Genomic DNA, 72,089 nt, shown 5'->3' on the forward strand with positions numbered 1-72,089 from the left:
ATTGCTGCATTACATGTTTAAAGTTTTCATAATGTAGATATCTCGTTTATAATCGTTTACAATAAATAGGGGTAATTTAGTAATTTTACACTGTTATTTATGAAATAATCCGTCATAGGGAACCCGAAAGGGGCGCTGTGGGGTGCTAACACCTTCCTCACGCGTAACCGACTCCCTTACCCAACTCTGGTTGTAATGACCAAGGTTGATTTGTGAAAACCTATTGCCTTATATCTTTTTCCAATGTTTTGAGTAAAACATTGGTGGCGACTCCAAGAACCCTTTTACGAAAACCGCTAATCCATGGAGGGTCCCGCTTGGGATTAACATGGATTGGTGAATCATTTAATAAAATTGTTAGTTCGACAAGGTCTCAGTTTGAGAATAAGTCGTTCTAACAATCCACCACTTTTCAAACCTATAAAAAGAGTCCAACCATCGTCGCGAATGCCAAGCTCCGTTTCGGCGGGTGGCGACAGATGGCGACTCCACTGGGGAAGCCTCGAGAGTCAGTCCCATTTAGTGATGGATTCTTTTCAAAATAATAGTTTAAAATTACTTCATTACCCCTTACTTGTATGATAACATGCTTTATCTATTTGGCTTTAAATAACTGTTGTATGTTTAAATTCTCGCAATTGTTTGAAATAAAAACTGCACACAAACCTTTGCACACAACAGTTCCCTCTATACCCGGGGGCATGAGTGGAAAGCCATAGGGAGTGGATGTTAGTACGGCCGGTTGTCGAATGGGTCTATAAGTGCCCGTAGACCGTTGTCGGAAAACATCACTCAAGGTGATAACCATGAACTCGAGTCCGACAGTGCGTTGGAACTTTCCATCGACTTACGACGAGAGGAATTGGGTCCCTATAATGGGGGCACCTTGGGGGCCTCAGACCGGTGAGAACAGTTAGAACCACCTTGAATATGCACTTTTCTGCAGGATACCCCTACCTCGTGATTCGCTCGTGACTGTTCGTGGATGAGTGAATTGTTTGTGTATAGGTTTATGTGATATTGTTTGTGCACTAAAAATAAACCTCGTGATAAGGTCTAAGAATAATCCTCATGCATGAAAATACCATGACATGAGAGGAAAGACCATGTGTGAAAATATAATAAAAGTAAGGAGCATGTGCATCATTACCAATAAGATATCATGTATCCTCATAAACCATGCATTCTAGGTTCACCAGTACCTCTTGACATGAGTAAAAGAGACCCATAATTATGGAGATTCTCCGTTGGGGAGGGATCATAAGTCAAGGAGGGTGGTAACACTCCGTTTTAAAAAGGCAGCGCCTTAAAAATAGAGGGTTATCAAGCTCATGTCAAAAGCGTATTCATCCCATAAATAAACTAATTAAACATTCATTTTAGAAAGTGGCTGGTCATCTCTCTGTCCTCACACGCGCGCAGAAAATCAAGAAGATGGAAGCGCTGGAGGACCAAAATAAGAAGCTTACAGCCAAGCTCTCACAGCTCAAAGAACAAATGGCGCAAATGATGGAACTCATGCGTCATCATAATGTACATGGGTCTCACCACAGTGACCATGAGTCCCATCATCATGAGGAGGAGGAGCACGAGGAAGAACCTCCACGAGCTGTACCCCTTGGGGCGGGGATCATGATTAAAGAGCCCGAGGTTTCAAAGGAACAATTCCTTGCTCTTGAGGATCGGCTAAGGGCTATGGAGGGGCATGATTTTGACATCAAAGATGCCGCCGACATGTGCTTGGTGAGGGACATCCAATTCCCTCCCAAATTTAAAGTGCCAGATTTCCCAAAATATGTGGGATCGACTTGCCCCAAAAGTCATCTCACCATGTATTGCCGAAAAATGGCTGCATATGCTACCAATGAAAAGCTCTTAATTCATTGCTTTCAAGAGAGCTTAGCTGAAACTGCACTCAATTGGTATATGCAGCTGGATGGAAATCAAGTGTGCACATGGAGGCAGTTGGCCGACGCCTTTCTCAAGCGCTATAAGTATAACATCGACCTAACACCCGATAGGTCCGATCTTCAAGCCTTGAGTAAGACAAATGATGAATCCTTCAAGGCGTACGCCCAACGATGGAGGGAGTTGGCGGCACAGATAGAGCCTCCGCTGTCGGATAAGGAGACGGTGTCCTTGTTCATAAACTCGTTGACTGGTCCCTATTATGACAAAATGATAGGGAACACGACAACACTCTTCTCGGACATCATCACCATTGGAGAAAGGGTGGAACAAGGGCTGAAAAGTGGGAAGCTAGCTAAGCCCTCCCAATCATTCGAAGCTAAGAAGACCTTCGGGAAGAAGAAGGAGGGAGGAGTCAACGCCATAACCATTTCTTCATCTTCTTCCACTTCGAAGTCAGGAAAGTCGCAGTATAACCCTGTGAGGAAGCTTGATAAACTTCCGACCACATATAGCGACCTCCTGCCGAAGCTAGTGGAAGCTCATCTTCTAGCTTACGTTCCACCAAGGAAGATGGATCCACCTTATCCCGAGTGGTACAAACCACAAGATAAATGCCTATACCACTCGGGGGCACCAAGACATTCAACGGAGAACTGTAAGGCTCTCAAATACAAGGTCCAAGACCTTATTGATGCCGGGTGGGTCACCTTCGATTCGACAGCGCCCGACGTGAGCAAGAATCCTCTGCCGAAGCAGGAGTAGAGAGAAGATCAAGCCACGATAGGGCCCCTTCATATTTTTCTTTTAGGAACTCATGATCAGTACCCGAGATCATGAGAACCTTTTCATGTAAATAAGGGTCTTTGTACAAATTTTAATACATATCAATAAAGAGGCATTTTTCACACATCACTCTCTCTTTTGTTCTTTTCTCTCTTTCCTCATTAACATTAATAATTCTAAACCTAAACAGAACCAATAAAATAATTATGTCTGTAATTGTTCGCTCTGACCGGGATCCAGAAGTTGAGGATGAATGGGTTGAGTTGGACAGTGATGAGGAGGCCATCTCTCCAGATCTGCAAAGACTGCTAGATCAAGAGGCTCGTCTACTCCAACCGCATCAAGAAAAATTGGAGACCGTGAATTTGGGGGCAGGGCCGAGAGATAAAAAGGTCAACATTGGGACCCATATCAGTGATGAAATAAGGACACATGTTTCCGCTATGATTATAATAAAATCATTCTTTATTCTTTCTCATTGCTTCTTTTCTTGCTTATAATAAAATTCTAAACCACATTATTTTTAACCCTGTTTGAATAAACATGAATGAGGTTAAAATCATCTTAATAATAATAAACCCGCATCATTTTTATGTGGAAGTGTGTGTGACAACTTGGAGCACCTTCCCTTGGCCTCGACAAGTGCCATCATGGATAAAAAGAAATCCTTTAAATTAAAAGAAGCTCGGCAGGAAACCCAAAAAAGGGGCTGCGCAAAAATAAGAGCAAAAGACCCGCTAGGAATCCCACAAAAGGGTGACCTAGGCAAAAGTTAGGGTTGCAAAAATCAAAAAACAAAAGAAATCCATGATGGTACCACGAGCCGAATTCAAGAAAGGTTCAAGGGAAGCTATCTAAGTTGTCAAATCACAACGTCAATAAACAAAGATTTTCTTAACTTCATAAGTGTTTAATCAAACAAGCCTAAACACATAAGCCTACCTTGGCCAACCATTCTTACAAAAACCATTTTTGAAAAATAAATCCCCTCTAAAACACAAACTTCAGAATAAAAGTATCTTTCCCTTCTTTTCTCTCTTGTCCCAAATGATTTTAGAATAATCTAGTGGAAGCATGGAGAAATAAATCATCACTGATAATGGATCTAATCTGAACAACAAAATGGTGGAAGAACTGTGCCAAGAATTCAAGATCCAACACCATAACTCTTCCCCATATCGGCCAAAGATGAATGGGGCAGTCGAGGCAACCAATAAGAACATCAAGAAAATAGTGCAAAAGATGGTTGTCTCATTTAAAGACTGGCACAAGATGTTACCCTTCGCTCTCCATGGTTATAGGACTTCTGTACGCACATCTACAGGAGCTACTCCATTCTCCCTCGTCTATGGGATGGAGGCAGTTCTACCCGTCGAAGTCGAAATACCTTCCCTAAGGGTAATCATGGAAGCAAAACTTTCCGAAGCAGAATGGGTTCAAAGCCGGTATGACCAGTTGAACCTCATTGAAGAAAAACGGCTGAACGCCATATGCCATAGTCAAGCCTATCAGAGGAAGATCAAAAAGGTTTTTGACAAGAAAGTCCACCCTCGAGTCTACCATGAGGGAGAGTTGGTAATGAAGAAGTTGCTACCAGTTCAAAAGGACAAAATCGGAAAGTGGGCCCCAAATCACGAAGGACCATACGTGGTAAAGCGAGCTTTCTCAGGAGGAGCATTGATCCTCACAAACATGGATGGAGAAGAACTTCGATACCTAGTCAACGCTGACGTGGTAAAGAAGTACTACGCTTGAAGACGTTGCTTGCATAGGCCCGCTAGGATGAAAACCCAAAAAGGGCGTCCTAGGCAAAAGTTAGGGCAAAATAAAAAGCCCGCCAGTACAAGGGTACTAGGCAAAACAAAGGTGAATTTATCCCCGCTAGGATACGTCCTAGGCAAAAATTAGGGGCAAAAGAATAAGATACAAAAACAAAGCAAGCAACGATCACTTGAACCGAAAACCGAAAGGCAGTTCAAGTGATTATCTTCTAGAAGCAAGCGTCTTGCAACATCTACACTCCTGGCTCAGGCATCTCACCCGAAGCGACTAGGGGAACGTAAAGAGCAACAATTACAGATATAATTGTTAAGCCCAATGTATATAGCTTACCCTGGCCAGCCATTCTTCAGAAATTTCCTTCTGTATATCTTTCTGTAAAAACATTTGTGAATATCAATAAAATATCTATTTACTTCTCTTCTCTCTTGACCATGTGATTATGCCTCTAAATTGGTGTTTCTTAAAAATTGTATGAAATTCTTTTAATAATCGGTCAATAAAGAAAATTGGAGGGGTCCTTATAAAATCCGCAAACTCCTACGTAAAAGGCTCACAAAAATCCTCCCTCACGTCTATGACAGAAACTCCTCCAAAGAAGAAGAGGATAGGGAGAGCCATTCATTTTCTAAAAAACATCAACAAAATTAACTTGCATTTTTGTGCATCACACACATATTAGTTGCACATTCAAAGACCTTATCATGAGGCAATTGCATAAAATAGAAAAAATAGAAAAATTGCTTGTGTATGACAGCAGTCAACAGAAAAAGCCAAAAAACGACAAAAAAAGGCAAAAATACAGAAAAAGCCAAAAATCGACAAAAAAAGGCGAAAGTTCAGAAAAATTGTACAGAATAACCGAGCCTGGAGAGGCTTGCCGAAATAATACTCTCTCAGAATAATTGAGCCTGGAGAGGCTTGCCAAAACAATACTCCCTCTCAGAATAATTGAGCCTGGAGAGGCTCGCCGAAATAATACTCCCCAGAGATATCTCAGCTTCCACTCACGGACCAAATTCCCCAGTGAAAGCTATCAAACCAAGATCAGCAAGATTCCCCAAGGAGGGCTTGATCGTCTAAACAGAATATCCGAGTCGAAAGGACTATGACCTCCTCAGTGGAGGATAGCTTTCCAACTCAAGCGATGAGTGAAGCTAAGCCTGAAGAGGCTTTCTAAATAATACTCTGGGATATATAAACTTTAAATCCCCACTCGCCTACTCAGAGGCACCCCTTCAAGAAAAATCACAAAAGACAAATAATCATTCCCCAAGTGGAATTCGGCTCTCAGCCAAACATCAAACGTCGAGATGATCTGCCTAACAGAAGAGGCTAATCACAACAAAACGACAAAATCCCCCAGCGGATGATAGCCTACACAGAGGCAACAAGATCAGAAAACCAAAAAGAGTCACCCGAATAAGGATAACCGGGATACTCCACCATCGTCGAAAGGACGTCAGCCAATCATAAGGCATCGCTCACATCAGAAAGAGCATCTTCGTGTCTACACCCCAAGGAAACAGAAATTCCTCAATGGGCACCAACTACGCAAAGGAAAGTTGGGACACAAGAACCTATGAATAACTGCACATCCCCTAGACGGATCCCTGCGTTATCCAGCCCTCAGCGGCATCAATATCAAAAACAAACTGTCAAAGCAGCATCGTGGACTGTGGAGACAAAACCATCACAGATCCCTGGAGAGGGCAAACTCACATTGCCAGTGTCGTCAAGAACACGCTGGTATAGCCTGGAGAGGCGGTACTCAGCTACCCCGAGGTTGTCAGGAACACGGAGGTATGCAACTACCCCGAGGTTGTCAAGAACACGGAGGTATAGCCTGGAGAGGCGGTACTCAGCTACCCCGAGGTTGTCAGGAACACGGAGGTATGCAACTACCCCGAGGTTGTCAAGAACACGGAGGTATAGCCTGGAGAGGCGGTACTCAACTACCCCGAGGTTGTCAAGAACACGGAGGTATAGCCTGGAGAGGCGGTACTCGGCTACCCCGAGGTTGTCAAGAACACGGAGGTATAGCCTGGAGAGGTGGTACTCAACTACCCCGAGGTTGTCAAGAACACGGAGGTATAGCCTGGAGAGGCGGTACTCAGCTACCCCGAGGTTGTTAGGAACACGGAGGTATGCAACTACCCCGAGGTTGTCAAGAACACGGAGGTATAGTCTGGAGAGGCGGTACTCAACTACCCCGAGGTTGTCAAGAACACGGAGGTATAGCCTGGAGAGGCGGTACTCAGCTACCCCGAGGTTGTCAGGAACACGGAGGTATCCAACTACCCCGAGGTTGTCAAGAACACGGAGGTAAAGCCTGGAGAGGCGGTACTCACAACTTCCAGCTCGGGCGTCGAGTGAAGTTGAGCCTGGAGAGGCGGTACTCACAGCTTGCAGCTTGGGCGGCAAGCGAAGCTAACCCTGGAGAGGGCAAACTCAACTGCCTAGGATGTCAGAAGCACCGAAGCAGAGCCTGGAGAGGCGGTACTCACAACTTCCAGCTCGGGCGTCGAGTGAAGTTGAGCCTGGAGAGGCGGTACTCACGCTACCAGAGTGTTCAGAAGCACGGAGGTATGCAGCTTCCGGCTCGGGCGACGAGCGAAGCAAAACCTGGAGAGGCTACTCAGTAATTTTCCACCGGAAGACACTACAAGTCGGAAGGATGGCCTTATTCCCCGGACAATTGGGTCAACTCCTTTACTTATCAACCGGTACACTAAAAGGCCGTTTGACTAAGTAAAGGGGGGGCAGCTGTAGACCCCTAAAATTGTCCGGGTTGGAAATAAGACTCGAAGACTCTCAAAGATCAAAGGAAAGTCAGCCAAAGGGACTCTTAGAAGACCGTGGGATGACAATCTGTAGGTTTAGAGGTCTTAGAGTAGCAAAAAATAAGAAAGTGGAAGGAGTGGAGCTCAATACGGCCTCTTTGGAGCTCAGTACGGCCCGTATTGCATTTTTGAACTGCAATACGGCCGTACTGAAACCAATACGGCCGTACTGAAACCAATACGGCCGTACTGAAACCAATACGGCCGTACCGCGCCTCACCCCTATAAATAAGACGTCATTTGGACGTCATTGGACACTTTCACACACAGTTTTGACTCCCTCCTTGAGTATTCTGGGGTTTTTGAGCAGTGTTCTGCCCTAGAAATCTCTCTGGGAGTCGATCCGACGAAGTTCTGGAATTTCGAGCATTTAGCTTGGAGATTCGAACTAGTCGATAGTAAAAAATTATTTTGGAGGAAGGAACGAGCGGGCTTGTAGAGAGAGGGAGCGCCAAAAAGCCTCCTAGATTCCATTGATATATATAAAAGCACGCTTCAAAGGTTTCCTTTCCAAATCCTTTCTTTTATCGCTTTCCTTTATTGCTTTCTGATTGCTGCATTACATGTTTAAAGTTTTCATAATGTAGATATCTCGTTTATAATCGTTTACAATAAATAGGGGTAATTTAGTAATTTTACACTGTTATTTATGAAATAATCCGTCATAGGGAACCCGAAAGGGGCGCTGTGGGGTGCTAACACCTTCCTCACGCGTAACCGACTCCCTTACCCAACTCTGGTTGTAATGACCAAGGTTGATTTGTGAAAACCTATTGCCTTATATCTTTTTCCAATGTTTTGAGTAAAACATTGGTGGCGACTCCAAGAACCCTTTTACGAAAACCGCTAATCCATGGAGGGTCCCGCTTGGGATTAACATGGATTGGTGAATCATTTAATAAAATTGTTAGTTCGACAAGGTCTCAGTTTGAGAATAAGTCGTTCTAACAATCCACCACTTTTCAAACCTATAAAAAGAGTCCGACCATCGTCGCGAATGCCAAGGTCCGTTTCGGCGGGTGGCGACATGCTTTAGTCAAGGTTGCTTCATCCCTTACTTCTGAAATTCCTTCCTCAATCAATACCCAATATTCCTTCGATCTTAGAAAATTCTCCATCAACATGCATGTCAACCATAACATCTACAAAGTCACGGGGGATGACTTGATCTTGTCGAGTTGTCTGACTTGATCATTGTGGGATGACTTGCTATGGGGGACTATGCCCCTTGTTTGTAGATAAATTCCCCAAGCCGAAACTTTTCTGAATCTTGTTATTGTTTCCAATTTTGGCCTTTCTTATCTTGAACCCTTTGTCTCCTTCTCTCTCTCTCTCTCTCTCTCTCTCTCTCTCTCTCTCTCTCTCTCTCTCTCTCTTTCACTTTATTCAACGTCAAGATGATGAATGCATGCTTTTACAAATGTATCTGTAATTTATTGTTTATTCTAGATAATTCCCCCTTAGATGTGAAAAATTATTCTTTCTTTAAATATGCATTTCGCATATGTTACATATGTGCAATGTGCCTTTTTAGATGTTTCTCGTTGTTCGGGGGCCTTTTCTTTTCTCCTTGAGGTAGGGTTTTCTCTCTTTTTTTTAAGCGTTATGAAACCCTTCATTAGGAGTTCATACAGGGTTGTTATTCATTCATTATTTTCTTTTATTAAACTAGTTCGCACCCCATTTAATCAATAAAACGCGTCATTTAAATAATGTAGGTCAAGAGAAGTGAAATAAACAAAGGGTAACTTTATTATAAATCAAAAGCTTTAAGAAGGATTACAAAAGGGATTTAGAGAGAATGGTTGGCTAAGGTAGGCTAGTGCTTGGGCTCAAGCAAACATATCCCTTGAAAAACAAGAATAAACATCCTCCTAGTTGCCTAAATAGCGTGCTTCAAACTTCGACTTGATTCTTCAGAGGGTTGCAATATTTGGATAGGGTGTCTAGCTCGCCTCTCAATTTTTGATCTAGATACTCATCACTTGTCCTTTTATATTATCCCTAACTTTTGCCTAGGACGTATACTAGCGGGATTTTTTTTTGCAAGTGATTTTGTTCAATCATAGAATTTCTTCACGGTGTCATAATTCACCGGATAAGTTAATTCCTCACCATCCATGTTGGTAAGGATCAATTCTCCGTCAAAAAAAGCCCTATTAACTACATACGGACCCTTATAGTTTGGTTTCCACTTCTTTATCTTGTATTTCTAAGCTAGTAGAAGTTTCTTGAGCACGAGATCACCCTCCTGAAAGTTTCGGGGATGAACCTTCTTATCAAAAGCCTTTTTGATTCTTCTTTGATAAGTCTATTCGTGATAGATAGCATCCAACCTTTTCTCCTCTATAAGGTTTAGCTGGTCAAATCTAGTTCGTACCTACTCGGCCTCAAGGAGCTTTGCCTCCATGAGCAATCTTAAAGAAGGGATTTCCACTTCTACAGGTAAAATTGCCTCTATCCCATATACCAAGGAGAAAGTTATAGCATTGGTCGATGTACAAACAGGTGTTCTACACCCATGTAATGTGAAGGGTAACATCTCATGCTAATCCTTGTAAGTGATGACCATTTTTTGAATAATCTTTTTGATATTCTTATTGGTTGTTTCAACCTCCCTATTCATTTTCGGTCTATAAGGGGAGGAATTGTGATGGAAATTTTGAAAGAGCCACATCACTCAATCATCATCTTGTTGTTGAGGTTGGACCCATTATCTGCTATAATTTTGTTAGGAATTCCATATCAACATATTATGTTCTTCTTGACAAAATTGACCACCACTTTACGAGTTACATGTGCATATGACGTTGCTTCCACCCATTTAGTGAAATAGTCAATGGCTACGAGAATGAATTTGTGTCCATCCAAAGTTTTGGGTTTAATAGGTCCAATGACATCCATGCCCTACATTAAGAATGGTCAAGACGATGTCATAATGTTGAGCTCGTTGGGTGGGACTTGGATGTTATCAATGTATATTTGGCATTTTTGACATTTTCTTGCATATGAGATGCAATCTTTCTCCATGGTTGACCAAAAATACCCTACCCTCATGATTTTCTTGGCCATGACGTGCACTGTCATATGGGTATCGAAAGTTCCCTCATGGATTTCGTTCATTAAGGATTAAGCTTCCCTATGATCGACACATCTTAACAGGACTGAGTCGAAGCTTTTCTTAAAAAGGACTCTCCCATGTGATGAGAATCCGATAGCTCTACGTCTAATCATTTTGTTATCATTGTTAGATGCCCTAGTTGGGTATTTTCCTCCTTCAATATATTGTTAGATGGCCATCATTTCTTCCATCTAAAGTGAAGCAATGAGCTTGCATCTCATACAGTCGAATTTTAATGACCGGCATCTCACATCCTTCCTTTATAGTGAACATGGAGGATAATGTGGCCAAAGCATCTGCTAGCTAATTCCCTTCTCTTGGGGTGTGTTAAAAGTTGATTGATTTGAACTAGGGTATCAGACTTTGGATATATTTCCAATAAGGAACTAATTTGGAATCTCTAATTTCCCATTCATCCCTTAATTGATGTATTACCAAAGCCAAGTCTTCTAATTTTGTGATGTCATTGTCAAAGGCGGCATACAAACTGATCGATGTCGTACTCGATCAAATAAATGCAATTAAAGTGCAGTACTAGGAAGTGACTCCTAGGTCGTCTCCCAAGGACCAGTTCTTTCTGTCAAAGGATCGAACACGTAGTTGGGGGGGTTTTAGCAGATTATCGAAATTAAATAAAATACAGAGCAGAGATATGAATTAATTGCAGTAATTAAAATAGGTCAGACCCTTGAACATAATGCACCTTTGATATCCTCGGTTCACGATAGATAATCTATCCAAACTTAATCCTGTTCAGTCCAGATTAACCAACTAAGCGAGGATTAACTTGAGACCTCACTACACGAATTAAGCAAACGTGAACCTTGTCAGACCTCCTTCCTCAAGATTAAGCAATCGTGAACCTTGTCAGACCTCCTTCCTCATGATTAAGCAACCTGAGATACTGAACGCAAACAACCCAAAGTCATTAAGCATGACTCGGATGTTGAACGCCTCAGAATAGAGACCTCACAAGGGAGAATCAAGCGGAGTAGAAATGCAACGCAAAAAGAACCTCCATCAGAGGGCTGCAATCTGCCCAAGGGCCCAACCCTGGGGTTTTAGCCCTCCATAAAATCAAAACGCAGTAGTAGAGACATAATGCTAAACATCAAAATGAATAAAATAGTGCATAATGAAAATGGCAGCAAAATGAGAAAACTGAAAAAAAAAAACAAAAATACAGGACAGAAAATGAATACGAATGGAATAGTAATCAACTCAGAACAGAAAAATGAACATGCACATGAACAGTAAGAACGTAAATTAAAACAGAGCAATGAAGTTGAAACGAAACTGCATAGATGAATAGGTAATATTGGGTTTGATTCTGTCTCACAAGGAAGAAGAAGAAAAACCAGAGAAAAACAAGGTTAAAAAACAAAACGAAAAAATGTATCACATAATGGAGGTTGCCCCCTTGCATGGTAGCAATCCATAGGTTAAGTCTGACCTAGAATGACTAATTGGCTCCCAACAATACAAGTTTGACCCAAACTACAATAAAATAGAATAAAAAATGAAATTAAATGCTGAGGTGGAAAATGGAAGATGACGTGGCAACTCCTCTTGAAGTCCAAAAATTAATTCCAAGCCCAAATAATTATTAAACTGCCCTGAAAATAAAAATTGGAATAATTAAATTCAGAAAATTCAAATTAGTTAAAATATGAATTACCGGTCCAATTAAAGCCCAAATAGAAAACAGTGCAAAATATAAACAATTAAGCACAAATCAGAGATTAAAATAAGTATAGAAAGGTCTGAAAATAAGGGAAAATAATGGCTCATCACAAACCCAATATGCAAGCTTCATATTCGGCCATGTTATTGGTACGATCGAAGTCTAATCTTATTGTCACTAGGATATGTTTCCCTTGGGATGACATTAGTGTGGCCCCTACCCCATGCCCCATCAAGTTCGAGGCCTTCGTTGAAGAACATGGACCAAGATTCCTCCGTAGCTTGCTCTTCTTCCTCATTTCCCAAAGCTAAAATTTCTTCATCGGGGAAGTCGTCCTTTATTGCATGTCTTTCATCGGTCGGCCCACTTGCTAGATAATCAACCAAGGAGCTACCTTTGATTGCCTTTTTTGGTACATAGGTGATGTCATATTCTGATAACAATAGTTTCCATCTGGCGACCTTCCTAGTGAGTGTCAACTTCTCGAATAGATATTTGATGGGATCCATTCTTGATATCAATTGGGTAGTATCCCTTAGCATGTATTGCCTTAATCGTTGAGCGGCCCATACCAAAGCACAACAAGTCTTCTCCAAAGGTGAATATCGTGTTTCATAGTTTATGAATTTCTTCCTTAGATAGTAGATAGCTCGTTCTTGATTCACTACAAAAAAAAGTCAATTTAGCCACCAAAATTAGCGACCGATTTTTTTTCGTCGCTAATAGCGACATAATTAGCGACCGAATATGATTTGGTTGCAAATTTTCTTTAACGACCGAATTTTTTAGTGACAAATAATCGGTCGCTAAAATATTAATTGTTGATTAAAATAGCGACGGAATGGGTTTCGGTCGCTAAAAAAATAAAAATATTATTATTTATAATAATTTTAGCGACCAAATTAAAATCGGTCGCTAAAAAAATAAAAATAAAATATTATTATTTATAATAATTTTAGCGACCAAATTAAAATCGGTCGCTAAAAAAATAAAATAAATATTATTATTTATAATAATTTTAGCGACTAAATTAAAATCGATCGCTAAAAAAATAAAAGTATTATTATTTATAATAATTTTAGCGACCAAATTAAAATCGGTCGCTAAAAAAATAAAATAAATATTATTATTTATAATAATTTTAGCGACTAAATTAAAATCGATCGCTAAAAAAATAAAAGTATTATTATTTATAATAATTTTAGCGACCAAATTAAAATCGGTCGCTAAAAAAGTAAAAAATATTATTATTTATACCATCTATCTTCGATTATGCTCATCAAAGGCGAGCTGACATCCCTCATTCCACTCCATTGGTTGATTCTTTCAAAGTAGTTTGAAAATGAGAGTGCATGTATTGGTCAATTGAGATATGAAACAAGCTACGTAATTCACTCTTCCAAGAAATCCTCTGACCTCCTTTTCCATCTTTGGGGGTGGCATCTCTATGATGGACTTGGCCTTATCCGGATCTACTTCTATCCCTTTTTCACTAACAATAAATCTAAGGAGTTTTCTAGATCAGATTCTGAAAGTACATCTGGCCGGGTTTAGCTTTAGTTGGTACTTACAAAGCCGATTAGATAATTTTCTTAGATGAATAAGGTGATCACTTTTTCTTTTTAACTTAGAGATAATGTCATCCATGTACACCTCGATTTCTTTATGGATCATGTCATGAAACAAAGTTACCATGGTCCTTTGGTAAGTTGCTCCAAGCATTTTTTAATCCAAACTACATCACTTTGTAGCAGAACATACCACAAGGTGTGATAAAGGAAGTTTTTTTGCAATGCTTGACAACCATTCTGATCTGGCTGTATCCCGAATACCCATCCATAAATGAAAAGATAGTGTTTGTGGAGGTATTATTTACCAACACATCGATGTGCGGTAATGAGAAGTCATCTTTAGGACTAGCTCGATTTAAGTCTCGATAGTCCACATAGACTTGTACCTTCCCATTTTTCTTCAACACAGACAGTATATTTGAGAGCCACTCAGGATAATACGACACAACCAAGAATCCCACGTCTAATTGCTTTTGAATTTCTTCCTTTATTTTAAGGGACCATTCGGGCTTGACTCTTCAAAGATTTTGCTTTACAGGACGAACTCCACTTTTTATGGATAGTTTATGTTCGACAATTTTAGGTTCTAATCCTGGCATGTCATGATAAGCCCAAGAGAAAATGTCAACATATTCTTTTAGCATGCTAATCATTTAGTCCTTGTCTTCATCTTTGATTCTTGTGCCGATCAATACTTCCTTTTTATATTCTCCTTGTCCTAAATTGACTTTCTCAATTTCCTCTTGATGAGGTTGGATTATCCGAGCTTCTTGATCCACTAGTCTTTGTATTTCGGAGGAGAGATCTTCTTGAGGTTCAAGCGATGCACTACAAACATTTGAATTTTGTTCAATTTTGTTTTCCTCAATCATGTTTGCTTTCTTTAGGTTCTGTATTTGGATTTTAGAGTTTTAATGTATGAGAGAAAAGAAGAGGAAGAAAAGAAATGAAAAATAGACAAGATTCGTAGAAATGACGCATTTTATTATATATATATATATATATATATATATATATATATATATATATATAATTTATTACATGCCCTTTTATTGTGGGGACCCATGATTTCAAGCAGGGATCGTGGGTAGAAAAGACAACAAATGAAAACAGCCTTCTAGTAGAGCCCCTTCTCTAGTAGCCTTTCAACAACACCACTCCAAGGTCATAACTCCTCATACTTGGGAAGCGGTTGATTATCGATACTAGGCGTGTTAGTGTCAAAATTTAACCACCCAGCATCTGTAAGCCCTTGCATGCAGAGCTATAAGGCCTTGCAATGTTCCACTGAATGTTCGGGGTAACCAGAATGGTAGTCACATCGTTCCTCTAGCCTGTACCATGTAGGGTAAGGAGGGTTGAACTTCTTCAATAGTGGAAGTCGCACCAGCATTGAAGCTTCTAGAAGCTAAGGGAGCAATTTTGCATAAGTAGTAGGAATTTTGTCTACCACACCCTCTCCTTCCTTGGCTCGATTTGTGGTGCAGCTCGATTCCTTGGGGGGCCAACCGCAATAGTGACAGCATTGACCCCCTCCTCCTTTTTCTTCCCGTAGGACTTCTTGGAGCCATAACTCATCGGGGCCTTCCCTATCCTCCCGCTCCTTAAACCTTGTTCGAACCTTTCGCCTGGTTGGTGGCTAAATGATAGTTATAATTGTTTGGAAAAGATGACTCCAAAAATAAGTGACCCATTATGAGAAATGGATGTAGCCAATTTCAAGGAAGTTACAATGAAGGGAAAGAGTTGGTGTGACTGCATAAGCGAGAATTCCTTCAAAATAGGCCAATGAGTAGTCTTTTTTACGATTGGGTTAATGGACTTATAGTATAAATATGATAATTAATAATGTGAAAATGTACATAATCAAATCAATATAATTTTACCTTATTATTCAGTCATTTATGTGTTCCTTTTATCAACTTTATTGCTTACCATTTAAAAACTCTGGTTTATAGTTTATCACTTAATTTTAATCATTTATTACTTTCAAACTTTTCATTCCATCTTTGAAGCCTGTAGAAATTATTTTATGATAGATTTGGTTGCAAAAAGTTAAAATTAGATCACTAATTTTTTTTATGGGTTGGGTGACAATGACACATTGATAGATGTTAATTATTATTTATAATATTAATATTATATTAAAAATAATATTTAATATTATTTCTAATCAAATAAAAATTTATAAGGCCATATACATATAGCAAATGTTTGGAGCAAGTGATTAAATTAAATATAATATAATTTAATGATTGATTAATTAAATATAATTTAATTTAAGGTTGAAATAAACTCAAAAATGGAAGGTTGAATGTGTGTGAGCGCATTTTTAAAACTTTTTGCAAAAAGATAGATATAAGTTAATAAAATCAATTTGTCCAAAGAACGTGAGGGAAGAGGGGTGAAATAAAACAAAAGATGTCTTTATACTAGTTCACTCAATTTGAGTTATGTCTAGTTGCCTTTGAACATAAAGGGTTCCACTATCTTGGAAACTTTTACATGCAAGTATTCTTTACTACACTATTGACTACAACTAGTATTCTTTATGCCACTATTGGCCTTCTCACAATGACATGTTGTAATATTCTTTAGGTATTCTCTTCAGGCTTACAATAACAAAAGTGCAGAATGTTTATTATAGACTCTCACAAAGAGGATATGAAAGTTTGAGTACACTTAAAACTTAAGTTATTCTCTAATTATCCATTGGACAATAAAATATAAGAGTTATATCCTTGGAGAGATTTCAACAAAGTTTTGGCAAAACTTAAAAGTGTTTTACAATATTCACACAACTAATTGTATTTTCTTCTATTTTATCGTATTTATAGGTTTCAGAAAAGTATCCATTGATGAAAGTCTTTACTATAGGACACAAACACTCGTCACAATGTGTTGGATGCTAGAGGCATACACTAACTATACTAGTTACTATGTGTTCTTCATATTGGTTGCATGTTTTTTGAAATGACTTAGTCAATTGTTTGTCACCCAAATTCATTACTTTGTTATCATCAAAACTAGGATACTAGATGTTCATAAACATCTTTAGTTCAAAATGCTAAAATTTCATATGCTTCATACATTGGAAGTTTGATGTACACAATAGTTTGTACAAGACTAGACATTGGCCATGTAGTGGGGGTTGTTAGTAGTTTATGTTAAATCTAGGAAAGAGTCATCAAAACCAGTCAAATGGATTTTGATGTATCTATGAGGGCACCATAAAGAAATGTTTATACTTTCGCAAAGGAGAATTAGAAGTACAAAGGTACATAGATGCACTTTAGAGGAAGAGTTTATCACTAGAGAAGTACCATTAGGTACATATTTACCATTGGAACAAAAATTGTTAGTTGGATGTCACATGTACAGAAGATTGTTACTTTATCCATTATAGAAGTTGAGTATGTAGCAATAACAAAAGCCAGTAAGAATTGATGTGGCTTCAAGGATTGTTAACAAAGTTGTGATTCAACCAAGAATGAAGTGTTTTTACATAGTGATAGTCAAAGTGCAATATATTTGGCAAAGTATTCAACATTTCACTTAAGAACAAAGCACATTGATATTCATTACTACTTCATCAGGTCTCAACTTGAGGATGAAGTGCTAATATTGACAAAGCTTTTAGAAAATAAAAACCTAGAAGACATGTTAACAGAGGTATTGACCATTGACAAACTAAAGTTGTGCTTAACTTTAGTTGACTTGGTAAAATAATAACCTAGGGAAGGTTGTTGCATTGATCGAGATGTGAAGACAGATTGAAATCAATCTTCAAGTAGGAGATTGTTAGTCAACGATTATGGGTTGAAAAAAATGCAACCCTTTGCAAAAAATTAGCAAATCTTCTTATGCATGAGAAAAATTGGCACCACCCCATGCCACAACAAATTACATTTTTCATTTTTCATTTGGTGCATTTATTGCACCTTGGAGCAAATCTTTTCTATAAACAGAGGGGAAGAAGAAGAGAATGAGTAACAAGGCGTGAGAAGCATTTCCTCGTTTAGAAAGTATCCCAAAATTTCTAAGATCCAAGCTAGTGTATTCTATTAACACTGTAGGAGAAATTTTTTGATTTACTTGGGTTGTGGGTTGTTAGTGAGAGTTTGTAAACACCAAGTATATCTCCTTTTTCAATAAAATATCCTCAACAACCCAAAGGCGTAGGCAAAATTAGTCAAACTTTGTTATCAAATTTATGTGTCATTGTTCCACATTTTTGTGAGTTCTCTTATATAGTTAAGAAACCATATGTTTTTATCATGAGACCTAGATGAATCTAATGGTGAATAAAAATGGTACACCATGAACTATATGCAAAGGTGATGCACCTTATTCTTTGTCTTTAAACATGTTAATAAAGTGAAGACAGAATGAAAGTATTTATTGATAAATTGTTATAAATTTTATCACCCTATGCTAAATATTAATGTGATTTCTCCATAAAAATAGGAATAAAAAATATTAATGAAATTTAAAAATTACATGAAAACCTATTTCTCTAATTTTACTCCAATTTCAAAAGAATGACATTGGATTTTAGGGGGAAAGGAAGTGAAAGTAAGCTAAAGACGAGTAAAAGTATAGACAATTCGAATTCATCTTGTCTTCTAAACTTATGGTCACACCTACGCGAATAGCCTATTTTAACTTCTTTTACTAGTGTGAATCAGCTCATTTTCCATTCGTAGGATTACTTTTATACTTTGTAGTGTTGTTGCATGATTTCGATGTCAAGACCTTTCAACTTCACAACCGACTCAACTTGTGTAGCTCTCTCAGCCTGCAAAATTTTATAACATGACATGACATGAGCATTATTGTAGCTATTTGTGAGGGTTAATAATATATTATTTTAACATAATTCTTTTATTATTAGTTAAAATTTACTAAAAACTAGAAATTTAATAAATATAATGTAATATTTACCAAAAAATTATATTTAATAATAAATTTCAACAAATAAAAAAAAGTGTGTCTAAAGAAATAATCAAAGATAGAAGTGTTAAAATAACTTCATCTAATAGATTGATGGGTATAATTCACTCAAATGGATTGAATTGAGTTGCATTTTTTCAATCTTTTAACCTATATAATTTAACTCACAAAACTTGTTTATCTAGTGAGTTAAATGATAGATTGGATTGGATTGACCTATCGAGTTAACCTATTAGGTTGACTTATTTTTTTCTTTATTTTTAATTATTAACATTGACTTTGACTTATTCAACTCACATTTGCTTATTAAGATTTATTTGTATGTGTACCATGTACTTATTGTATTGTTGTTGATAAAATTAATTATGTTTTTATTGTTAACTTATTTTAAAATTTTTGAATAACTTATATATATATTGTTGATAGACTTATTAAGTACATATCTTATTGAATATTTGAATTATTTGATTTATAACTAGTCTTATAACAATTCTTCACTTTTTAATTATATTTTTTTATCAAAATATTTGGAAAAAAAATTAAGACAAAAAAATAAAATGATTTATAAATTTTTTAATAATTCACCAAGCAATCTAATCTAACTGACAACCCATCACAAGTTGGGTTGAGATTTTCAACTCATTGTAAAAATGGGTCTGTAACCTAACTCAATTGATTTTTTAGCTGATTGAGATGAGTTGATCAACCCATTTGACACTTTTGATTAGAGAGTTTTTTTTTTCTTCTAAAATTTCTCTTTTATTAAAGATTAGGCAAGTGTTATAAACAACCCCTCCCCCCTCCTTTTCAATAGATACTCCCTTTTTCTCTATTTTTTTTTCTAAAATATTCTTTAAATATATATTTTTTAATTTATTCTCCTTTTTAAAATAAATTTTATTTTCAATTTCTTTCTAACAATAATCAAGACACTTGTTCACTCATCTTTATTATTTTTTAAACTTTATTTTTTGCACTAGTAACTTGAACATTTAAATCCTAATCTTTTTCACCTCATATTCACTATTGCATAAATCGGATACAGTGTAGTGGATTTTTTTTAAGGCTTTGTTTCCAAAAGTATTAGTCATCTATGTTATGATGAATTATTGAGTAGAAATAATATGTTTTTTTGTTATTAACGATATATAATTGTGCTTTGTAGTTCTTAAGATACTTCTCAAAAGTACATTTTTACTCTTTCAAAGAGTATTTTTTAAAAGTATATTTTGTATCTTCCAGATGATAATATTTGAAACTATATTCATTTCTCTTTCGGAAAGAACTTTCCCAAAATATATTTTCTAGATTGGGGGTGAGTGAAGAGTTTCCTAAATAAAATGATACTTAGGGACAAGTAAAGAAAAAAAAGAAAGAAAAAAAAAGGTAAAGAAGGTATATTATTATGGGATAAAGTTGTATTATTAATGGAAGGAGGAGTATTTAACAAAATCCTAAAAAATAAGGATGCTTTACCTGGTTGCCCCAGCACGTCTTTTGGCCTGTTCAGCAATTTCAGTCTTTCAGAATGCTCATGGTTATTGTTCAAGGGGGGTTTCAGGGGCTTGAGGACCTGAATAGTGCGATGGGCCAGAGCCCATTGGGCTTCCCTTTCTCCCTTACTATAGTCCTTGTATGTGAATGCAATCTACCTCGATACCCACAATGATAATTGAGCCAAAAAGGAACAAAATTTATTTTATCAAATACTTTTTAAAATTATTTTTTGAAAAATAACAGTAGGGGAGGAAGCTGTGAAAGTGCAAGGAACAATATTTCTAAATGAGTAATAAACAAACTTAAAGATGAAATTCAAAATAACTTTAAAATGTTCTATTTTGAAAACAGTTTTAAAAAATTAATGTTCTCAAACAATTCTTTCATTTTTTCTAAAAAAAAAACATCAAAAATAGAAAAATAAAACACCCTAAGTTTTCCATTTCCTTTTTTAATCAAGTTGTCAAACCAAATAAAAAGGAAAGTTATAAGTGTTCATCCTATTTTAGAGTAGATTTGGGATAAAAAAGAAAGTGATAAACATAATAACAAATGAAAAGATATACAGGAAGAAAATGAAAGAGAGTGTGAATCTATTAACATAAGTACTCAACCAAAAATGACATCTAGATTTTTGTCGATATCTTTCATTAAGAATGTGTTCCTGGTAAATTAATGTTGACATGCCACTGTTAATTTGAGAACCTGATAGAGATCAGGTTATTTTTCCAAAAGAAATGCCCAAATAAGAGAGGGAGGTTAACTCAATACTTGTTCTAAACCTTGCTCTGGAGCTAGTTGCCGCATGCACTGCCTGTGAGTCCCATGCGTATTAAAAACTTTAGGATGTCAAGAGGGATATAGGTAATGATGCTGTAGATCCATATTACCCCAGCCCATTCCCATCCAATGCCATTGATTTTTGCAAAGTCCCAATGTGCATACACAGCAATCACAGTGGCCACCTAATTAAGTTGAACACTTTGTGGGTTAAAACTTAAAACCACTTCACTTGCATTGAACTATGAAAGTGAAAATTTGATTAGTAGAAAGAAACTGACCAACTGTGCACAAAGGAAGGCAACACAGAGCATGGTGCCTGGGCGTTCAAAATATGACCAGCCTCTGGACCTAGTCACAAAAATGAGTGCCTGACTAATGATACTCACTTGAAGGTAGAGAGCAGAGTTAAGCTGCTCCTCACTTTCTGCAATTGGGTGGACACCAAAAGTGTTCTGAAAAAGGAAGAGAAGACACACTTCCATGTCATGTCATCATTCTGTAATGAGTTGCGTTCAATCATGCATAGATATGAAACATATATCATACAATATGAATATGATACAGCAATACCATTATTCTTAAAAAAATATATAAAATAAGATACATGTAAGGTACATATCTAAATAGGCATAGAAAGTATAAAACATAATAAGTTTAAAGGTAGCAATTCAACTAACAAGACATTATTTAGAATGTTACTGGATTCAATCTTTTTAAGTAAAATTTTGAATTAAAAAATGTGGTTAAGAAAAAAGATCACACTAAAGATAATCAATCAAGTCACCAAAAAAATCTAATAGATACTTCATATCAATAATATATTAAAAAATATATATAATAATAATAGGTGATCAGAATCAAGTTATTTCGAAAGTTATTTCGTTTAATAACTTTGTAATATGCATTAAATGAAACTATAAAAAATTACTCTTGAAAATAACTTGATCTATCTAAATGACAATTCTATAAATATAAACTAAAAAATTACTTGTTAAATGTTATTAGAAACAAAATAAATGTTATAAACCATTGTCATCATAAATCACTTGGCCAACTACCTTTTCGGAGATCATGCATAAAGAGGAAAGCTTCCAGTTTTGATTCATCAAGGACAATGATTTTATGTTTCTACAGTATACATGTTTCTATGCATCAAGTACAAGTATCCATATCAGATGTATGTACCACGTGAAGTAAGTGAAAGTAAGGATGCATCATAGTTTGTGTTTCATGTAGTTTGAAAGTTGGAGCTGTGTTACTTACAGAGAAGAAATTAGTGTCATGAACGACGTAGAAAAAGACTGCGGTCATGATGGCCATGTATGCTCCAAGAACAACTCCAGTGGCGAAGATTTCCTTAAGCTTCCATGAGTCGGGCAAAGGAGAAGGCTTCACCCTGTCCTTTGAGATGGTCATGATGGTTCCATCGTTCAAGACGGCAATGATGAGAACCATGAAGGGAGAGAAGTCGAACTTCCAGATGAGAGCAACGAGCAAGAACCCAAAAACCACACGAACTGTGATGGAAACGGCATAGATGGTGTAGTTCTTCATCCTCTGGAAGATGGCCCTGCTTGTCAACACTGCACTCACAATCACACTGAGTCCTGGCTCGGTCAAGACAATGTCAGAGGCACTCCTTGCTGCGTCGGTTGCATCATCCACTGCAATGCCAATGTCTGCCTTCTTCAGTGCTGGTGCATCGTTCACACCATCACCGGTCATTCCACAAATGTGCTTCCTATCCTGCAACCTCTTCACAATCTCGTACTTGTGCTCTGCATGTGTACAAAACCTCATCAGTTTTTGTCAGTAAGCCTTCGGCTTTTCTCTCTTTGTCACATCAGTCTTTTAATATAATTTGTACATCATTTTGTGTGTATGTATCATTATTCATTAGAAATCACATTATATATAACTTTTACTAATCATGAGTAGGCTAGGAGTTTTGCTTAGATAAATTTCACCTTAAACACTTTTAGGCGAGAAAAATGTGAAGAAAAAAAGAAATAAACCTCTTTATAATTTAAAATTAACTTACACTTAAGTTAATTTGTAGAAGTTTTTTCTTATTAACTTCTTTAAAATCTTTCTTTTAACTTAATGTATAAGCTAGTTTTATCTTATGAAAAAACTTATTATAATTGTTCTTCTTATTTTATTCTTCTAAAAATGTTTCTAGCTTAAAAATACTATAATATTCATTAGAATATTGAATGACAATATAAAGACCTTTATAATTTACATTATTAATGCATTCTAATTAAATTCTTTAATTATAGTTGTGATATCAATGTTTTAATTGAAAAGTCTACAAACTCATCACTATTCATGATTGTATTTGCTTGCAATTTTGTTAACTGCAAGGCAACAATGGCTGCTACCGTTACCATAATTTAAACCTGGATAACAATGTTTGGCATAAATAGGAGTAATTTCCTTACCAGGGAAGACTCCGGCGAATCCATCAGCATTCTCAATGAGTTCATCAATTGACATTGATGCAATGGCAGCATCTTTGCTTTCACCACCAAGGAGGGAGGATGAAGGGTACATGTTGGTGCCCATTCCAAGCCTGCGACCGGTTTCTTTGCCAATGGCAAGTTGGTCACCAGTGATCATTTTAACATTAACACCAAGGTCAAGAGCACGACGAATAGTCTCAGCACTATCATGCCTTGGAGGGTCAAAGAGGGGTAAGAGACCCAAGAACTCCCACGGTTCTCCTGCACTCTCCTTGGTCTTTTCAGAAACAGTCTGCCAACAAATGTGCACTTTAATTGTTAGAAATTTTCTCATAGCGACAATCCCTTTGATACTCTCTTTTTGACACTCATGAGTTTTCTTGTTTGAAAGATGTTTGGTTTTGAAGAACGAAGTAATATTATGTTGCCCCATTCTTTTGTTATTGTTAGAAGTTAAGATTTTTCTAGATACTTTAAGAAAATATTAAATATTTATGTCTGTTTGTATCTTAGTTGCATTTGGTGTGGTTAGGTATAATTAAGTGGAAATCCATATTTCAAGAGATTTGTTTGTTGCTTGGACAAATGTTTAGGTAAAAAGGAGTGTTTATCTTTATTTTGTGGAGATTTACTGTAGCATATGATATGCATATCAGAAATCTCTCTTGTCATATATTTGATGTAATGCAACTCTACGGAGAGTGTGGAAATGAATAATGAAATTGTGTAACCACTTTTCTTCCTTTCATTGAAACAAAAAAAAAACAGAAACTCAACTTCTCTGTTCCAGTTTTTTCTGTTTCAACTTCTCTGTTCTGGTTTTTCTTAACATGGTATCAGAGCTCCATTGATCTTTTAGGGTCTGTGAGGGAGAAAGAAAAAAAAATCTGAAAAACAGAGGGCCTGTGAGTGAGTGAAAACCAACCAGAAAACCTGTATCAGAACACCCACCAAAACCAGAATGGCTTCCGGTAGCAGCTCTTTACCTCCACCTCCAGTTTTTGCTGGAGAAAATTATGATTTGTGGGCTGCAAAGATGAGAACTTATCTCAGAGCTCAAAGTTTGTGGGAAGTGGTGGAAAATGGAAGCAATCCAGCTCCTTTACCAGACAACCCAACTATGGCTCAGATAAGATTTCACAATGATGAAGTGGCTAAAGAAGGCAGAGCACTTGCCATCATACAAGCAGCTGTTCATGACGATGTTTTTATCAAGATTTTGAATCTTGATACAGCAAAAGAGGCTTGGGACAAACTCAAGGAGGAGTTCCAAGGCAGTGAAAGAACAAGGAGGATGAAGGTGCTGAATCTGAGAAGAGAATTTGAAGCAATCAAAATGAAGGAGTCTGAAACAGTGAAGGAGTTTTCTGATAGGCTCTCTAAGGTGGTTACACAAATCAGATTGCTAGGTGAAGAACTTAGTGATCAAAGAGTTGTGGAGAAAGTCTTGGTTTGTCTTCCCGAGAGGTTTGAATCAAAAATCTCATCTCTTGAAGAAAACAAGGATTTTTCTCAAATATCACTTGCAGAACTTGTGAATGCTCTGCAAGCTACTGAACAGAGAAGGTCTTTAAGAATGGAAGAAAATGTTGAAGGTGCTTTTGCAGCTAACACCAAAGGCAAAGATCAAGGCAGCAATAGCTTTGGTAAAAAGCCATTTGGTGGGAAAAAAGGCAAAGGGAAAAAGGAAGAAGACAGAAACAAAGGAGGAGCTTGGAAGGAAAAGTATCCACCTTGCCCTCATTGTAAAAAGAAAAATCATACAGAAAATTTTTGCTGGTTCAGACCTGGAGTCAAATGTAGGGCATGCAACCAACTTGGCCATGTGGAGAAGGTCTGCAAAAACAAAGTAAAGCTCCAAGGACAGCAAGCTCAAGTTGCTGAGCATCAAGAACAAATTGAGGAGCAATTATTTGTTGCTTCTTGTTATTCTGTAAGCAATAACAAAGAAGCTTGGCTCATAGACAGTGGATGTACAAATCATATGACTCATGATGCTAGCATTTTCAAGGAACTTGATCTGTCATACCTCTCCAAAGTCACCATTGGCAATGGAGAATGTGTTGATGTCAAAGGCAAAGGAGTTGTTGCTGTTGAAACTCCCTCAGGTACCAAGTATATTTATGATGTTTTGTTTGTACCGGAGATAAATCTAAACCTTTTAAGTGTGGGGCAAATGCTTGAAAAGAATTATGTTTTGCATTTTGAAGATATGAAGTGCAAAATAATTGATCCTTCTGGATGTGAATTAATGACTATTAGAATGAGAGATAAAAGTTTTCCAATAGAATGGAAACAAACAGCCATGCATGCTTTTCCAAGTGCAGTAAATGATTCTTTCTTATGGCATAAAAGACTTGGACATTTTAGCTACTCTACTTTAAAGCGTATGAGTTCAAATGACTTAGTTAAAAATCTGCCTGCAATCCAAGATAATGCTAATTTGTGTGATGTATGCCAATATGGAAAGCAAAGGAAACTACCATTTCCAAAAGAAGCTAGCTGGAGAGCCACTGAAAAATTACAACTTTTACATACTGATGTGTGTGGTCCAATGAGCACAACATCTTTAAATGGCAGCAAATACTTTCTGCTATTTATAGATGACTATACAAGAATGAGTTGGGTGTTTTTCTTAAAGAAAAAGTCAGATGTATTTGCCAATTTTCTGAAGTTCAAGTTTATGGTTGAAAATGAGACTGGACTTCAAGTTAAAAGACTAAGATCCGATAATGGAACTGAATACACAGCAGGAGAGTTCAAAAAATTCTGTGAGCAGGTTGGAATTCAGCATCAATTAACTGTTCCTTACACTCCTCAACAAAATGGAGTGAGTGAAAGGAAGAACAGAACAGTTATGGAAATGGCAAGGTGTTTGCTCTTTGAAAAGGGCCTTCCTAAAACTTTTTGGGCTGAGGCTGTTAATACTTCAGTATACTTACTGAATTTGTTGCCCACTAAAGCCTTGAAGGGTAACACACCATTTGAGGCATGGCATGGAAGAACGCCTTCAGTAGAGCATCTCAAAGTTTTTGGTTGTGTGTGTTATGCTCTTGTTCCAGAAGTGAAAAGAGATAAATTGGATCAGAAATCTGAAGTTGGTATTTTCTTGGGGTACAGCAGTTACTCTAAAGGTTATAGAATTTATAATCCAGCAACAAAGAAGATTCTTGTCAGCAGAAATGTCAAGTTTGATGAGCTATCTAGATGGAATTGGGAGAAATCCAAAGCAGAAGCCTCAAACAAAAGGCAACTTGAAGTTGACAATCTCCAAGAACAAAATTCAGAAAGTGAAGAACAAAATTTGGATGATGATGATTTTCCAGTTAGAGGCACAAGAGATCTAGCTGAAATTTACGAAAGGTGTAATGTTGCTGCACTGGAACCAAAAGAATATGCTGAAGCTGCTGAACTTGAAGGTTGGAGAGTTGCTATGCAGGAGGAGATGAATATGATCGAGAAAAATAATACCTGGCAGCTTGTGGACAGGCCAATTAATCAAAAGGTAATTGGTCTTAAGTGGGTTTATAGAACCAAACTTAATTATGATGGTTCTGTAAACAAACTTAAGGCTAGATTGGTTGTTAAAGGCTATCATCAACAGTATGGAGTTGATTTCTTAGATACATTTGCTCCTGTGGCAAGACATGATACAATCAGAATGCTAGTGGCATTGGCAGCAAAATTTGGTTGGAAGATCTATCATTTTGATGTGAAGTCAGCCTTTTTAAATGGTTTTCTTGAAGAAGACATCTATGTTGATCAACCTGAAGGTTTTCAAGTTAAGGGAAGTGAAAATAAAGTCTACAAACTCCATAAAGCTCTTTATGGGTTGAAACAGGCACCAAGGGCTTGGTATACCAGAATTGATAATTACCTTTTGCAAAAAGGCTTTGAAAGAAGTGAAAATGAAGCTACTCTGTATGTAAAAAGGTCCCAGAATGAAGTGAAGCTCATTATATCATTATATGTTGATGATATGCTGGTCATAGGGAGTGATTTTGATTCCCTTAGACAATTCAAGCATGATATGGAGAATGAATTTGAAATGTCAGATTTGGGACAAATGAATTATTTTCTTGGAATGGAGATATACCAATGTGATGCAGGAATCTTCATTTCCCAAAGAAAATATGTCTTGGAGATATTGAAAAAGTTTCATATGGAGAAATGTAAACCAGTGGACACTCCACTTGTTATAAATGAAAAGCTATCACTTAATGATGCTATTGCTAAAGTTGATGCTTCTTTATATAGAAGCTTAATTGGAAGTTTGTTGTATCTCTCAGCCACCAGACCTGACATAATGTTTGCTGCTAGTTTGCTGTCCAGGTTTATGCATTCCCCTAGTCAAGCTCATTATGGTGCAGCAAAACGAGTTTTGAGGTATTTAAAGGGTACAACTGATTATGGTTTGTGGTTTCTACAAAATGAGAGTGGAGAGCTTCAAGGATATGCTGATAGTGACTGGGCAGGTAGCATAGATGATTCCAAGAGCACCTCTGGCTATGTTTTCTCATTTGGGAGTGGTGTCTTCACATGGAATTCAAAGAAACAAGAAGTAGTGGCTCAATCCTCTGCTGAAGCTGAGTATATTTCAGCTGCAGCAGCTGCAAATCATGCTATTTGGCTTAGAAAAATTTTGTGTGATGTGAAACAACATCAAAATGAGGCTACTATCATATGGGTTGATAATAAATCAGCCATTGCAATTGCAAAAAATCCTGTCCAGTATGGTAGAACCAAACACATCAAAGTGAAATATCATGCCATCAGAGAAGCAGAAAAATCAAAGGAAGTCAGCTTGAAGCATTGCAGCTCTGAGAATCAAATTGCAGACATTATGACCAAAGCTCTCTCAAAGAGCAAGTTTGAAATGCTAAGATCTAAGCTTGGAGTATGTAAGAAAAATCTCAAGGAGGAGTGTTAGAAGTTAAGATTTTTCTAGATACTTTAAGAAAATATTAAATATTTATGTCTGTTTGTATCTTAGTTGCATTTGGTGTGGTTAGGTATAATTAAGTGGAAATCCATATTTCAAGAGATTTGTTTGTTGCTTGGACAAATGTTTAGGTAAAAAGGAGTGTTTATCTTTATTTTGTGGAGATTTACTGTAGCATATGATATGCATATCAGAAATCTCTCTTGTCATATATTTGATGTAATGCAACTCTACGGAGAGTGTGGAAATGAATAATGAAATTGTGTAACCACTTTTCTTCCTTTCATTGAAACAAAAAAAAACCAGAAACTCAACTTCTCTGTTCCAGTTTTTTCTGTTTCAACTTCTCTGTTCTGGTTTTTCTTAACAGTTATGTGTGCAAATGGTGTTGAATGAGTATTAATGATGTTGTTTGGTGGGAGGAAACCTTCAAAATGGCCATTGATGTGGTTGTCCTTTGAATGCATTTTTTAAAAATGGTTTAAAGGAGAAAAGTTGACTTTAAATGGAAGCATTTTCATTGTGAACCTCATGCTTAGTTGCGACTAAAATGTATTGGAAATCACAAATTTTTTGAGTGTAGCTTCTCATTTGATGGGTCTCTCCAGATTAGTAATAGGGCTTAATAAAATTTGTGATTTTCCACCACTAGTAGAAAGTATAGGCAAGAAATTGTTATGAAGAATGTCTCTAGCATTAATATTTCCTGTAATAAAGGAATTCATGGCATTTTATATTTAGACCCTTCACTCACCTGGCGAGCAACACCCAAGGAACGCAGACCACGGTCAGCAAATTCATCAATGACCTTGTGAGCCTTTTTCAGTGACTCTCCCTTGAGGCTACAAAGTGCAATGATCTGATACATATAAATGGTTAATCAGATAACATTTTAAGAATAAGTATTTCATGGTAATTTATATGTTACATATAAAGACTTACTTCCTCAGGAGCACCTTTGCTGCTTCTGTGCCAGTCACCATTGCTGTCAATGTAGGTAATAGCTGTGCGCTTGTCCACAGGATTAAAAGGCAAGAAATGCACCTCGGTGATTCCTGCTCTTGCCTAGGACATCACAGTAGGACCAAAAAACAATTTTAAGCCACTTAGTTTGCATATTTGATTTCATGTTCTCACATAAACAATGACTTCATAGAATAGTGAACCATAGTACCTCCTTTGGGTCACTTAACATTCCCACAATTGATGTATCAATGGCATCCTGATTTTCGGTCCTAGAAGCTCTGGCAGAGAATAAGACAAGGGTGTCCTTGTCCACGCCGGGGGCGAACACCTGTATTTGCAAGCAATCATTATTAGAACCAAGGAAGCTCTTGGTGCAAATACATCTTGGCACTCTTGTTTGATGATATTGTAAGCCAATTCTTATGAAATATCAATAGTCATTATGGTATTTAAAATCCATAAACTTAATAATTATTATGCAGAATTTGTTCATTAGTTATGCAATAGTTTTTTAAAAGTTTTAAACAACCATTTTCGCTACAAAAGTTGTGTTTTAATACACTAGCTATTCCTTAGTAATACTTTGAAGATATATCAGAATGTGGTCTCGTTTTTAACAAGATCAGCTAATTATGAAGCATTCATCATACTTTTTCCATTGTTTTTGCTAGTAGACAAGACAATAGGGTGGTTCACAATTTTTTGCTAGAAATTCAAAGTTTTGTGAAAATGTTCAAACTTTTCATGTAATTCCTCAGTGTATTCATGATTATATAGCAATGGAAAGTACATGATTTTTGGTTGCTGTCAAAAAAACAAAATTTAAAGATTAATATTTAACTTTGACATAAAACTAAATGAAGATATCACAGTCACACAAGAAAAATGCTAAAATGAACATAGGAATAAAATATTTATATGCATCTTACTAAGCATCTAAGAAAATTTGAAGATAAGAGGCTTGTTAATCAGTGGTATATCATACTTTGTGCAAATAAAACGTTCTAGGAGAGTCACTAACCTCGATCAAGTTCTTGTCCACAGTAAGCTTATTAAGGGTGAGAGTTCCAGTTTTGTCACTGCAGAGAACATCCATCCCTGCCATTTCTTCAATGGCTGTCATTCTCTTGGTGATGGCTCCTTGTTGGGACAATCGATGAGACCCAATAGCCATGGTCACAGACAAAACAGTTGGCATGGCAATTGGGATACCACCAATGAGAAGCACCAACAAATTATCAATACCATCCCTATAAGACCTATGCTGGATGGGATACATGACAATGAGCTCAATCACCATGCCCACAGCAATGGAGCAGATACAGAAGTTACCAATGGATGTCAACACCTAATGCAAGCCAACAAAAAAATTAGTCCAAACTTGGATCAGGCTGAAACAAGAACTAAAAATGGCTTAAATTCTCTTTTAGTCGCTATAGTTTCATGAATTTTGTCTATCTTTTACCAACACTAGTAGGCCCAAGTGGTAGCAGCTTGTGCCCCTTAATCAAGTTGTCCATGATTCAAATACTTCCTAACCTTGAATATGAAATAAACTATATTGAGAGAGGAATAACCACTTTGTATACCCTTACGGGGTTAAGTTATCTAAGATTCTAATCCTAATCTTGGATATAAAATAGACTATGTTGGCAGGAGATACCCATTTTATGTGTTTACAGTTTTCAACAAAGATTAGTTGATAGTTAATATTTCATATCAATATTATAATTATAACAAAATTAAACTTTATCTTTTAGTTCATATACTTATACAATAGATGACAGGAACTAAAAGAAAAAGAAAAATGATATGTATAGACTAAAATGGAATGTGTTTAACTATAAGAACCCAAAGGTAAAGTTTATGAAACTATAGGATCCACAAGAATAATTAAACCTTTTTAAATCTAAACCACTTGACTTGATAAAAACATGAAGGTGTGTATGATATGATGATGAAGATGATGATACCATTTGGAAGTGACCAACATTGTTGGTGCTGTCTACAAGGTGTGCAGCCTTGCCAAAGAAGGTGTTAATACCAGTGGCAATGACAACAGCCTCAATCTCACCTTGTTTGCAGGTGGAACCAGAGAAGACTCCCTCACCGGGGCTCCTTGTGACTGGCAAGGACTCACCAGTAAGAGCAGATTGGTCAATTTTGAGAGGATCTCCTTCCAAGAGACGGGCATCAGCAGGGACAATATCTCCCAACTTGATGCTAATCATATCTCCTGGTACCAAAATTGCTGCTTCTTCCTCACTCCATTTTCCATCCCTCAGCACCTACAACATTGTTTCTTTTTCTTGTTAGCTAGTGAATGTTTGTACATGAGTTTGTAGCAGTCCAATTGTTGAAAATAGATCATAAAAAGCAGTGTATATGGCTAAGCAAAAATAAAACAGACTGAAATTATAAAATTTGTAATTTGACATGTATAAAAAGGAGAAAAACTAATATAATATATTTGGATTATGAATTCAATTTTGTAGATATTAAAAGTGTTACGGCAAGTGATTAAATATTAAAATTAACTAACTCCTAATTGAATAAAATTAAAAGCAAATTATGACTAAACTAATTTCATTTTTTCACTGGCAGTTGGCTTTTTGTGACAAAAAAACCTTTAACCAAGCTTCCAAAACAAATTGAAAATTGCAAAGACTATGAAAGTGGAAAAAATCTCAACTTCCAACACCAATGAACTTGGAAATTTGAAATGACTGAACAAATGTGTTACCTTGCATTTGGGTGCAAGACCAGCCATCAAAGCAGCAGCAGCATTGCCTGCATTGTTTTCCTCAATGAAACTGATGGTTGAGTTGATGATAAGCAGCACCACAATACCAGTGAAATCTTGCCAATCCGGTGGCTTGCCCTGTCACATTTCACAATTTTTGTTGGAGACTTGAAAGTACAGACACAAACAACAACGGACATGATACAAAAATGCGATTTAAAAATTATGACATGAGACATGACTATAATACAATTTATAAAGTAATATAAAACTAACATAAAATCAAAATCTAATTAAATCAAAAGAGAATATTTTAAAAGTGAACATGTCACTGTAAAAGTTCCTTTGGTGTTTTTAGTTTTGTTCTGATCGGAGAATAAAAACAAAAATATATAAGCAACTACATATGAGTTTTATCATACGAAAAATCTGATACAAAATAGTACTTAAGTTTAATTATTCTTTTAATCTTTATAGTTGCATGAAATTTATTTTTTATTTCTTATAATTAAAAATATTTTATTTTTGTCTTTATATGTACTAATTATTTTTTTTTATAATGTCATAAACTTTATTATTTAGTCCCAATAAAAATAGAAGATACAAAATAAAATGAAAAAAAATGCATAAAAACTAAAATAAAGTTTTTTAATAAAAAAGACTAAATAGAAAAATTTATAAAACTACATGTATCCAAGAGTAATTAAATAATTTATTAACTATATTGACATAACAGTAAAAAAAAAAAAAAATAATTAGTAATGTGTCATGTATTTGTTGTCCTCTCAAAAATTGTGCCAAATATTTGTAGTGTCCAACATGAATACTTTTTTGACATGGGTACGACATACATATATGACAATTGTTTCCATGATTAGAGAATAACAAAAAAATAAAACCTCAAGAAACAAGAATGAGAGAAATGTAATTACCCCTCCGTTAGCCAATACAATGGCCATGATAGCTGCAGACTCCATAACCCATGATAATGGATTCCACATAAAACCCAAGAACTTTAGGAACTTGCTCTCCGTTTTCTCTTCTAATTTGTTGGGACCAAAACTTTGGAGCCTCTTCTCTCCTTCTGCGGATGTTAGACCCTCTCTCGTACATTTTAGTTTTTCAAAGACCTCTTCAACGGGAATTTTTTCCTACATATATAATCAATGACAATGTAAATCAAATAAATTATGGTATTTGTTATTGTTAAGTATTTATGTTAGTATTATAATTATTACTATTATTATTATTATTACTAGTGAAAAAAAAAAGTATTAGGGGTATGTTATTAAGGATAAAATGCGAAACATAAAAGTGGATCCTAAAAGAGAAAAAAATTATTATTAGTATAGATACTCACGAGATCTATATTTTCATTCTTGAGTTCCTCAAATGTGATAGAAGCCATGATGAAAGAAAGAAGCTCTTAAATATTTGGCTTCTTTCTTCCTTATTTTTTTTTTTAAATTTTTTTTATCTGTCTTCTTTGTTCGGTCTAAGGCCTCTATCTACCCATAAGCAGGTAGAAAGAAACTGTGAACGAAGAAGCCAGATAGCACTATAGAGAGGTGCTTAAAGTTATAAGTGTAAGCTACCCCAATATGAGACAGCAACCATTGTCCTTGTTTCCCCTTCATTTTATAGTAATGTTGGAGACACAATAGGGAACCTGTAATGTAATGCTATAATTGTTGAACACTTGCATGCTAGTTCGTGTTCCTCGGACTATGTTTGGTATAGGTTGCTTGGTTTTTGTGGCTTACCAAGCTCCTCGGTTTGTTTTTGGGGTCTTTAAATTTACGATATATGAATTTCACCAACTTGTGCAAAGAAACTGAACCTCTTTGTATTGCGAGACTAATAACCATTAAAAAGGTCATTTAATTAAAAATAATAATATAAGTACTATTGGTGATGTAATAAGATAGAAAATTAATAATAAATGTTAATTAAGTATTTGGAAAAAAAAAATTTAATATTTATTACTTTTTAAATAAGTAAATTTAACTAATTAATAAGTCATTAATTTAAATACGACTAAATTTGACCTTTTTAAATAAGATCTCATGTTTGAATCTTGTAAATAGAAGAAAAAAATAAGTTAGAAAAAAATTTTATTAAAAGTGATCAATATATAAATTAGTCATAAACAAAATTGATAGATTCAAAATGTATTAATAATATAATTAGATAATAAAAAAACAAACAAACAAATTCAATCTATCATTTTTTTTTGTACTTTTCCAACCGTTATTCGTCTTTACACATGAGACCAAGGATGCATGTAGGTTTTAGCATTTCGACGTTGTGCCCCTAACTTTTTTAGATCCAAGATTTGTCGGAATAAAGTGTGAAAGCTAGTGAAATTATACCTTAATAGTATGTTTGGATTGAGAATTTAAATGGAGTAATTTATTTATTTGAAGAATTTCAAATTCTTTGAGGTGAAATACATTGTTTGGATGAAAAATTTATAAGGAATTTAAAATTTAAGCATTTGTAAAATTCCTTGAAATTCCTTGAAATAGTAGAATTTCAAATTCTCCCAAAAGAGTAAGAATTTGAAATTTCTCATATTTTTTTCTTCTTATTTCACTTATATATTTTATCTTATCTCTTATTCTTCATGTTTTTAATTATTGAATATTCAAAGATATTTTTAAAATTATTAAATATTATTTAATATTAATTTTTAAAATTATTAGATATTTAAAAATTAGCTAATATTTATTTTTATAAAATTTAATTTAAAAATCTCAACATATAAATATATTTTTAAAATCAATTTTATCATGGTGGAATCAAATTATCATATCCAACCTAACAATTTAAAATTTGAGAAATTTAAATTGACTTATCCAAACAAAATATTTTAAGAATGATAGAAATTGAAATCAAAGTAATTCAAATATCAAGAATTTAAAATTCCTTAAATTTGTAAAATTCCCCATCCAAACATAAATGTTTTTTTTTTTATAAAATGTAAATTTTATCAATTTAATTGTTAAGTTATATAATATTCTATTAAGTATCACAAAATTTGAATTTTTTTAATCAATATTGACAAATATTTTAAATATTATATTATACATTAAAATAAAATGATTTGATAAACTATTAAAGAATTTGAGAATTGTATGATATTTTGTATATTTAATTTAATTAATAACAACGGCAAATGTAATAGTTGGGTTGATTAAATTTATATTTTATAAAAAGTTATTAAAGATGTAATTTCACTAATTTTAATGAATCAAAACACACACACAACACACTCACATATATATATATATATATATATATATATATATATATATATATATATATATATATATATATATATATATATATATATATATATATATATATATATATATATATATATATATATATATATATATATATATATGACTTTTTAAATGAAAATTTTCTTAAAATGAGAAAGAAAAGCTATTAAATAACTTTTAGATTATGAATAGATAAAAATAATATTAATGGTTGAGATTAAAATTTAATCTTTTCTCCACAGTTACCATCATCACCACACCTTTGGCTGCCAACATTCTCACCACCATTATTGAAAGTTGATGTAACAGCCCAAATTTCATAGAATGTACGAGGGCCCAAAAGTTCAATGAGGGTAATTTAGTAATTTACAGGAGTTTTTTAGTAGCCCAGAACGGGCCGTTCTAAAATTGGAACGGGCCGTTCCAAGTTACTAAAACGAAGGTGATTTAGTGGCTCGGAACAGGCATTTCCCAAAATGGAACGGGTCGTTCCAAACTATTAAATTTGCTTATGATTCTTAGTTGGGAACGGGCCGTTCCGAATTTCAGAAATGGCCTTTAAACCTTATTGAGAACGGGCTGTTCTAATTTCAGAACGGGCCGTTCCAAAATATGACCGTTGAGAGTTTTTAATGCAAACCCAGAACGGGCCATTTTGGTTTGAGAACGGGCCGTTCTGGATGTGAATTTTACTCATGATTTAAGGGTCCAGAACGGGCCGTTCCGGAGACACCTGATGCCTATAAATTGAGCTCTCTGCCACTCCCAAAAAGCACACTTTTCACTTTTTTCTTCTTTTCTTCCTTGCTCTCTTCTTTTCCTTCTACACTCTCTGAAGACCGAGGGGCACTCAGAGGAGGAGACCAAGGAGATCTCTGTTTTAGTTTCAACTACTATTTATCCAAGTACAGAGGAAAAGAGGATTATTTATATGTAGAGTTACATGAGGGAATTGGGTAGAGGAAGAGTCCCTTAGGATTATGAGTAATTTTATAATTATTTCTGTTTGGAGAATTATTGATCTTATGTGATTCTGTATATATTTAGGACTACGAATATATGATTTATTTGTAAAAATGATGCTTTGGGAGAGAGAACGAAATTATAGAAAAGTGTCTGTAAGTTAAGTTTTGGAAAAATTGGATTATTTCTGTTTGAGGAATTAATGATTCCATTAGACTGTATATTTATTGAGGATTAGAAATGTGCTAATAATTTGTACAAATGATGATCTGGGAGAGAGAACGAAATTGTAGAAAAGTGTCTGTGAGTTAGGTTTTGAAAAAATTGGGGGTTTTATTGTTTGGGTTAAGATTATATTAAATTGGCGATTTAATTTGGTTTTATATTAATTTATAAATATTATTATTACATGATTTTGTAAAATTGATGATCTAGATGAAGATGAGGATTCATGGTGAATTACTTAAGGGGTATGTGAACCACTATTTTGTGTGGATTGTGTATGTATTGTGGAATTGAGATGTGGATGTGGATGTGGATGTGGATGTGGATGTGGATGTGAATGTGATTGTGGTTCCTCACACTTGTGACCAGGGGTGGCACAACCTTAGACAAGAGATGCTACAGGCGTGACCTTGGCATAGTATGGGATGGGTGATTCCTCATGCTTATGTCGGGGTGGCACGACCTCGAGCAAGAGATGTTGTAGGCGTGACCTTGGCACAATGTAAGAGTGTGATTTCTCATGTTGGGGGTGGCACGAGCTTGGGCAAGAGATGCTACAGGCGTGACCTTGGCATAGGGTGGGATGTGTGAGGCAATTAATGTTTATGTCGGGGGTGGCACGACCTCGAGCAAGAGATGCTACAAGTGTGACCTTGACATAGGGTTAATTGTAAGATTTGTGTGGATTGTAATTGATTTGTTTGATTATGAATTGTGATGTGAAGATGATGAATGATTGATAGAATGATGATATATCTATAGAAATGCTTGTAAATAACATTTCAAGTTATGATGAGATAATGTTGTGAATTTCCTTGTGTGCTTTATATATAAATATTTTCTTTTCTCACCGTACAATTTGTGGATGTTTTAGGTGAGGAAGATTCGGCTTTGAGTGGCATCTAGAATGTCAACCGTTGAGTTGTGGGTGTGCTCTGATATTGTGACATCGGGGCAGAGAATTCTATGATAAATTTTTATATGTATTTAGAGTTATACCTTCTCTTTTGAAAGCAATTTGTAAACTCTCAAGTTTTACCTTCTAAATTTTATTTTTAATTATTTTGGTTATTTTTGAAGGTTTTATGTGAACCCTTTTACCAATGTTGAATATTTTATTCTTTAGTTTATTTACAAGATTTATTTATATATGTGTTGGGGTAGTAAGGGTGTCACAGTTGATGTCGTTGCCACCAACATCATCGTTGTCATCATTTTTGTTGTCATTATCGTTGTCAGTGGCATCATTTAAGAGATGTTAATATCCTTTGTGGTGGTACAAGGAAGGTTAGACTTTGGTGGTTGGACTAGAATTGGGGTTTCAAACAATAACAAAAAAAGGTGAAATTGATTTAGAAGAGGATGAAGACCACTAAGAATAGACAAAAGTCCTATGTTGATAGGAGAAGCAAACCCTTATGGTTTGATGAGGGTGACCACATATTCTTGAAGGTGACACCCATTATTGGAGTGAGAAGAGCGATAAAGTCTAAAAAAAATTGACCCCTAAGTTTTTAAAACCTTATCAAATCCTTCGTCGTGTGGGCCTTATCAACAAGTGTGACTCACTAAACAAATCCCCTATTTTTATGACAACTCTAAGATGAAAGATGTGTTATATTGTTTTGTTGATAAAGTTGGATGTTTTACCTATGATGTTGACGTATGATTAAACTAAGTTGTAGGTTGTATATATTTACTAAGTTATATGTTTTGTAGATTGGAAGTTGATGAGAGTATGTTGTATAATTGTAAGTTGTATGTTTGAAAATAAAGTTGTATATTGAAGTTGTGAAGCATTAATTTCAATTGCATGTTATCAAAATTTTTGAAGTTGCTATCAAAAGTTGGGAAGTTGTCAACTAGAAGAGAATAAATTTGATTTCACATTGTAAAGATCTTATTGTGTGTATCTAAAGTTGTAGTGTTCTAAGGAGTCCAATGATGAAAATCTTTCAATGAGATACATTGTCCCTTGAAGGGAAGTTATTTTTCTAAAGTTTTCTTCTCTATGTTTTTAAGTTAAAAATAGTATCGTGCCAAGCCAAGTAATACTTGATATAAACAGCCAAAGAGTAAGACAAAAAATTAAGGGTTGAAATCCTTAACCAAGTGTTGGATGGGTATGTGGTATTAGATGGTAGGCAATAAGCTGATTTTATTTATGGCTTGGTTGATGCATATCAATGCCTTGATCACACTCAAGCTATACTACTCTTGACGATGATATTGAAAATTACTAATTTAAGTGTAATATCTGAGAAATCAAATGTTAAAGTTGTTTCGTTGTCTAAGTGACATGTCCTTGTTTCATGGTCCATAGTGGCTTGTCATTGTATAAGTTCAATAAAATTAAATCACTTATACTATTCATACATTGTGAGATATCTCTAAAGTAAAAATGCGATGTAACACATTATGTTGTTAAGTTGTCTAAGTTGAAAATTGTTTAAGTCGCATATGTTGTTAAGTAACATAGTTGACAATAAACCTTAATTGTTGTATATTTAATGTGACCAATTACTTCAAAGCCCAATACAAATATATATATATATATATATATATATATATATATATATAAAGAAAAAATATACTTTTGGTCCTCAATATAGATTTTAGTCCCTTAATTTTTTTAAACTTATAAAATCATATAATTTTAATCCTCCATGAAAAATTTAAATACACTTCTACTAAACATATAGATTAAAAGTATTCAAAAATAATAATAACATATAAAAATAATTTAAAATAGGTTAAGATATTTTTTTTAATATCTATAATTTCACTTACTTAACATTTTAATCTTTATAGTTTAAAGTAAACATTTTAACCCTTATATTTATCTTCATTAATCCTTTTTAATTCCTATAGTTTAGGATATATATTTGTTTAGTATTTGTACTTATCTTTATTAATCTTTTCTAGTCCTTGTTAATTTTTTTTTTTGTAATATCATCTCTTTTATGTTAACATAATAAAGGTCTTTAATTTTTTGAGAGTAAAAAAATGTTTCAACAATGAATGTCATATATAAGAATAAAAAAGAAATACGAAACATCAAGAAATTTACTTTAACATAAATTCAACAAAATAATTTCGTTACAGTAACACAATTATCACATCAACACAAAAAAATTAAAAAGAAATTAATGATAAAGACTAAAATAATTTAAAAAAAAAAACTACAAGCATTAAAAAGCTATAGAACTAAAAATGATTAAAAAAATAAAATTTAAAAATTTAAAAAATCTATTTTAAATTATGAAGATTGAAAGGTAAAATAAATTAAAACATAAGGGCTAAAATTCATTTTAACCTTTAAAATATTTCAAAAAGGTCAACATTTTATCTTACATCTATGGCCTATAACAAGTTTGCTACTTCAACAATCACAACTACATTTTCCACCACATGCCATAAAAAACCTAGGACAGTTCATGGTCAGGTTGATTCACGTTTAGATAAAAATTCAATCCAAAGTAATTAAATTTAATCCAAAGTAATTAAATTTAATAAATTTAAATTATTTGGATTTCTTATTTTTTTCTTAACAAAATCAATTAAATTTAATTAATTTAGATTGGTTAGATTTCTTAGTAATTTTGCTTAGTTCAATTAGAATCAATATGGTGTTAATTGAGTTAGTTCAATTCCAGACATCCGATACCCAATGAATTTTTTTAAAAATTTTAAATATTTCTTTTTCAAAGTAAATAGATTTTTAGACATTAACATATATTATCAAAAATCAATTAAGATTTGCAATATAACTCTTGGTAGTTTCTTTTCTAATATATTTAAAAAATTTAAATGCATTACAATGTGTAAAAATAACATTCAATGTGTTACAATATAATTTTCTTGATTTCTTTAATGAAAAATCTATATATTAAAACACAAATATATTTAAAATAACATATATATATATATATATATATATATATATTAATTGTTAACAAAATAAAAAATAAAAATAATAATATATAAATTAATTAATTTAATTAAGATTTATTCAAACTTTAAATATGTAAATCCAATATTCAAACCGATTAACATCAAATTTAATTTATTTGATTCAAGTTAAAAAAAAAAAATTCAAACCAATTTAATTAGTTCAATTTGAATTATCAAATTGACCACATGAACCCAACCATTAAAACATATTTTTTCTTGTAACAAAATTTCAAGAATAGGGTCATACCATATTGCATTTTCAGGCAGTTACCCAATAATTTGACAGTCAAAAACCATGTGGATTTTTCATTCCAGAATCATAATTCACAAAAGATGCTTCATCAAGCTGCAAATTACGCTATCAACAGCTTAAACTTGCATAATTCGAGTTTTTGTATATATCTTTTAACTCGTGACACTCCAGATATAGGGCGAATAAATTACCAAGTATTGCAATAAAAATCACACCAACTTAAAATGCAAAATACTAGCCAAATCCAACGGTATTCAAATCAAAGTAGCTGATGGTACAAAACAAACTATACCACAAGCACGTCTGCGTAGTAGTTATCCAATTGTATAGCGAAATCTCACAATATATACATCCCACAAGCCACAACATACATTAGTACTATGCAAATGAATTTACATTTATTTTGACGGTAATTTTCAAACACCACCCTTTCATATCTTCCAAATACACCCTTTGAAGAATAAAACCCTAACAGTCTCTTAGAATACTCGAAATAGGACTTGAATTTTTCTCGATACATTCCCTTACGTCCAACACTATTAGACTTGATACATAATCGGTAAGTAACATTTTCTAATAATATAGGATAGATGATCCTTTTTAAAAATCTAAGATAGTTCTGAAGCATGAGACAGCACAGTTAATTTATATTTGCTGTTAGTGTAAACACTTGCACACATGACACATCCAACAAGACTGACACACTCTTTCAATCATCCTATTCAGTAATATGATATGATAATATGATAAATCCTAGTTAGACATTTGCAAAAAAATATTTTATAAATTAAATGCAGTAGAGAGCAACCACCATACCAAATTCCCATGAAATTGGATTTTTTTCAAAAACATAAGAAAAGGAGACAAAAAATAAAAAGCAATGAATAAAAACTACCATCACAGTTTCACATTAATAGCCAAAAACAAAAATAAAAATAAGGTTAACGATCCCTGTGTGTGGCCACATGACCAAAGCTACAACCTTGGCATATCGCTAAGAACATTCTAGAAAAAAGCAAAACAAAAATACGGAGTCGCAGGTTCACATTGACCTTAAAATCCGAGCTTGGTGCGGCGCCAGTGCCTACGCTTAGCATTGTACCTGACCAAACACAAAACCAGAAAGAGCGAGTGAAAACTCCAAAAACGCAGCGTTTTTGAGAAGCTCGTAAACCGATTTAACACTCAATGGTACCTGATGGTGTTGTCGGTCCTCATGCGGATCCAGTAAGGGATGGGCCTGTTCTGCCTCATCTTCTTCGCGAGCTTCTTCTTGATCATGAAGGTCTTGTGAGAAGGCTACACAAAAAAAAAAAAGTTTTAAAATGCCACGTGTCAGAATGCGATTAGCAAAGCAATGCAAGAGAAGCTAACGAGTGGAGACTCTCTCGTACCATTTTCGCTTCCGATTGTGGAACACGCCGCGCCGCAGAGAAGGTTCACGTTTCAACAGCTTCTCGATGAAACCCTGGTTGAATTGAAACAACAAAACTTTTAAAGAGACACTGTCGTTTCATTATTGGACCCGCTTCTGTCTGTATTTGTTTTTGCTCGTGGCCCATCAGACATGGGCTATATTAGGCCCATTGTTAGTACCGGAAATAAATAAATGGTTAAAATACTTTTAGTCGTATATTTTTATATATTTTATTTTTAATTTTTATATTTTTAAAATAAATTTTATTAGTTTTTATATTTATTTTTTAATTATTTTTAATCTCTATAATTTAAGATAATTCATATACTTATAATTTTTAATTATATTAATTTTTATTGTTATTTTTTTTTTAACTGTGAGTTCTATGTTAACGAAATAAAATTTTTCAATTGTGTAAAGAAAAAAAAAAAAAATTATTTTAATAATGAGTATCACATGTGTGAATATAAAAGAGAATAAAATAAATTTGACAATAGACTCGCAAAGTTGAGTTAATACTTCTATCACCTCAATACAATAGAGATAATGTAAGTTTTATATACATATTCTCTATTTTAATTTTTTAATAGATATACTTCTCTTTATAATCTTTTTAAAAGGCTTAAATATTTTTTGGTCTTTCAAATTTAGTGTAAATTTGTTTTTTCTCTCTTAAATTTAAAATTATTGTTTTAATTCCTTTAATTTTTAAAAATATTATTTTAGTCCCTTAAATCACCAATAAAAATCTGAAAGTGATAGATTGAGAAAGTTTTGTTGTATTAGTCAAATTTAATGTGATGTTTTCACTAACAAAGACACTAGTATATAGATTTTATGGATAATATTTGACAGATTTTCTAACAAAATTTGAGTATAAGAACTAAAATAAGATTTTTTGAAATTATAAGAACTAAAAAGATTGATTTTAACATTTAAGGGACTAAAAACAAATTTACCTTAAATCAAACATATTTAAGCCTTTTTTAAAAAAATTCTTAAACATTATTTTAATTTACTTCTCTTTTAAACTATCTTCTTCATTAACCCGTCTTTTTTGCATTCATTTTATTTTTATTACTCTATGTCCCTCTCTAATCATTTTTCATACATTTCCATTCTTCTATTTTATTTTTTTTATTTCTTGATTTTTTTTCTTTTCAGTAAAACACTCATTGACTCATCTTTATTAATTTTAAACCTTAATTCTTTTACCTCATGTTCAATGTTGGATAGAAGATTGTGAATTTTTTTAAAAACATGGTTTCTAAAAGTATGATCTGTTGATTTTATAGTGAATTATTGATTATAAATAATATGTTTTTATCACTACAATTATGAAATTGTGCTTTTAGGTTTTTAAAATATACTTCCAAAAACGACTTTTCAAAAGAGTAAAAATATTTCTTTTGTAGAGAGTTGTTTTTATAAGTATATTTTTTATCTTCTAGTTTAGGAGTCAATCTAAAAACATTCATGATAAAAAAGTATTTATAGATATATAAAGAAAAAAATAATAAGGATGCTTATTATTTATTTATTAATGTAGATGTATTATAAAAAAATTAAATACTAACCACAAAATATATGTTTTATTGATGAAAAAATGGGTTTAATATAGATTTTTCTTATTATCGGTAAAGTGAAAGGATTGTTCTTCATGACTTTTACACTGGGCATGGAATGGTTCACGTTGGCTGTGAGAGCTCTAGGGGGTTCCTTGGTGCATTTTTGTTGGAAGTGAAAGTGATCATGCTAGGTGAGTTCCTTCTAGAGAACAACGTGTGCTCTCTGCCTAGATTGTATCGAGCATAGGGTACCCCATGCTAGGCATCACCTTACTTATGCTTAATTGTTGGTTTACTTATATGTTGTTGTATTTTGGTATGCTTAATCATGTTGGATGATCTATGTTATTTAACTAAGTATTATATACTAATGTATGATTAGATTTTATTGAATTGATGGTGATTATAATCTTATGGTTACCTTGGTGATTGTTTCTTGAAATATATGATGAGTATGATGTGTTATGTGTGGACCATGTGATGGTCATGCGATGTGAAGTCTAAGCCAAGGCTTAACTGGAATAAAGTCTGGGCATGATTGTCTAGCCGTGATATGACTTATTTGAAGTTAGCGGAAAAACACATAGAAGGGGGGTTGAATATGTGTGTGTGTGTGTACGAAGGAATTTTGAAAATGTTTTCGCAAGATTAATGTTCTTCGTCCAATGCACTTTTAGACGACAGACTGTTATGCAGAATTTGTTTAACATAAGGTCAATGCGTCTGAAGGGTTTATCGTCTGCTAAGGAAAATGTTTCATAATGATAATTATTAAAGTTCTTACATTTTCCTTTTCAAGATAGTTTCGTTTTAGAGACAAGCAGTAGATAAAGCTTTTCAGTGTAATATATCTATTAAACGTAATTGCATCTTCGTCTGAAAAATGATTTTAACGATATGTAAATATTGGACGAAGACTTTCACAAAGATTTACTTAATACAAATGATTTGTTTCTAGTTAAACAAGAAAAGTAATGCAATCATTTTATACTGGTTCGCTCAACTGAGCTACGTCCAGTCTCCTTTAATTGAAGGGTTCCACTAGATATCAAAATGAAGAACATTGAGCATTATTGTCCACTCCTAGACCTGAGTATTCTCGACCACTCCTGGTCTTGAGTATTCTCGACCACTCATGGCCCGCCAGCTTCACTCACCAGCGCTAGTATTCTTAAACCACTTCTGGTTCTCCAAGTATTCTCGACCACTCCTGGCCCGCCAGCTTCACTCACCAGGGCTAGTATTCTTAAACCACTTCTGGTTCTCCAAGTATTCTCGACCACTCATGGTCCGTCGGCTTCACTCACCAACGCTAGTATTCTTAAACCACTTCTGGTTCTCCAAGTATTCTCGACCACTCCTGACCCGTCGGCTTCACTCACCAACGCTAGTATTCTTAAACCACTTATGGTTCTCCAAGTATTCTCGACCACTCCTGGCCTGTCGGCTTCACTCACCAACGCTAGTATTTTCTTATCAGCCACTTCTAGCTAGTAGTGAGTATTCTTTGACAAGCCCCTCTGGGCTTTACAAGTATTCTTTCCCTAGCCTTTTCAAGCTTTACAAGTATTGGCTAGACAGGTTTGGTTTGAGTGTATGGGTTACTCTCACAGAGAGGATACATATATGATCTACACTCTCTAAGGTCTCACTACCTTAGTCCTATAGAGACTTGTGTTTGAGTGTTTGGGTTATTCTCATGGAGAGGATATATAGGTTTACAACACTCACTATGGTTGGTCCACATTTGACATTCCAAAACCTTAGTCTATAGAGATACAAATACAATATTACATTGTACATATGCCTATCACCGCTCATCTCTAGACTCTTTGTCTTGTGGGCTTGATATCACATTCCTTAATCACAACCCTAGGGCAAAGCCTATGATTATTCCTTTATTGCTTCTTGCCAACCTTTTCCGGTTTGATGTTATTGCATACTTATAGGCTTGTAAAGTTTTCTCGTTGCATATGTCCGTTGAAGCTAATATAGTCATTCATGACTGGTTTGATCCTTTCATTTAATGCATTTGGTCTTGCATTAAATGTTGCTTCCTATTCTTAGACATGGCGTGTATTCTTTTTTGTCATGTTGGTAGCAGTGTTTGACTTTATCTGAGACCTAGAAATTATTTGTCTTTTTCTGGTCATGCAACAATATAGTTGTTGTCCTTTTCTGAAAAAGTAATGCACTTTTTCTGACACATGCATGCTTTGCTTTTACGTGCTTCTCTTCTTCTTCTTTTCTTCTTCTATTACGTTGAGAACACTTTTGTGATCGTAGGTAATACTTTGAGTAATCTTTTGAGACTGGATAAGTGCTTGCACAGTAGTCTTTGTCTGCGTCTCACGTGTTGTTCTCCATTTGAGTATTTGTTGTTAATGCTTTGGCCTCTTATATGGTCTGGTCAGCATTACAGGCAGACTTGTCTTCGTCTAGAGTATCTTTTAGTCTGTGCTGCTCTTAGTCTTGATGCACGATTGACTTTCTTCTGACCTTAGACATATGCCTCGTCTGATCTATTCTTTTAGAGCAGTTGCACTTGACACAACTTTGTCTGGATATTTTGTGATTATCTGGCGCATATTTGTGTTCCAACTATTCATCTCTTGACGCTCAGTTTCCTATGTCACTTTCTTCATCTGTCTCGACTTGTCTGGTACGTGTCTTGCCTTGACTATTCTTCATAGGTTTTGTCTGATACTACAGTGTCTCATTCTGGTGGTAGTCCTCTTTCATCCGTGAGCAGACTTCATTTTTATGCTTAACTAGCCATCATCTGATTCTTTTATCTAGGTTGCACAATCTTCATGGATTGATGCATTTAATGTCTTTGATCTTGCATTAAATGTTTTCTTGCTGAATTTGTGCTTCACGAGATCTTTTGTACCATATGTTTACTTTTATGACTGACATTAAGATATCTCTGTACTTTCTTGATATTGCAGCGATGGAGGTGTTGTCCTTTGTTCACTGGTTATCCTTTGCTGATTGGTAGGTGTACTTGCTCTGACACACGCAATTTTGATTTGTGGATAAGCGCTCGCCCATTTTTTATCTTTCTTCTTCTATTTTGATGTCTTCATGTGTTCTTCTAAGAGTATGTATGCTAGGTCGTTCATCTCGTTGTGTCTTTAGACGCAATCCCTTTTTCTTGATCTTCGTCTGTGTATTCGAGTCTCCGTATGGTGTGTTTTAACTTAGTTTTGTCCATCATCTTGATTGTTCATGTCCTTTTCCTTTACTTCTTTTATGTCTGTACTTGCGACTATCTTCGTCTGATGTGTTCCTTACGTTTGCTCAGTCTTTATCCAGTTCTTGGCTCGTGTCTCTTGGTCCTGGTATGGATGCATATCAACTTGCCTATACTTATATCTGAAACACTAACACACTTATTAGAAATAACGATACATATTATATTTGTCATATTCAAAACCTTGCTAGGAATTACTTTCATCTTCGTCTGACTTAACATTATTGTGATGTGTAACATGAACTTGTGATAATGAACATATGTTGTATGAATATGCATCGGGTCTTGTGTGACATACATCATTTGCATAAATTATTTTGTGACGGATATGATATGAAATACGTTGCAAATGAAGGTACCCTAATGGAAATCTACTTCCTAAGTATCCCTTGAAAGAGATAAATTCAAGAAGGGTGAAGGTTAGGGTCTGTGATGGAGGACCATCCTTGAAGGCCATAGGACTTTTGACAAGGTTTATGATTAGAAGGCTAAAAGAAGCTACTAGAAAGGATGTGCTTCTTAAACCTGTGCCTATCATGAGCATAGAGTATGTGTTCTCCTCCTAGTTGCTTAGTCTTCTATTGTATATACTTTGTATAATTTTTTTTCATTCCTTTGTATATAGTAGTTAAATGTATAAATTGTTCTTACCCTTGTATTTAGGGGTGTATGTTTTCTTGTTTGGAGGTCATGCCTTTAGGATTTAGAGGCATGTTCCTTATTGAAATGTATTCCTTTTGACCTCGTATTCATGGTCACCATTTTTAGTTTTTTTATAGTTTAGTTGTTGGAGTGGAAATAGTCATTCTAGTGATGTGGCAATATCCATTATAGATGGTGTGGAAGTAGTAAAGGTGTGGAAATAGCCAAAAGTGATATTGGGCTTGTTTTTCTTCTCTTGGCCTAAGGAATTGATTTAACTTGATTTAACCTTCATTTGGTTAACCAAAGCAAATAAATTCCTTGGCTTTTGGTTCGGCCAAGACTAGCCAAGGATAACTTGGTCGCCCACCTTAGTTAGCTTCCACTCTTGGAACTACTTCTCTAACCACCTAGAGACAAAAGGACACTTAAAACTTGCTTATTGACTATTCTAGATCTAGTTGTCTCCTATATGTCTGAAACATGTCTCCTAGAGCTTGTTTGTGATTGGTGGAACTAGATCTAAGTATCTCCTTGTCTCCTAGATGTTTAGCTTCCTCTCCAAGCTACCTAAACTCTATATATAGGTGCTTGGAACTATTTTTACTCAACTTTGAGCATTATATTGAGACTTGGCCAAAATTCTTCTTCAATTATCCCACTCAAAGCTTGTTTATTGTCGCCACCGGCCCGAAACGGGCTTTCGGCATTCGCGAAGGATGGTTGGACTCTTTTATTTGTTTTAAAATATGGATTGCTAGAATGACTTATTCTCAAACTGAGACCTTGTCAAACGAGCAATTTTATTAAAAGGCTCACCAATCCATGTTAATCCCAAGCGGGACCCTCCATGGATTAGCGGTTTTCATAATAAGGAAGGGTTCATGGAGTCGCCACCAATGTTTTACTCAAAACATTGGAAAAAGAAGTTTAAGGCAATCGATTCAAAAAATCGACTTCGGCCATTACAACCAGAGTCGGGTAAGGGAGTCGGTTACGTGTGGGGAAGGTGTTAGCACCCCACAACGCCCCTTTCGGGTTCCCTATGACAGATTATTTCTAAAAATAATAGTGCAAAATTACTAAATTACCCCTATTTATTCTAAGCAATTATAAATTAACTATCTACATGATGACAGTTTAATATGCACACAGAAAGCAGTAAAAGAAGGGATTTTTAGAAAAGAAACCTCTTGAAGCGTGCTTTTTATATATCAAGTAAAACTGGGAAGCTTTTTGGCGTTCCCTCGCTCTACAAGCCCGCTCACTCCTTCCTAAAAATAATTTTTGACTATGGAAATCCGGAGGATTTCCCTTCGACTAAGTTCGAATCTCCAAGCTAAATGCTCGGAATTCCAGAACTTCGTCGGATCGACTCCCAGAGAGATTTCTAGGGCAGAACACTGCTCAAAAACCCCAGAATACTCAAGGAGGGAGTCAAAACTGTGTGTAAAAGTGTCCAATGACGTCAAATTGACGTCATATTTATAGAAATGAGGCGCAGTACGGCCCCTGGGGTCAATACGGGCGTATTGAAGTTTTTGAACTTCAATACGGCCGTATTGAATTCAGTACGGTCGTATTGAAGTTCAAAGACTTCAATACGGGCGTACTGAGTTCGCCGCGGCCGTATTGCAGTTCAAAATACTCAATACGGCCGTAGTGAACCTCTGGGAGGCCGTATTGAGCTTCATTCCTCCCACTTTTCTTATTTTTGCTATCCTAAGACCTCTAGACCTACAGAGAACCCTCCTAGGGCCTTCCAGGAGTCCTTCTGGCTGATCTTCCTTCAGTCTTTGAGAGCCTTCTAGCTTTATTTCCGACCCGGACAATTTTAGGGGTCTACAGCTGCCCCCCCTTTACTTAGTCAAACGGTCTTTTGGTGTACCGGCTGACAAGTAAAGGAGTTGACCCAATTGTCCGGGTGATGTGCCAACCTTCTGACTTGTAGCGTCTTCCGGTGGAAAATTATCGAGTAGCCTCTCCAGGTTTTGCTTTGCTTGCTGCCCAAGCTGGAAGCTGTGAGTACCGCCTCTCCAGGCTTAGCTTCGCTCTTTGTTCGAGCCGGAAGCTAAGTACCTTTGTGACGACGGTGGCGGTGTGAGTTTCGCCTCTCCAGGCTTAGCTTCGCTCTTTGTTCGAGCCGGAAACTAAGCACCTTTGTGACGACGGTGAGCAGTGTGAGTTTCGCCTCTCCAGGCTTAGCTTCGCTCTTTGTTCGAGCCGGAAGCTAAGCACCTTTGTGACGACGGTGAGCAGTGTGAGTTTCGCCTCTCCAGGCTTAGCTTCGCTCTTTGTTCGAGCCGGAAGCTAAGCACCTTTGTGACGACGGTGAGCAGTGTGAGTTTCGCCTCTCCAGGCTTAGCTTCGCTCTTTGTTCGAGCCGGAAGCTGCATACCTCCGTGTTTGTGACGACGGGGTAGCGTGAGTATCTCCTTTCCAGGGATAGCTTCGCTCGTTGCTCGAGCCGGAAGCCGCATTCCTCCGTGTTTGTGACGACGGGGTAGCGTGAGTATCTCCTTTCCAGGGATTTGTGATGATTTTGTCTCCACAGTCCACGATGCTGCTTCGACAGTTGTTTGTTTTTTTTTTGATTTTGGTGCCGCTGAGGGCTAGATAACGCAGGGATCCGTCTAGGGGATGTGCAGTTACTCATAGGTTCTTGTGTCCCAACTTTCCATTGCGTAGTTGGTACCCACTGGGGAATTTCTGGTTCCTTGGGGGTGCAGACACGAAGATGCTCTTTTTGAGGTGAGCGGTGCCTTATGATTAGCTGACGTCCTTTCGACGTTGGTGGAGTATCCCGGTTATCCTTATTCGGGTATCTCTTTTGGGTTTTCTGATTTTTGTCGCCTCTGTGTAGGCTGTTATCCGCTAGGGGATTTTGTCATTGGTTGTGATTGGCCTCTTCTGTTAGGCGTATCAGCTTGACGTTCAATGATTGGCTGAGAGCCGGATTCCACTTGGGGAATGATTATTGATCTTTTGGATTTTTGATTTTCCTTTTTTGAAGGAGTGCCTCTTGTATAGGCGATTGGGGATTTGAAGTTCTTATGTATCCCAGAGTATTATTTAGAAAGCCTCTTCAGGCTTAGCTTCACTCTTCGTTTGAGTTGGAAAGCTACCTTCCACTGAGGAAGTTTAAGTCCTTTCGACTTGGATATTCTGTTTAGATGATCAAGCCTCCCTTGGGGAATTTTGCTGATCTTGGTTTGATAGCTTTCACTGGGGAATTTGGCCCGTGAGTGGAAGCTGAGATATCTCTGGGAGTATTATTTCGGCGAGCCTCTCCAGGCTCAATTATTCTGTACAGTTGGGGAGTATTATTTCAGCAAGCCTCTCCAGGCTCAATTATTTTAAGAGGGAGTATTGTTTCGGCAAGCCTCTCCAGGCTCAATTATTCTGAGAGAGTATTATTTCAGCAAGCCTCTCCAGGCTCAGTTATTCTGAAGGAGTATTATTTCGGCAAGCCTCTCCAGGCTCAATTATTCTGATGAGGGAGTATTATTTCGGCGAGCCTCTCCAGGTTCAATTATTTAAGAGAGTATTATTTCGGCAAGCCTCTCTAGGCTCAGTTATTCTGCATGAGTATTGTTTCGGCAAGCCTCTCCAGGCTCAGTTATTCTGCATGAGTATTGTTTCGGCAAGCCTCTCCAGGCTCAATTATTCTGTATGATTTGTTGGATTTTCTGTATTTTGCCTTTTTTGTCGATTTTGGCTTTTTCTGTGTTTTTGCCTTTTTTATTGATTTTGGCTTTTTCTGTGTTTTTGCCTTTTTTGTTGATTTCGGCTTTTTCTGTGTTTTTGCCTTTTTGTTGATTTCGGCTTTTTATGTACAGAAATGTCTCAGTTATTCTGAGAGAGTATTATTTCGGCGAGCCTCTCCAGGCTCAATTATTCTGAAAGAGTATTATTTCGGCGAGCCTCTCCAGGCTCAGTTATTCTGAGAGTATTATTTCGGCAAGCCTCTCCAGGCTCAGTTATTCTGAGAGTATTCTTTCGGCAAGCCTCTCCAGGCTTAGTTATTCTGTATGACGCTGTTGATTTTCTGAATCTTTGCATTTTGTTTGCTGCTGTCATACACAAGCAATTTTTCCTATTTTTTCTAATTTATGTAGTTGCCTCATGACGAGGTCTTTGAAAATTTCTTTATGGCCAATACGGCCGCATCCATTTCAGTACGCCCGTATTGAGTTGAAATTTTGTTCATAACCCTGATTTTAGTACGGGTGTACTGAACATGGTACGGGCGCATTGTTTTTTCTGAAATTTATATTTTTTATTTTTTTTGTTTTTTCAATAAACAGAGAATAAGTGATCTTCCAGTACACCTATCATCTGTATGCATGTATGCAGTATGATGCACCTAATTCTATTTGATTCTTTTTTCAAAAGAATTAACCGATGCGTTTTTGTGTTTGGATTTTGCCATTCCTCCAGACGGACTGTGCTCTGCCGATTTCTGTTACCGAGGAATGATGCATATTTGATTTTGGTGTCATCAACCAAATGATTCTTCCCTTTCTTTAGAAGATGTGTCAACCCTCCTATTGACCACTATATCTCCATGTTTCCACAAGATTATTCAAAAATCGTTTGGGACAAGAGAGAAAAGAAGGAAAGGATATATTTTCAAAGGTTTGTGTTTTAGAGGGGATTATTTTATTTTTGAAAAATGGTTTTTGTAAGAATGGCTGGCCATGGTAGGCTTATGTGTTTAGGCTTGTTCGATTAAACACTTATGAGGTTAAGCACATCTTTGTTATTAATGATTGTGTTTTGACAACTTGGATAGCTTTTCTTGAGCCCCTTGTTGAATTCAATTGATGGTACCATCATGGATTTATTTTGTTTTTCTTTTTTTGACGGCCCTAACTTTTGCCTAAAACACCCATTTGTGATGTCTTAGCGGGCTTTTGTTTTTGTTCATTATTTTGTAACCCTAATTTTTGCCTAGGTCACCCTTTTGTGGGATTCCTAGCGGGTCTTTTGCTCTTATTTTTGTGCAGCCCCCTTTTTGGGTTTCCTGCCGAGCTTTTTTTTTTTAGGATTTTTGTCCTGAATGGATTTCTTTTATCCATGACGGCACTTATTGAGGCCAAGAAAAGGTGCTCCAAGTCGTTATGCACATTTCCACATAAAAATGATGCGGGTTTATTATTATCAAGATGATTTTAACCTCATTCATGTTTATTCAAACAGGGTTAAATAACGTGGTTTAGATTTTTATTGCGAGCAAGAAAAGAAGCAATAAAGAAATAATGAAGAATGATTTTATTATAATCATAATGGAAACATGTGCCCTATCGAGGCTCGGGGGTCGGGCTGTCCCCGAGGAGTGATCTCTAATAGTCACTGAATTTACACATCCCTATTAGAAGGAAAAGGACACTTGATGACGACAGCTGGCCTTGACGTTTGTGAACCAGCCTTCCTAAAGATCTGGCTTAAAGAACGTCGAGAAGGATCTTGATTCCTCTTCGTTCTTTGATCTTTAACAGGGTTGTATCCTAACCCTTGTTTCCCCGGATTGTCCTTGATAATGGGTAGCTCCGGGATTCCTTGGGAGTACTTGCCCAATCCTTGTCCTGGCAAGTATCCGTTCTTTGTGAGCATATGAGCTACCTTCTTCATTTCTCGAGGAAACGTTTCAACATTGGCAATTTCCAATGCTTGGAAGGCGGTTTCCAAAGCTTCCTCTGCTGCATCCACATAAGGTATGTTGGATGGCTTGCTGATGAGTATGTCATCTTCAGCTTGTACAGTCACCAGTTTGTCACCCACTATGAACTTGACTTTCTGGTGGAGCGTAGAGGGTACAGCTTTCGCATCATGAATCCAAGGTCGGCCGAGGAGACAGCTGTATGCAGGAGTAATATCCATCATTTGAAATTCGACGTTAAAGATAGTGGGTCCGATTTGGATTGGAAGACTGACTTCTCCCACCACTTCTCTTTTAGAGCCGTCGAAAGCTCGAACGATCATGTTGCTTGGGTGCATTTGGACTCCCTTGATTGCCATCTGATCGAACGTTCTTTTTGGCATCACGTTCAAGGAAGATCCATTATCCACCAAGACCTTCGCGATGTGATACTCCTTGCACTTTACAGAGATGTGCAAGGGCTTGTTATGGTGCGGTCCCTCGGTGGGGATCTCTTCATCTGTGAAGGTGAGGTGATCATTAGCCGTGATGTGACTAACAATCCCCTCAAATTTGTCTTGGGATATGGTGTGTGATACATACGCCTCGTTCAAGACTTTCAACAGAGCTTGCCGATGCGGTTCGGAGCTTAGGATCAACGACAACAAAGTGATCTTCGCTGGTGTCTTGTGAAGTTGATCCACAATGGAGTACTCGCTCTGTCTGATGAATTTTAACAGCTCATCAGTCTCCTCCTCGGATTCTTTTTCCTCGGTTTTATCTTTTCCTTTTTCTTTATTCTTGGGAGCTTTATCATGAAGATCTTCGGGAGTGTAGATCCTGCCACTCCTAGTCATGCCCCCAAGTCCAGCGATATTGGAGATATCACTGTCGGCAGAAGTATGGATGTCGTATATCCATGGCACAGCCTTATTCGATTCGTAAGGGAAAGGTCTTGGAGCGACAATCCTTAACGGCGTGGGACCTTCCCCTTTTTCTGTCTTGATTACCAACAACGGCGTCGTCGTGTGTTCGCTTTGCGCAGTTGTTGGTTTGCATTTTATCACAAATGGCGTGCGATCCATTCTGAACATACGCATCGATTAATTCTTTCTTTTTGTTATTAATTACCAGGAGAGATAAATGCAAAATGAATGACTAATGAGATGCAAAGGCAATAAATCTCAAAAATACGATTTTATTCATTAAAGAAAGTGTACAACTTTTATACAATGCTTTGAAGCAATTTTTTACAATAAGAGAAAAGCCGGTAAAAACCCACAGGCGGGTTCATATTTCTTTGCCATTCATCTTCGGCTTCCTCGACATAACGACCCATTGCTTCAATCTGCGTATGGACCGCTTGGCTCATATCGTCACTGATTTTCTGAGCCTCCTTCGCTTTCTGAGTATAGTAGTTGATCATGGCCTGTAGCTCTTTAAGCTCGTCTTCGGCTCGATCCTTCTCCTCTTGGAGTTTGGCCATTTGTGCCAATCCTTCCCTTTCCTTTCTGCGGAAATCGGAAAGGTTTGCGGCTTGTCGTTGAGCGACTTCCCGCCATTGCTGTGCGTCGGATCGAGTCAGAAACAAATCATCTTGCATGTCCTTGATCAACTGTGCCTGCTTTGCATGCTCGGCTTCAAGGCGTGCTATCTTCACATTGACTTCTTGGAGTTGACTACTCGGTTCAACCTTTGGCATTTTGGATGCCCGAGTAGTCTCCTCGTTGAGGTTAGCACACTCATCCTTGAGCCGCTCTATCTCATGGTCCTTCTTCTTGCATTGCCTTTGAAGACCATCAATGGTGAAACTGGATTCTTCGTTTTTCTCTTCAAGAACTCTCATCTGAGCTCCCATGATTTCCAGTTTCTTGGTCAAGGCGTCGACCTGTTCTTGCAACACCCTCCTTGTAGTCGTGGTTGCACAAGAGGTGGATGGTTGTGACACCCCCCTCTCATTCCTCCATTTCTCGTAATCAATGGAAACGGACACCCGAGGCTTTTCAAGCTTGAGATCTCCCTCATAGGTTGGTTTCTCCCACGCTCTTATAACAGCGTGCATATCTCTCTGATGCTCGGGATCGAAAGAGAAACACAACCCTCCCAGCTCCTCTATGGTAGGAATGATTTGGGTCCTCATTAGTTGCCTCATAACCAATTTAGGTGAGTAGGTTATGCAACCTCTGAGGCCCATCAACGGTATGCTCGAATAACTGCCGCATCTTGTCAATACATGGCTCGGACGGAACCAAGGGCAAACCCACGTGAAGTGCTCGATACTCCACTGTTCCATCTCATCCTTCCACTCGGAAGCATATCGGCGGCAGACGGGGATCTTTGAGAAGCTTCTCAACGGATCGGGCAAAGTCCCCATGTGACTAGAGGCGTAGAAATGTGTGATGCCCCACACATATAACAAGGAGGTGCAGCATCGGATGATCTTCCCTTGCTTCTGTTGAGATAGATGAACAGATAGCAAGGTGTCGGCAAGAATAGCGGGCACGGGACTCTTCATATGCACGTCCCAAGCAAAGAAAGCGTCCATCGCAGCATGGTCCACTGTGTTAGCGTGAAAGGGGAATAGGATCGTCCCAAACACGGCTAACGCAAGAGTCTTGTTGAAAGCTAACCAATCTCCCTCACCAGCCAAGGAAGAAAGATGGTCTTCGATCATAGCAAGCTTCCAACCCTTGATACTGCCGTTCCCTACTAAGGCAGCTGATCGTAGTGGTAGTTTGACCTGAGTGGCTACTCTCTCTACGGCCACATGGTTCCCCTGAAAAAGGTAGACCCCAGCTGATTTAGGCCACCGTAACATGAGCTCGTACTCCTCTAGAGTAGGAACCAGGTCAAACTGGGGGAACTCAAAACAGTGCAGATCGGGACTCCAGAAGTGAACCAATGCCCTCAGAAAAGCTGGATCCACACAAATCCTCATCAAATCGAGAACTCGCCCATAAGATTTCTCAAACTCGACGCGAGCCTCTCTTGACATCAAGGTACAGAGGTGATCCAACCTCTCAGCACGGTATAATAGGAAGTCCACTTTCTTTAATGGCCTTTGCACCTCCCTAGACCTCTCCATAATCTACAATACAATGCATGATATGAGATGATGGCGATGAATATGCATGCATAGTGTTTATTCAACTAAGCATTATCATGTTTTCGGGATATTCCTAAGATGATGCATGATATTGCTTGGTTTGGATAAATACGTATTTTTTCTTTTTGAGTATTTTGTATTTTTGTATATTTTGGGTGAAAAGGGAAACTACCTATATGAATGCAATGGAGGCAGATGTTAACACCATGTACTAGAAAATCTTTATTTCTATTTATTCTTATTTTTTATTGTAAACAAGAATGTTGTATGTTTAAAAGGTGCAAATATATGCTCATACAATGTCACATAAAAAATGCACACACAATTCACTCATCCACGAACAGTCACGAGCGAATCACGAGGTAGGGGTATCCTGCAGAAATGGTGCATATTCAAGGTGGTTCTAACTGTTCTCACCAGTCCAAGGCCCCCAAGGTGCCCCCATTATAGGGACCCAATTCCTCTCATCGTAGGTCGATGGAAAGCTCCAACGCACCGTCGGACTCAAGTTCATGGTTATCACCTTGAGTGATGTTTTCCGACAACGGTCTACGGGCACCTATAGACCCATTCGACAACCGGCCGTACTAACATCCACTCCCTATGGTTAATCACTCATGCCCCCGGGTATAGAGGGAACTGTTGTGTGCAAAGGTTTGTGTACAGTTTGTATTTCAAACAATTGCGGAATTTAAACATACAACAGTTATTTAAAGCCATATAATAAATCATGTTATCATACAAGCAAGGGGTAACGAAGTAATTTTTAACTATTATTTGTTAAAAACAATCTGTCACTAAATGGGACTGACTCTCGAAGCTTCCCCAGTGGAGTCGCCATCTGTCGCCACCGGCCCGAAACGGGCTTTCGGCATTCGCGAAGGATGGTTGGACTCTTTTATTTGTTTTAAAATATGGATTGCTAGAATGACTTATTCTCAAACTGAGACCTTGTCAAACGAGCAATTTTATTAAAAGGCTCACCAATCCATGTTAATCCCAAGCGGGACCCTCCATGGATTAGCGGTTTTCATAATAAGGAAGGGTTCATGGAGTCGCCACCAATATTTTACTCAAAACATTGGAAAAAGAAGTTTAAGGCAATCGATTCAAAAAATCGACTTCGGCCATTACAACCAGAGTCGGGTAAGGGAGTCGGTTACGTGTGGGGAAGGTGTTAGCACCCCACAACGCCCCTTTCGGGTTCCCTATGACAGATTATTTCTAAAAATAATAGTGCAAAATTACTAAATTACCCCTATTTATTCTAAGCAATTATAAATTAACTATCTACATGATGACAGTTTAATATGCACACAGAAAGCAGTAAAAGAAGGGATTTTTAGAAAAGAAACCTCTTGAAGCGTGCTTTTTATATATCAAGTAAAACTGGGAAGCTTTTTGGCGTTCCCTCGCTCTACAAGCCCGCTCACTCCTTCCTAAAAATAATTTTTGACTATGGAAATCCGGAGGATTTCCCTTCGACTAAGTTCGAATCTCCAAGCTAAATGCTCGGAATTCCAGAACTTCGTCGGATCGACTCCCAGAGAGATTTCTAGGGCAGAACACTGCTCAAAAACCCCAGAATACTCAAGGAGGGAGTCAAAACTGTGTGTAAAAGTGTCCAATGACGTCAAATTGACGTCATATTTATAGAAATGAGGCGCAGTACGGCCCCTGGGGTCAATACGGGCGTATTGAAGTTTTTGAACTTCAATACGGCCGTATTGAATTCAGTACGGTCGTATTGAAGTTCAAAGACTTCAATACGGGCGTACTGAGTTCTCCGCGGCCGTATTGCAGTTCAAAATACTCAATACGGCCGTAGTGAACCTCTGGGAGGCCGTATTGAGCTTCATTCCTCCCACTTTTCTTATTTTTGCTATCCTAAGACCTCTAGACCTACAGAGAACCCTCCTAGGGCCTTCCAGGAGTCCTTCTGGCTGATCTTCCTTCAGTCTTTGAGAGCCTTCTAGCTTTATTTCCGACCCGGACAATTTTAGGGGTCTACATTTATCTCTTTGAAAATTTTCCTCTTCTCTTATCCTCTCTTGAGTTTGGTGAGAAATTAAATAAACTTATCACTTTTCCAGAGTGTGGTGTCACCTAAGGGAGATCTTACTTTATATTGTGTGTTAGAAATGACTTCTAACATCAATGGAAGCCATTGAAGGAGCTTGAAGGATGATGGCATCCTTACTTGCATGAACTTGAGATGATGAGCAAGGAGGAGGACGCCTTCTCCAAGGATCAAGTTCTTCAAAGGTGGACCAAGGTTTTAGGGTGGATGATGATGGAATGGACGAAAATGAAGGTTGGGTAGAAGGTGTTTGAGGAAATGCTTGAGAATGGTACTCTAGGGTTGGCTCACTTCATGATAATGAATGTCGCCACCGGCCCGAAACGGCTTTCGGAATTCGCGAAGGATGGTTGGACTCTTTTATTTGTTTAAAAATATGAATTGCTAGAATGACTTATTCTCAAACTGAGATCTTGTCAAACGAGCAATTTTATTAAAAGGCTCACCAATCCATGTTAATCCCAAGCGGGACCCTCCATGGATTAGCGGTTTTCATAAAAAGGGAGGGTTCATGGAGTCGCCACCAATGTTTTACTCAAAACATTGGAAAAAGAAGTTTAAGGCAATCGATTCAAAAAATCGACTTCGGCCATGACAACCAGAGTCGGGTAAGGGAGTCGGTTACGGGTGGGGAAGGTGTTAGCACCCCACAGCGCCCCTTTCGGGTTCCCTATGACAGATTATTTAAAAATAATAGTGCAAAATTACTAAATTACCCCTATTTATTCTAAGCAATTATAAATTAACTATCTACATGATGACAGTTTAAATATGTACACACAGAAAGCGGTAAAAGAAGGGACTTTAAAGAGATAAACCTTTGAAGCGTGCTTTCTTATATATCTTGACAGAAATTGGGAAGCGTTTTGGCGTTCCCTCCCTCTACAAGACCGCTCGCTCCCTTCTATAAAATTTTAACTATGGAAATCCAGAGGATTTCCCTTTGACTAGGTTCGAGACTCAAGCAAATGGCTCGTGACTCAAGAACTTCGTCGGATCAACTCTCCGAGTGATTTCTAGGCAGAGCACTGCTCAAAAAAACCCAGAATACTCAAGAAGAGGGTTAAAACTCAGTCTGAAAGTGTGAAATGACGTCCCATTGACGTCATATTTATAGGGAAGAGGCTCAATACGGTTTCTGGGGGTCAATACGGTCCGTATTGAAGTTTTGAACTACAATACGGCCGTATTGAATTCAATACGGCCGTATTGAAGTTCAAAAACCTCAATACGGCCGTATTGAAGTTCAGTGCAGCCGTATTGAGTTCAATGCAGCCGTATTGAACTTCAATACGGCCGTATTGAGTTCAGTGCGGCCGTATTGTAGTTTAAAATGTTCAATACGGCCGTACTGAACTCTTGGGAGGCCGTATTGGGCTTCATTCCCTCCACTTTCTTATTTTTTGCTACTCTAAGACCTCTAAACCTACAGATAATCATCCTAGGGTCTTCCAGGGTCTTCCAGGAGTCCTTCCGGCTGACTTTCCTTTAGTCTTCGATAGTCTTCAAGCTTTATTTCCGACCCGGACAATTTTAGGGGTCTACAGCTGCCCCCCCTTTACTTAGTCGGACGGCCTTTTGGTGTACCGGCTGACAAGTAAAGGAGTTGACCCAATTGTCCGGGTGATGTGCCAACCTTCTGACTTGTAGCGTCTTCCGGTGGAAAATTGTTGAGTAGCCTCTCCAGGTTTTGCTTCGCTCGTCGCCCGAGCCGGAAGCTGCATACCTCCGTGCTTCTGAACACTCTGGTAGCGTGAGTACTGCCTCTCCAGGCTCAACTTCACTCGACGCCCGAGCTGGAAGTTGTGAGTACCGCCTCTCCAGGCTTAGCTTCGCTTGCCGCCCAAGCTGGAAGCTGTGAGTACCGCCTCTCCAGGCTCTGCTTCGGTGCTTCTGACATCCTAGGCAGTTGAGTTTGCCCTCTCCAGGGTTAGCTTCGCTTGCCGCCCAAGCTGGAAGCTGTGAGTACCGCCTCTCCAGGCTCAACTTCACTCGACGCCCGAGCTGGAAGTTGTGAGTACCGCCTCTCCAGGCTTTGCTTCGCTCGCCGCCTGAGCTGGAAGCTGCATACCTCCGTGCTTCTGAACACTTTGGTAGCGTGAGTTTGCCCTCTCCAGGGTCTGCGGTTTGCCCTCCCCAGGGTCTGCGTACCTCCGTGCTTCTGATCACTTTGGTAGCGTGAGTTTGCCCTCTCCAGGGTCTGCGGTTTGCCCTCCCTAGGGTCTGCCTCCGTGTTCTTGACGACATTGGCAATGTGAGTTTGCCCTCTCCAGGGATCTGAGATGGTTTTGTCTCCACAGTCCACGGTGCTGCTTTGACAATTTGTTTTTGATTTTGGTGCCGCTGAGGGCTGGATAACGCAGGGATCCGTCTAGGGGATGTGCAGTTACTCATAGTTTCTTGTGCCCCAACTTGCATCTGCATAGTTGGTATCCATGGGGAATTTCTGTTTCCTTGGGGTGTAGACACGAAGATGCTCTTTCTGATGTGAGCGATGCCTTACGATTGGCTGACGTCCTTTGACGTTGTGGAGTATCCCGATTATCCTTATTCGGGTGACTCTTTTGGATTTTCTGATTTTTGCTGCCTCTGTGTAGGCTGTTATCCGCTGGGGATTCTAGATGTTGATTTTTGATTAGCCTCTTCTGTTAGGCGGATCATCTTGACGCTTGATTTTTGGCTGAAAGCCGATTTCCACTTGGGGAATGGTTTATTGATTTTCTTTTTTGGATTTTCCTTTTTGTAGGAATGCCTCTTGAGTAGGCGACTGGGGATTTAGGGATCTTATGTATCCCAGAGTATTATTTAGGAAGCCTCTACAGGCTTAGACTTACTCAATGCCTGAGTTGGAGAGCTATCTTCCACTGAGGAAGTTTTAAGTCCTTTGACTGAATATTTTGCTTTGGATGATCGCGCTTCCATTGGGGATTTTTGCTGATCTTGGTTTGATAGCTTTCACTGGGGAATTTGGCCCGTGAGTGGAAGCTGAGATATCTCTGGGGAGTATTATTTCTGCGAGCCTCTCCAGGCTCAATTATTCTGTATGATGAATTATTTTTTTGTTCAGCCCGAGAATGCGAGCTGAGACGTCTTTTGGAGAGTATTATTTCGGCAAGCCTCTCCAGGCTTAATTATTCTGTGGGAGTATTATTTCAGCAAGCCTCTCCAGGCTCAATTATTTTGTGAGAGTATTATTTTGGCAAGCCTCTCCAGGCTCAAGTATTCTGTATGGTGAGAGAGTATTGTTTCGGCGAGCCTCTCCAGGCTCAGTTATTCTGAGAGTATTATTTCGGCAAGCCTCTCCAGGCTCAGTTATTCTGAGAGTATTATTTCGGCAAGCCTCTCCAGGCTCAGTTATTCTGTATGATGCTGTTGATTTTCTGAATCTTTGCCTTTTTTGTCGAATTTTGGCTTTTTCTGTATTTTGCCTTTTTGTTGTTTTTTGGCCTTTTCTGTTGACTGCTGTCATACACAAGCAATTTTTCTATTTTTTTCTATTTTATGCAATTGCCTCATGATAAGGTCTTTGAATGTGCAACTAATGTGTGTGTGATGCACAAATGCAAGTTTGATTATTTTATTAATGCTTTTTAGGAAAATGAATGGCTCTCCCTATCCTTCTCTTCTTGGAGGAATTTCTGTCGTCGACGTGAGGGAATATTTTTGTGAGCCTTTTATGCAGGAGATTATGGATTTTATAGGAACCCCTCCAATTTTCTTTATTGACCGATTATTAAGGAATTTCATACAATTTCTTAGAAATACCAATTTAGAGGCATAATCACATGGTCAAGAGAGAAAAGAAATGAATAGATATTTTATTAATATTCACAAGTGTTTTTACAGAAAGATATACAGAAGGTAATTTCTGAAGAATGGCCGGCCTGGGTAGGCTATTTACATTGGGCTTAACAATTATATCTGTAATTGTTGCTCCGTACGTTCTCCTAGTTGTTTTGGGTGATATGCCTGAGTCAGGAGTGTAGACACTGCAAGATGCTTGCTTCTAGAAGATAATCACATGAATCGCCTTTCGGTTTTCGATTCAAGTGATCGTCGCTTGCTTTATTTTTATGTCTTATTCTTTTGCCCCTAACTTTTGCCTAGGACGTATCCTAGCGGGGATAATTTTGCCTTTGTTTTGCCTAGTACCCTTGTACTGGCGGGCTTTTTGTTTTGCCCTAACTTTTGCCTAGGATGCCCTTTTTCGGGTTTTCATCCTAGCGGGCTTATGCAAGCAACGTCTTCAAGCATAATACTTCTTTACCACGTCGGCGTTGACTGGGTATCGAAGTTCTTCTCCATCTATGTCTGTGAGGATCAATGCTCCTCCGGAGAAGGCTCGCTTCACCACGTATGGTCCTTCGTAATTCGGGGCCCACTTTCCGATTTTGTCCTTTTGGGCTGGTAGTAATTTCTTCATTACCAGCTCTCCCTCATGATAGACTCGAGGGTGGACTTTCTTGTCAAAAGCCTTTTTGATCTTTCTTTGATAGGCTTGACCATGGCATATGGCGTTCAGCCGTTTTTCTTCAATAAGGTTTAACTGGTCATATCGGCTTTGAACCCATTCTGCCTCGGAAAGTTTCGCTTCCATGATTACCCTTAGAGAAGGTATCTCAACTTCAACAGGCAAGACCGCCTCCATCCCATAAACGAGGGAGAATGGAGTAGCTCCTGTGGATGTGCGCACTGAAGTCCTGTATCCATGGAGAGCGAAAGGTAGCATCTCATGCCAGTCTTTGAATGAGACAACCATCTTTTGCACTATCTTCTTGATATTTTTATTGGCTGCCTCGACTGCCCCATTCATCTTTGGTCGATAGGGGGAAGAGTTGTGGTGTTGGATTTTGAACTCTTGGCACAGTTCTTCCACCATCTTGTTATTTAGATTGGATCCATTATCGGTGATGATTTTATCAGGAATACCGTATCTGCATATCATATTCTTTTTGATGAAGGATGTTACCACCTTTCGGGTCACATGAGCATACGATGCCGCTTCTACCCATTTGGTGAAATAGTCAATGGCCACAAGAATGAATCTGTGCCCGTTGGATGCTTTCGGCTCAATGGGTCCAATAACATCCATGCCCCACATTGAGAATGGCCAAGGTGAAGCCAATACGTTGAGTGGGGTTGGTGGGATATGAATGTTGTCGGCGTATGCTTGACATTTATGGCATTTTCGCACATATTGGTAACAATCCTTTTCCATGGTCGACCAATAATATCCCGCCCTGAGGATCTTTTTAGCCATTGCGGGCCCGGGAATGTGGGTACCGAAAACCCCCTCATGAACTTCTTTGATCATGTTTTGGGCTTCGATTTGGTCTACACATCTCAACAAGACCGAGTCATAATTTTTCTTGTAGAGGGTTTCGCCGACTAGCAAAAATCCCATGGCCCTTCTTCGGATATGCTTCTTATCATTATCACTGGCCATATCAGGATATTCCCCTTTTGTCAAATATTGCTTGATGTCATGGAACCATGAATGATCATCAACTACTTCATCTATCAGAAGGCAAAACGCTTGCTTATCATGCCTCCGGATATTGATGATGGGCATTTCATGCTCATTATCCAAGGCGAACATTGATGATAGTGTGGCAAGAGCGTCGGCAAACTGATTTTCCTCCCTTGGAATGTATTCAAAGATGACACTTTGGAAGAGTTGTGTCAAATCTTTGATGTGCTCAACATATGGTATCAATTTGGGATTTCGGACTTCCCATTCACCTCGTAATTGGTAGATGACTAGGGCCGAATCACCAAATACTTTGAGCTTTAGGATACCATTGTTGATGGCTGCTTGGATTCCCAACGCGCAAGCCTCGTATTCTGCCATATTGTTTGTACAATCGAAGTTGAGTCTTGCCGTTATGGGGATGTGTTTTCCTTGTGGAGAGATTAGCACTGTGCCAATCCCTCGTCCAAGCATGTTGGAGGCTCCATCAAAATACATGGTCCATGCATCATCTTTAAGCTCTTCATGTTGTAGATGCATTATATGCTCATCGGGGAAATCATCCTGAAGGGATTGGTAGTCGTTGGTCGGCCCGTGTGCTAGGTAATTAGCTAGGGTACTACCCTTGATGGCCTTTTGAGTAACATGTATGATGTCAAATTCTGATAACTGTACTTGCCATCGGGCAATCTTCCCAGTGATTATTGGTTTGTCGAACACGTACTTGATTGGGTCCATTTTGGAAACCAACCAAGTAGTATGCCTTATCATATACTGCCTGAGCCTTTGCGTTGCCCATGCTAACGCGCAGCACGTTTTTTCTAGCGGCGTATAGCGGGTTTCATAATCAAGAAATTTCTTGCTCAGGTAGTAGATGGCTTGTTCTTTCTTTCCTGTTTCATCTTTTTGTCCCAGCACAGCCCCCATAGACTCATCAAGCACCGTCAAGTAGAGGATTAATGGTCTTCCCTCGACAGGTGGCACCAATACCGGTGGATTGGCCAAGCACTGTTTGATCTTATCAAAAGCTTGTTGACAATTTTCATCCCAAACTTCGGAATGATTCTTGCGCAACAGCTTGAATATTGGCTTGCACGTGTCAGTCAACTGTGCGATGAACCTTGCAATGTAGTTCACCCTGCCGAGGAATCCTCTAATTTCTTTCTCAGTTTTAGGAGGAGGCATTTCCATTATTGCCTTTACTTTATCAGGGTCCACCACTATGCCTTTTTCACTGACGATGAACCCGAGAAGCTTACCCGACCGGACTCCGAAAGTACACTTAGCCGGATTTAGCTTAAGCTGATACTTGCGAAGCCGATTGAATAATTTTCTCAAATATTGGACATGGTCCATCTCATCTTTTGACTTTGCGATCATGTCATCCACATATACTTCAATTTCTTTGTGGATCATATCATGGAATAACGTCACCATTGCTCGTTGATAGGTGGCACCCGCATTCTTGAGTCCAAAAGGCATTACCCTGTAGCAAAAAGTACCCCAGGGTGTAATGAAGGAAGTCTTCTCGCGGTCTTCCACATTCATCTTGATTTGGTTGTACCCAGAGTACCCATCCATGAAGGAATAGAGTGTGTTTGTGGCTGTATGATTGTCGCCACCGGCCCAAACGGGCCTCGGCGGTCGCGAAGACGGTCGAGCTCGCTTTTTATTTTAGTTTTGAAAATGTATTGGATTATTAGAACGACTTGTTCTCAAACTGAGACCTTGTCGATCTTATCCAATTTATTTATTAAATGTCTCACCAATCCATATTAATCCCAAGCGGGACCCTCCATGGATTAGTGGTTTTCGCAAAAGGAGGGTTCGTGGAGTCGCCACCAATGTTTTACTCAAAACATTGGAAAAAGAGATAAGGCAATTGATTTTATAAATCAACTTTGGCCATTACAACCAGAGTTGGGTAAGGGAGTCGATTACGCGTGGGGAAGGTGTTAGCACCCCACAGCGCCCCTTTCGGGTTCCCTATGACAGATTATTTCTAAAATAATAGCGCAAAAATTACTAAATTACCCCTATTTATTATAAGCAATTATAAATTAACTATCTACATGATGACAGTTAAATATGCACACAGAAAGCAGTAAAAGAAGGGATTTTTAGAAAAGAAACCTCTTGAAGCGTGCTTTTATATATTCAGTAAAACTGGGAAGCTTTTTGGCGTTCCCTCGCTCTACAAGCTCGCTCGCTCCTTCCTAAAAACTTTTGACTATGGAAATCCGGAGGATTTCCCTTCGACTAGGTTCGAATCTCCAAGCTAAGTGCTCGGAATTCCAGAACTTCGTCGGATTGACTCCCAGAGAGATTTCTAGGGCAGAACACTGCTCAAAAACCCCAGAATACTCAAGGAGGGAGTCAAAACTGAGTGTGAAAGTGTCCAATGACGTCCAATTGACGTCATATTTATAGGGAACAGGCCCAATACGGGCTACAGAACCAATACGGCCGTATTGAAATTTTTGAACTTCAATACGGCCGTATTGAGTTCAATACGACCGTATTGAAATTCAGAAATTTCAATACGGCCGTATTGATTTCAGTACGGCCGTATTGAAGTTTCAGAAACTTCAATACGCCGTATTGAGTTCACTGCGGCCGTATTGAAGCTTCAATACGGCCGTATTAAGTTCAGTACGGCCGTATTGGGCTTCATTCCCTCCACTTCCTTATTTTGAGCTATTCTAAGACCTCTAGACCTACAGAGAACCCTCCTAGGGCCTTCCAGGAGTCCTTCTGGCTGATCTTCCTTCAGTCTTCGAGAGTCTTCAAGCTTTATTTCCGACCCGGACAATTTTAGGGGTCTACAGCTGCCCCCCCTTTACTTAGTCGGACGGTCTTTTGGTGTACCGGCTGACAAGTAAAGGAGTTGACCCAATTGTCCGGGTGATGTGCCAACCTTCTGACTTGTAGCGTCTTCCGGTGGAAAATTATTGAGTAGCCTCTCCAGGTTGTTGCATACCTCGGCGCTTCTGACAACCTCGGTAGCTAAGTTTAACACCAACGTGCCTCTGACGACGTTGATGGCTGAGTATTGTCTCTCCAGACCTTGAGTATTGTCTCTCCAGACCTTGAGTACTGTCTCTCCAGACCTAGCCTCACTCGACGCCCGAGCCGGAAGCTAGACACCAGTGTTTTAACATCACTGATGATTGAGTATTGCCCCTCCAGGCCCAACCTCACTCGCCGCCCGAGCCGGAAGCTGGACACCTCCATGTTTTCTGAACACTTCGGTGATTGAGTTTGCCCTCTCCAGGGTTAGCTTCACTAGACGCCCTAGCCGGAAGCTGCGAGTACGGTCTCTCCAGATACAACTTCACTCGACGCCCGAGCCGAAAGTTGCATACCTCCATGTTTTCTGAACACTTCGGTACTTGAGTTTGCCCTCTCCAGGGTTAGCTTCACTAGACGCCCTAGCCGGAAGCTGCGAGTACGGTCTCTCCAGATACAACTTCACTCGACGCCCGAGCCGGAAGTTGCATACCTCCATGTTTTCTGAACACTTCGGTACTTGAGTTTGCCCTCTCCAGGGTTAGCTTCACTAGATGCCCTAGCCGGAAGCTGCGAGTACGGTCTCTCCAGACACAACTTCACTCGACGCCCGAGCCGGAAGTTGCACACCTCCGTGTTTTCTGAACACTTCGATGATTGAGTTTGCCCTCTCCAGGGTCTGCGTCCGTGTCTTCTGATCACTTCGGCAATGCGAGTTTACCCTCTCCAGGGATCTGAGATGATTTTTTTGTCTCCACAGTCCATTATGCTGCTTCGACGTTTTTCTGATTTTGTGCCACTGAGGGCTGGATAACGCAGGGATCCGTCTAGGGGATGTGCAGTCATTCATAGGTTCTTGTGCCCCAACTTGCATTTGCATAGTTGGTACCCATGGGGAATTTCTGACTCCTTGGGGTGTAGACACAGATGCTCTTCTTGAATTGAGCGATGCCTTATGTTTGGCTGACGTCCTTTGACGTTGGTGGAGTATCCCGATTATCCTTATTCGGGTGTCTCTCTTTGATTTTCTGATTTTGTAGCCTCTATGTAGGCTATTATCCACTGGGGGTTCTGGATGTTGATTTTGATTTTGTCTCCACAGTCCACGATGCTGCTTTGACAATTGTTTTTGATTTTGATGCCACTGAGGGCTGGATAATGTAGGGATCCGTCTAAGGGATGTGCAGTCATTCACAGGTTCCTGTGCCCCAACTTGCATTGCATTGTTGGTACCCATGGGGAATTTCTGACTCCTTGGGGTGTAGACACAGATGCTCTTTCTCTCTGAGTTGAGCGATGCCTTATGTTTGGCTGACGTCCTTTGACGTTTGGTGGAGTATCCCGGTTCATCCTTATTCGGGTATCTCTTTTTGATTTTCTGATTTTTGCTGCCTCTGTGTAGGCTGTTATCCGCCAGGGGATTTTGTCATTGGTTGTGATTGGCCTCTTCTGTTAGGCAGATCATCTTGATGTTCAATGATAGGCTGAGAGCCGGATTCCGCTTGGGGAATGATTATTGATCTTTTCGATTTTTTCTCTTTTTTGAAAGAGTGCCTCTGAATAGGCGAATTATCTTGATGTTTGATGATTGGCTGAATGCCGAATTCCTTTTGTGGAATGGTTATTGATCTTTTTGATTTTTTCTCTTTTTGAAGGGGTGCCTCTTGAGTAGGCGACTGGGGATTTGAAGTTCAGTGTTCGGCTGAGTGCCAAATTCCGCTTGGGGAATGGTTATTGATATTTTTGATTTTTCTCTTTTTGCAGGGATGCCTCTGAGTAGGCGATTGGGGAATGAGGGATCTTATGTATCCCAGAGTATTATTTAGGAAGCCTCTACAGGCTTAGACTCACTCAACGCCTGAGTTGGAGAGCTATCTTCCATTGAGGAAGTTTTAAGTCCTTTGACTAGATATACTGCTTGGGCGATCGTGCTTCCATTGGGAATTTTGTCGATCTTGCTTGATAGCTCTTGCTGGGGATTTTGAATCCAAGAGCATGAGTTGAGGTTCCTCTGGGGAGTATTATTTCTGTGAGCCTCTCCAGGCTCTAGTTATTCTGAGGAAGTATTATTTCTGCAAGCCTCTCCAGGCTCAATTATTCTGAAAGAGTATTATTTCAGCAAGCCTCTCCAGGCTCAATTATTCTGAGAGTATTATTTCGGCGAGCCTCTCCAGGCTCAGTTATTCCGAAAGATGTGAAATCTTTGTCTTTTTTTTGTCGACTTTTGACTTTTTCTGTATATTTGCCTTTTTTGTCATTTTTTGGCTTTTTCTGTATTTTTGCCTTTTTTGTCATTTTTTGGCTTTTTCTGTATTTTTGCCTTGTCTGTTGTTTTTCGGCCTTTTCTGTACAGAAATGTCTCAGTTATTATGAGAGAGTATTATTTCAGCGAGCCTCTCCAGGCTCAATTATTTTGAGAGAGTATTATTTCGGCGAGCCTCTCCAGGCTCAGTTATTCTGAGAGTATTCTTTCGGCAAGCCTCTCCAGGCTCAGTTATTCTGAGAGAGTATTATTTCGACAAGCCTCTCCAGGCTCAGTTATTCTGTGGGAGTATTGTTTCGGCAAGCCTCTCCAGGCTCAGTTATTCTGTATGACGCTGTTGATTTTCTGAATCTTTGCATTTTGTTTGCTGCTGTCATACACAAGCAATTTTTTCTATTTTTTCTTTTTTATGCAATTGCCTCATGACGAGGTCTTTGAAAATTTCTTTATGGCCAATACGGCCGCATCCATTTCAGTACGCCCATGTTGAGTTGAAATTTTGTTCATAACCCTGATTTTAGTATGGGTGTACTGAACATGGTACGGGCGCATTGTTTTTTCTGAAATTTATATTTTTTATTATTTTTTGTTTTTTCAATAAACAGAGAATAAGTGATCTTCCAGTACACCTATCATCTGTATGCATGTATGCAGTATGATGCACCTAATTCTATTTGATCCTTTTTTCAAAAGAATTAACCGATGCGTTTTTGTGTTTGGATTTTGCCATTCCTCCAGACGGACTGTGCTCTGCCGATTTCTGTTACCGAGGAATGATGCATATTTGATTTTGGTGTCATCAACCAAATGATTCTTCCCTTTCTTTAGAAGATGTGTCAACCCTCCTATTGACCACTATATCTCCATGTTTCCACTAGATTATTCAAAAATCGTTGGGACAAGAGAGAAAAGAAGGAAAGGGCATATTTTTCAAAAGTTTGTGTTTTAGAGGGGATTATTTTATTTTTGAAAAATGGTTTTTGTAAGAATGGCTGGCCAATGGTAGGCTCAAGTGTTTAGGTTAGTTTGATTAAACACTTATGAGGTTAAGCACATCTTTGTTATTAATGATTGTGTTTTGACAACTTGGATAGCTTTTCTTGAGCCCCTTGTTGAATTCGATTGATGGTACCATCATGGATTTATTTTGTTTTTCTTTTTTGACGGCCCTAACTTTTGCCTAAAACACCCATTTGTGATGTCTTAGCGGGCTTTTGTTTTTGTTCATTATTTTGTAACCCTAATTTTTGCCTAGGTCACCCTTTTGTGGGATTCCTAGCGGGTCTTTTGCTCTTATTTTTGTGCAGCCCCCTTTTTGGGTTTCCTGCCGAGCTTTTTGTTTTTTTAGGATTTTTGTCCTGAATGGATTTCTTTTATCCATGACGGCACTTATTGAGGCCAAGAAAAGGTGCTCCAAGTTGACACACACACTTCCACATAAAAATGATGTGGGTTTATTATTATTAAGATGATTTTAACCTCATTCATGTTTATTCAAACAGGGTTAAAATAATGTGGTCTAGAATTTTATTGCAAGCGAGAAAAGAAGCAATAAAGAATTAATGAAGAATGATTTTATTATAATCGCAGCGGAAACATGTGCCCTATCGAGGCTCGGGGGTCGGGCTGTCCCCGAGGAGTGATCTCTAATAGTCACTGAGTCTATACATCCCTATCGGAAGGAAAAGGACACTTGATGACGACAGCTGGCCTTGACGTTTGTGAACCAGCCTCCTTAAAGATCTGGCTTAAAGAACGTCGAGAAGGATCTTGATTCCTCTTCGTTCTTTGATCTTTAACAGGGTTGTATCCTAACCCTTGTTTCCCCGGATTGTCCTTGATAATGGGTAGCTCCGGGATTCCTTGGGAGTCCTTGCCTAATCCTTGTCCTGGCAAGTATCCGTTCTTGGTGAGCATGGAGGCTACCTTCTTCATTTCTCGGGGAAACGTTTCGACATTGGCGATTTCCAATGCTTGGAAGGCGGTTTCTAAAGCTTCCTCCGTTGCATCCACGTAAGGTATGGTGGATGGCTAACTGATGAGTATATCATCTTCAGCTTGTACAGTCACCAGCTTGTCACCCACAATGAATTTGACTTTCTGGTGGAGCGTAGAAGGTACAGCTTTCGCATCATGAATCCAAGGTCGGCCGAGGAGACAACTGTATGCGGGAGTAATGTCCATCACCTGGAATTCGACATTAAAGATAGTGGGTCCAATTTGGATTGGAAGATTGATCTCTCCCACTACTTCTCTCTTAGATCCATCGAAGGTTCGAACGATCATGTTGCTCGGGCGCATTTGGACTCCCTTGATCGCCAATTGCTTGAGCGTTCTTTTTGGCATCACATTCAAGGAAGATCCATTATCTACCAAGACTTTAGCGATGTGATACTCCTTGCACTTTACAGAGATGTGCAAGGGCTTGTTGTGGATTGATCCCTCGGCGGGGATTTCTTCATCGATGAAGGTGAGGTGATCATTAGCCTTGATGTGACTAACAATCCCCTCAAACTCGTCTTGGGAGATAGTGTGCGACACGTATGCCTCGTTCAAGACTTTCGACAGAGCTTGCCGATGCGGTTCGGAACTTAGGATCAACGACAACAGCGTAATCTTTGCTGGCGTCCTATGAAGTTGATCCACGATGGAGTACTCGCTCTGTTGGATAAACTTTAACAGCTCGTCTGTCTCCTCCTCGGATTCTTTTTCCTCGGTTTTCTTTTCTTCTTTTTCTTTATTCTTGGGGGCTTTATCATGAAGATCTTCGGGAGTGTAGATCCTGCCACTCCTAGTCATGCCCCCAAGTCCAGCGATGTTGGAGATATCGCTGTCGGCAGAAGAGTGGATGTCGTATATCCACGGCACAGCCTTATTTGATTCGTAGGGGAAAGGTCTTGGAGCGGTGATCCTT

The 72,089-nt window shown here is 37.8% G+C and overlaps 2 protein-coding genes across 4 annotated transcripts; both read right to left on the reverse strand.

Moving 5' to 3' along the window:
• Window positions 1–20,183: 20,183 nt before the first annotated feature.
• Window positions 20,184–33,590, reverse strand: LOC109793138 (ATPase 6, plasma membrane-type). 3 transcript variants are annotated; one of them, XM_083068113.1, is made up of 13 exons: window positions 33,402–33,590; window positions 32,974–33,192; window positions 32,042–32,179; window positions 31,272–31,586; window positions 30,320–30,646; window positions 29,507–29,626; window positions 29,275–29,397; window positions 29,087–29,191; window positions 23,370–23,682; window positions 22,189–22,703; window positions 21,204–21,377; window positions 20,914–21,107; window positions 20,184–20,293 (listed from the first exon to the last, which is right to left on the reverse strand). In XM_083068113.1, the coding sequence occupies exons 1-12, from the start codon at window positions 33,447–33,449 to the stop codon at window positions 20,937–20,939; spliced, it is 2,568 nt and encodes an 855-aa protein (XP_082924239.1). In that variant the 5' UTR covers window positions 33,450–33,590; the 3' UTR covers window positions 20,184–20,293; window positions 20,914–20,936. The 3 variants fall into 3 exon arrangements, with proteins under 3 accessions (XP_082924239.1, XP_082924240.1, XP_082924241.1); XM_083068114.1 differs by having other exon boundaries at window positions 20,184–20,297; XM_083068115.1 differs by lacking the exons at window positions 32,974–33,192; window positions 33,402–33,590 and having other exon boundaries at window positions 31,373–31,586.
• An 8,014-nt stretch (window positions 33,591–41,604) lies between these two features.
• LOC109793139 (large ribosomal subunit protein eL39x) lies at window positions 41,605–42,260 on the reverse strand. Its single transcript, XM_020352607.3, has 3 exons — window positions 42,118–42,260; window positions 41,919–42,022; window positions 41,605–41,825 (listed from the first exon to the last, which is right to left on the reverse strand). The coding sequence occupies exons 1-3, from the start codon at window positions 42,118–42,120 to the stop codon at window positions 41,777–41,779; spliced, it is 156 nt and encodes a 51-aa protein (XP_020208196.1). The 5' UTR covers window positions 42,121–42,260; the 3' UTR covers window positions 41,605–41,776.
• Between the last annotated feature and the right edge of the window lie 29,829 nt (window positions 42,261–72,089).

Source organism: Cajanus cajan, chromosome 2 (genome assembly GCF_000230855.2).
Source record: "Cajanus cajan strain Asha chromosome 2, NIPB_CcT2T_4, whole genome shotgun sequence".
Classification (NCBI taxonomy): Eukaryota; Viridiplantae; Streptophyta; class Magnoliopsida; order Fabales; family Fabaceae; genus Cajanus; species Cajanus cajan.

Bases quoted from the DNA above. Each gene is read 5' to 3' on its own strand.
- LOC109793138 (XM_083068113.1), bottom strand. From the start codon at position 33,449: ATGGCTTCTATCACATTTGAGGAACTCAAGAATGAAAATATAGATCTC. The intron at 33,193-33,401 runs GTGAGTATCTAT...TTATATATGTAG, and splicing joins AGAATGAAAATATAGATCTC to GAAAAAATTCCCGTTGAAGA. The intron at 29,627-30,319 runs GTTAGTGACTCT...TTGCAAATACAG, and splicing joins TGGACAAGAACTTGATCGAG to GTGTTCGCCCCCGGCGTGGA.
- LOC109793139 (XM_020352607.3), bottom strand. The intron at 41,826-41,918 runs GTACCATTGAGT...GTGTTTGGTCAG, and splicing joins AGGACCGACAACACCATCAG to GTACAATGCTAAGCGTAGGC.